This window comes from Nylanderia fulva, unplaced genomic scaffold (assembly GCF_048542155.1).
Source record: "Nylanderia fulva isolate GAGA-0341 unplaced genomic scaffold, ASM4854215v1 Scaffold149, whole genome shotgun sequence".
Lineage (NCBI taxonomy): Eukaryota > Metazoa > Arthropoda > Insecta > Hymenoptera > Formicidae > Nylanderia > Nylanderia fulva.
Window position 1 is genome coordinate 100,746 of NW_028189719.1, and position 70,409 is coordinate 171,154.

At 50.2% G+C, this 70,409-nt stretch overlaps 7 protein-coding genes, 2 long non-coding RNA genes and 1 pseudogene across 9 annotated transcripts; 5 read left to right on the forward strand and 5 right to left on the reverse strand.

Annotated features, from left to right (window-relative positions):
* Window positions 1-6,636: 6,636 nt before the first annotated feature.
* LOC146724107 (uncharacterized) lies at window positions 6,637-7,473 on the forward strand. The gene has a single exon (XM_085480424.1). It carries the CDS (start codon window positions 6,637-6,639, stop codon window positions 7,471-7,473), a length of 837 nt encoding a protein of 278 aa, XP_085336550.1.
* A 33-nt stretch (window positions 7,474-7,506) lies between these two features.
* On the forward strand, window positions 7,507-11,499 carry LOC146724108 (uncharacterized). Its single transcript, XM_085480425.1, has one exon. It carries the CDS (start codon window positions 7,507-7,509, stop codon window positions 11,497-11,499), a length of 3,993 nt encoding a protein of 1,330 aa, XP_085336551.1.
* A 3,146-nt stretch (window positions 11,500-14,645) lies between these two features.
* Window positions 14,646-15,087, reverse strand: LOC146724109 (uncharacterized). The gene is made up of 2 exons (XR_014924204.1): window positions 14,983-15,087; window positions 14,646-14,792 (listed from the first exon to the last, which is right to left on the reverse strand). It is a non-coding gene; the product is annotated as an uncharacterized LOC146724109 (long non-coding RNA).
* Window positions 15,088-15,214: 127 nt separating this feature from the next.
* LOC114933696 (uncharacterized) lies at window positions 15,215-15,950 on the reverse strand. The gene is made up of 3 exons (XR_014924206.1): window positions 15,848-15,950; window positions 15,364-15,479; window positions 15,215-15,275 (listed from the first exon to the last, which is right to left on the reverse strand). It is a non-coding gene; the product is annotated as an uncharacterized LOC114933696 (long non-coding RNA).
* A 3,964-nt stretch (window positions 15,951-19,914) lies between these two features.
* On the reverse strand, window positions 19,915-20,658 carry LOC146724110 (uncharacterized; annotated as a pseudogene).
* Window positions 20,659-31,495: 10,837 nt separating this feature from the next.
* On the forward strand, window positions 31,496-31,987 carry LOC146724111 (uncharacterized). Its single transcript, XM_085480426.1, has 2 exons — window positions 31,496-31,690; window positions 31,778-31,987. Exons 1-2 carry the CDS (start codon window positions 31,496-31,498, stop codon window positions 31,985-31,987), a joined length of 405 nt encoding a protein of 134 aa, XP_085336552.1.
* A 175-nt stretch (window positions 31,988-32,162) lies between these two features.
* On the reverse strand, window positions 32,163-32,738 carry LOC146724112 (uncharacterized). Its single transcript, XM_085480431.1, has one exon. The coding sequence runs from the start codon at window positions 32,736-32,738 to the stop codon at window positions 32,163-32,165; it is 576 nt and encodes a 191-aa protein (XP_085336557.1).
* A 2,421-nt stretch (window positions 32,739-35,159) lies between these two features.
* Window positions 35,160-35,945, reverse strand: LOC146724113 (uncharacterized). Its single transcript, XM_085480427.1, has one exon. The coding sequence runs from the start codon at window positions 35,943-35,945 to the stop codon at window positions 35,160-35,162; it is 786 nt and encodes a 261-aa protein (XP_085336553.1).
* Window positions 35,946-43,765: 7,820 nt separating this feature from the next.
* Window positions 43,766-44,563, forward strand: LOC146724114 (uncharacterized). The gene has a single exon (XM_085480428.1). The coding sequence runs from the start codon at window positions 43,766-43,768 to the stop codon at window positions 44,561-44,563; it is 798 nt and encodes a 265-aa protein (XP_085336554.1).
* A 20,995-nt stretch (window positions 44,564-65,558) lies between these two features.
* Window positions 65,559-66,170, forward strand: LOC146724115 (uncharacterized). The gene has a single exon (XM_085480429.1). It carries the CDS (start codon window positions 65,559-65,561, stop codon window positions 66,168-66,170), a length of 612 nt encoding a protein of 203 aa, XP_085336555.1.
* Window positions 66,171-70,409: the final 4,239 nt, after the last annotated feature.

Consider the following 70,409-nt stretch of genomic DNA (forward strand, 5'->3'; position numbering starts at 1 on the left):
TAGCCGGCTGAGGGCCGAACTTGGGCGCCGGCAGAGTGTCGGATCTGGGCTTCGGTTGAGTGCCGGCCCCGGGTACGGAGGGGGTAGATCCCCGAGACTTAAGTCCCGACGGCCCCCTCCCCCCACCAAAACAACACCCCTCTTAACCCCAACACCCCCCACATCTCCCTCAATACCTTCCTTGTTGCCGCGAGAAGGCACTAAGACCTCCTCTTTCAGGACTCGGGGCTTTGGTCTGACTTCCGCCAAGACCTCTTGGCGGAATGCCCCGAGCTTCTTTTCCAGGAGCTCTTCTATCCTGACAAAGATATCTTTGCCAGGGTCGCTCCTCTCCTCCGTCCTCCTAACACCAGACTCCCGCAGCGGTGTGCGGGGAGCCGGCAAAGAGTGTTCCACCCCCTGTGGGGGGGAAGTCCCTAATCTTAGGACTTTCTGGTCTTCTTGGTCACCAAAATCCATCTTAGTGACCCTCTTCTCAGATACCGATTGTTTCGGTACCTTGAAGGTGACCTCCGAGGAAGAGTCCTCTTCGTCCATGACGTCGACTCGTCGTCTCTTGCCCCCCTTCTTCTTGCACTGGGGGAGCGGCGGTGGGTTGGAACCGTTTGGTCCTGATGGTTGTACCGCAACCTCCGGTAGAGCTGGATGGGCCCTATCCATCACTGTTCCCTTATGGGCCGTTGGATGGCCCAGGGTAGCCAAGACTTGGCCTGGCGTTGTGGAGCGTAAATGCTCCTTGTACGCCTCCACTGAGGCTTTGAGGCATTCGATTTGATTTCGGAGATGCTCATTCTCCAGCCTCAGTTTCGCGTTGTCGGCGCAAAGACCGTCCGCGTCGCCGGTCTCGAGGACACGACAGTGTAACTCGTCCGTTGTCTGTTTGACGTCTACCACGACGTCTTTCAAGCTACGGACAAACGTCCCCTTTAAATTACCCGATTTGCGAGCAACATCCTCCACCACCTCTATTGCTTCTTCAATGGATGAAGCCAGCTGCTCAACAGTAGAGAAGTGGGGGTCACTCCGCGATGATCGGAGCGTCAATCTCTCCTCCCTAGCCGACCTTGGTCGGTCGGATAGGGAGGCGAAAGAGGAGGATTTTGGCTTTCGCCTCAGCAACACACCCATACGGGCGGCTTCGGCTCGGATCTTCCTTTCATCGGCCTCCTCTTGCGCTAGCTTGCGCGCATAACGCATTTTGCGCAGTTCGTCGCGCGCCTTCCTTACGCCCGCGTATTTACCGGCAAGTGCCGGGTTTTTGAGCTTGCGCCCGCGCGGGTCCCTCGCTGTTGATGCCTCGTCCTCCGATGACCTGATGTCGACGGGCACCTCTCCTCCCTGAGTGTCATGGGAGGATGTTGGGGGCTCCATTGCCCCGTTGTCCGTGAGGGTGTTTGGCTCCGACTCTATCGAGCCGAAGATTTCCCCCACGGACAAGTAACCCAGGGTGGATACCAAGGAGCCGGGAGACATGTCTTTTCCCTAGTCCACCATCTTCTTCTCCGCGGCCTTCTTCGATGACTTGGGGCCGGGGCGATAATTCGCCACCGACGTCCCTGCTTCATCACCCGCCGCTGTCCTGTCCCCTATTTTATCTGCAATAGGGGTCACCTGTGCCTCGTTTTTGTGAGTTTTTGATCTGGTCTCCATTTTTACGATCCCACTTTCCCGTCACGGCTCCTGTCCCCCAGGGTATACCCCCACCGGCCAAGGGGTGCCCCGAAACATGACCGGCCACACCCCAAGGCCGGGCCCCGAGTTTCCCCCGAGGAGGGGACGTACGTCATTGGCCGGGGGGATACCGCACTCCGGCCCGACCCCGAGCCCCTTACACACCCGTGTGGGATTTGACGCCCACACGGGCTTTCAGGGGTCCAGCGCCTCCGACAACGCGGGCACCGTGACGGGCGGCGTCCACCCGGGGGGTCCCCACGGACGCTTTGGACAGGGTCGCCGCTCCCCGGCCCTCCCCTACACGCCGTGGCGACCAGCTATCCGTGTTACCCTTCATCGAAGGTTTTCGACGAGGGGGTGCGCCTCCTCGATCGGTCGGTTCGGAAGGGGAAACGGTCCCGACCGACCGGGGATATCCTACTCTCGCCGCCGGGCCCCGCCTCGGAAACGTCCGAGCGGCCCCGGCGGCAGGCGGCCGCGGCCCCCTCCGGGCTATGCCCCTTGGGTAACCCCTCCGGGTTATGCCCCTTGGGTAACCGCGGACTCGCCTTCTCCGCCATCCCTCGGCCCGGATTCGGAAACGTCCAAGCGGCCCGAGGATGGCAAGTCGCAGGGACGCTGGGACGAGAGCACGCTCTCCGACCAGCACCTTGCGACTTCCCTCTCGCCGTCGAGCCCCGCCTCGGAATATGTCCGAGCGGCCTCGACGGCCGACCCGCGTGGTTCCCTCCGGGCAGTGCCCTTTGGGTAAACCCTCCGGGCTGTACCCCTCGGGTGACCACTCGTGGCCGTCTCCGCCGACCCAGCCCTGCCTCGGAAATGTCCAAGCGGCCTGGGTGCGGCCTACCCCAGGGACGCAACCAGCACCCTAAAGCATCTCCCTGTCCTCGGGAACCGCTCCACGAGCGGGCCCCGAGGACCGATCGACATGGTCCCCTCCGGGCAAAGCCCCTTGGGACAACCCTCCCGGCAAAGCCCCTCAGGTGACCATGTCGATCCCTCCGCCGGCGCGACCCCCTCCGGGCAAAGCCCCTCGGGAAACCCTCCGGGCAGAGCCCCTCGGGTAATCGCGCGCGGCACCCTTCAATGCGGCCCCCGCCGCCGACGCCCACTCCCCCACCCCCCAAAGGGAACCCCGAAACGAGCCCCCCCCCAGAACGGAGGAGGGGGAAAACCCCGGACGGCAAAAGCCGCCTAACCGGCAAGCGTACCGGGTCACAGAGCATGGTGGAAAGGGAAGCGCCGAAGCGCCGTGCAGTCCCTTCTCCTAACGGTGCCATGCCACCGGGCGTTTGAATTCCAGGTCGCCATCCCTTACCACATACGAGCCGAAGCTCTAACGGGAAAGTGGGCCCCGTCTCCCTGGGGGGTGGAAATCTTCCACCCCCCGAAGGAGAGCCCCCAGAGACGGAGGGCATGCCCCCCGGACCGGGAGCAGTGTACCTCGAAAGATACGGACCACTCTTAGCACCCCTCGCAAGGCTATTCCCTTGCGAAGGGTGAGCCCCCCCACCACGCCAAGGTGGTGGTCCACGGGGGGGGACCATTCTCACTCCTTCACATCCCCCTCTCCACTCTCCCGTTTCCTTTAACCCCCCCTTTTTTTTGTGACGTTGGGGAACCCCTTTACCCTTTTCCCTACAACCTTAATTTATTCCTCCTTTTCCCCTCCCCTCATTTCCTCCCGATTCCTAGGGATCATGGGGACCCCCTCGGCCCTCACAGTTCTCGTCCTTGCTAGATGCCGCTCCAGCCGCTCCTGGTCGCCATCCCTCACGCCGGGCCTTGGGGAATTTGAACTCCCCTGGGCCGGTAAGGTTCTCTCCTTATGCGACATCATTCATATAGTTTTCGGTTTTTTGTCTTGGTTTTCCTTCCAATAGGGTGGTGAACCGAAATCTTTTTGGCCCCACCCGGCCTATCCATCACACTCATCCGTCCACACACTCATTCACTCAATGCCAGAGTTGACCAGATCTCCCCCGCAGCTTGTTCGACTTGGGAGATCCTACCAGGGACCGAAATCCCCGTCGACATAGCCTGCGGAATCATTGATCCAGTGCTCTTGGCATACACACACATTCCAGCTCAGGCTCTTCGGGTGCGCGAGGCCCACACCTTGTAGAGGGGCACATGCCCTCTATTGCTGGAAGACAGATGTATCTCTTTACAAGAGGTACGAGTTGCTGTTGGCACTCTCGCAAGACTATCCTCTTGCGGAGGGTGAGCCCCTTCGCCACGACAAGTTTGCAACCCCCGAAGGGAAAGGAACCCCTAACCTCGCAGCCGGAGGCAGCAGCCACCCCGACGAGGGATGAACGCCCGTCGACACCGGGTTCCGTATTGAAACGGCGGTGATGTCGGCGACGAGAGCCGACGGACGCGGAAGGAAGAGTTCTTTGTTCCGCAGCGCGGAATACTAATAAAGAGACACTTGCGTGTGAAGTACTATTAAGATACCGAAGATCGGTAGCGTTCGTTATTTTTTCGAATTTTATTCAATAATAATATATTTAATTTTTTAATTTTATTTTTATTATTATTATTATTCTTTTTTAAGTGATAGTTATATTTTCTACAATTTTCGAAGTTATTTCGTTTAGTTGATAAGAGCGTTGCGTGCAAATATTTATATTACATTAATTTATATTGAGTTTAATATGTATATTTTAATCTGCGTACATTTTCTTTTATAAGTGTGTAATAAAATTTCTAGTAATGTGTGTGAGGGGTATGAATATATGAAGTTAATACTAATTTTTCTCTTTTATTATATTTACATTTTAGGCTCAAGAATTATTATTTTGTATTTGAGTGAGCAAAATTAAGGATCAAGATTGATGAGGTGTGAAATGTATTTTTATACGCTCGAGCCTCGGAACGCCTACTCGGTTGCTTGAAGCATGGAACGCCGACTTATATGATCAAGGGTCGAATATTAAATGAACTGATTTTTTGTCATACTAACATTTGTGTTGTATTTTCCACTTTATTCATCCTTTCGTAATAAATAGTTTCCTTCGTTTATTTAAAATGTTTCATTTGTTGAAATAACTAAAAGTTGATATATTATTAAAAGAATACGAGTTATATATTATAATTATACTTTATTGTCATTTGTTTAGATTTTATTGTGGAATAATTAAATAAATAGTTCTGTTCAAAAATCAAACGTTCAAAACCTGCAAAGTAAAATCATTAGAAAATTTATGCATCACTTTCATGCCACATGCATCATGCTACGATAGATAGAAAATTATATTATAATCAAATAGCGCTTGGCCGCAAGGGTATACGGTTACCCCGCGCCTTCGAAAAATAAGGGCTTGCGTTATCTCGTATTAAACTGTAAACACCGCGGTCGCGCGAGAGAAGATAAAAAATAGCTATACTAATAACAAATATGAGATGTTGTTCGGGTAATAAACAATTACAATACACGTTCTTTTGCCCTCAACAGAACGATAGAATATTAAAAACTTTCGCGAATATTCTCGAACATAGGGCCTATATAAACCTTCTCTCAAGCGGCCGCGCCGTTCTTTCCAATTGCTAGTCGTCGCGAACAGAATGTGATTCTAACTTTCAAAAAAAAGATCGCTTGTCTTTTTTTTGCGCTAAGATACCATTGCTTGCAGAAAACAAAATAATTACAAATTTAAAGTGTAAAACAGGCAATAAGAGCCAATCGCGGAAGACAGTGCGTTATCCTAACGAAACTAAATTTTCTCGTTAGAATTAAATATCTGTGCACAAGGCACCAAATTTTACTTGGTCACGGCCAGGATTTTTTAAAAATATGAAATAATTTCATTTTTGAGATTTAATTTCAATAATCCTTTAACCCCTCTACGGAAATAAATAAATAAATGCAAGAGAAAAATATAGATCCGAAAGTCGCTGAATCGGGAATCGAACCCGAGACCTTTCGCTTGCCGGGCGACTGCTTTTCCAACTGAGCTATTCAGATCCTTTCGATTCTATATTTTTCTCTGTTATATATAATAATGTTGATAAACAAACGCTTTTTCAGCCAGCGTGTATAAGTTAAGAATTTAACACGGCTCTGTAATATAAATATAAATGTAAATATAAAAACATATATAAATATAAAAAAATCTTGGCCGTGACCAAATAAAATTTGGTGCCTTGTGCACAGATATTTAATTCTAACGAGAAAATTTAGTGTTGCGGATGAGAGAGAGAGAGAGAGAGAGAGAGAATGTATGTGTGTGAGTGCATGTACGCATGCAGTGTGGAAAAGTGATATTTTTCAATATCAAATTCGGCGCGTCAATTTGCGCTAATCGCAAGGCACAAATCGCGTTGCGCGCGTTTCGCGCGCCAAACGCCTTCGGCTGTCGCCAGCCCGTTTACGCGGGCTGGCCAAACAAAAACAGAAAAGGCAAAACAGTTTTGTCCTCCGACACTCAAGAGGATTCCACATCATTACATTGCAAAATTACAAGTTCGGTAATTTTACATTGGAATCTTCTCAAAGGTCGGCAGGATAAAACTGTTTTCCCGCGCGTCCTATTCTCACTCGCTTTGTCGCAGCTCGCACGCACAGACCGAGAGTTTTCTTCGTTACGCTTTTTACAAAGTTCCGTGATATCGCACTTCTCGCGAATACTTTATTCTTTGTCGATTGCACTTCTTGCAATCCGTGTATTTTTTATCACGCCACCTGTGCGCGACTTTCATTTCTTGTATATAGTGAAAAATACAGTGCCGTTCTCATTAACATTGTCTTCTTTTTTTTTGGTGTCGTTGTGCTGTGCTCCTTAGGTAATATCAATATTCACTCGCACACCGGTTCGCACTCCGCGTTGCCGCAAATTCGCACATTTTTTGGTCCTTCGAGCCGGATCTCTCCGCGTCTTCGTCGCGTCCGGCATCTTCTGTGCTTCGCAGTCTAAGTGTGTGCGCGACCGGGGTGACCTGTGACCTGTAACAAACAAAATGGGCATGGATAAATTGATCGACGCTCAACTTGAACTTCACGTGCGTATATTACGTAGTGTCGACAATTTACGAAAAATCGGGGCGGCCAAGCTGAACGTGGACACCATCCAAGCTGCGATCCGCCTCCTGGACGACAAGTGGACCAGATTTCAGGAGCTGCACGAGGAGCTCCGCGACAAATACTGGAAGGAGATAAAGGAAGATGAGTACACCTCCGACGACCTTCCAAGCAAGGTCGAAACGGCGTATTACACGCAACGCTCCGAACTCGCCGAGATGGAGGAAAGGCTTTCCAAGCCGTCGGAAGCTGACACCTCCGAGAAGGCTCGAGGAAGCGCGCCGTCCCGCAAGACCCTGCCACGCATCAATCTGCCTCAATTCAGTGGCAAGTTCGAGGATTGGCCAAGCTTCCGGGACCTGTTCTGCTCCATCATCCTCGGGGATCCATCCTTGACTAAGATCGAGCAGCTGCACTATCTCAGGACGAGTGTCAAGGGCGACGCGGAGCAGCTCATTCGGAACTTGCCCTCCACGGAAGACAACCTGGAACAGGCATGGGACATCCTGACGACATATTTCGAGAACAAGCGCCTCCTCGTGCGTTCCTACCTGACGGCCTTTACATCGCTGCCAAGGATGAAGGCTCCCTCGCCCGACGGCATCCGTCGAATCTTCCACGGCGTACTCACCACAGTCGGCGCTTTGAAGGGCATTGGGCGTCCGATAAGCGACTGCACCGACCTTTTTGTGCACCTGGTCGTCGAACTGCTGGACGCCGAAACTCGACGCGAGTGGGAGAGTTCGCTCGGCAAGTCTGCCGAGCCGCCGTCGTAAGACACGCTCCGGGAGTTCCTGCAAGAGCAGCTGATGACCTTGGAGGTCCTCCAGTCCACCAGGCCCGGACCATCTGGCAAGCCCTTGGAGAAGTCCAACCGCGCCGCTCGCACAAGCCACGTGGGGAGCAAGGGATCAGACCCGAGCCGCAGCTGTCTGCTCTGCAAGAAGGATCACTTCATCGCGTACTGTGAGCTGTACAAGAGAAAAACAGTGGCTGAAAAAAAGGAGGCAATCAATGCTCACCAACTATGCTGGAACTGCCTGGGTCGGCATCTCCTTGCTGATTGCACGTCCTCCAAGGTGTGCATGAAGTGCTCTGGCAAGCACCATTCGTCTCTTTACGACACCTTTACCGTTGTGGCTCTGCCTGCTGCCGGACTATCTTCCGCGGTGACGACCCACGTGGCCAGGCGACCGCCGGTGGAATGCCGATCAACGCTTCTGGCAACCGCGCGCGTGCTGGTGGCTAATCGCGCGGGTACTCGCCACGACGTCCGCGCCCTGATTGACCCGGGTTCGGAGACATCACTGATCGCGGAATCTCTGGCACAACGCCTTCGCCTGCCGCGGACTCCCTCCTCAGTGGCCATCTTCGGAGTAGGTGGCATCCAGTCAGGCGTCTCTCGAGGGCGAACAGCGGTCACCATCTTCTCGCGCGACGGGCATTTCGCGCTCGCCGCTTCGCCTCTCGTGCTGCCGCGCCTAATCGTGTACGGCGGCATTCCTGAGAGAGAAGCACGCTCATGGCCGCACCTTGAGGACCTCGACCTCGCTGATCCTGAATTTCACCGCCAGGATCCCGTGGAACTACTGCTCGGTGCGGACGTGTACCTGGATCTCGCCATGCCGGAAGGTCTTCGTAGAGGAGGGCCGCAGGAGCCAGGAGCGCTGCTGACGCGCTTCGGATGGGTGCTGTTGGGCGCCATTGGGACCTGCCACATCACGAATCCCGTGTCGTCATTGCAATGTACCACAGTGGAGGACCTTGCCGAGCTGGTGCGTCGTTTTTGGGAAACGGAGGAGCCTCCCCGTGCCGTCCTTCCGCTGACCGCTGACGAGCAGGAGTGCGAGGACCATTTCTTGCGCACCCATCGACGACTATCAGACGGCCGCTATCAGGTGCGGTTCCCGCTGCGATCGAGGTTGCCGGACCTAAGCTCCACCCGTCGCGCCGCATCACGTCTTCTCGACGTCATGAGGCGTCGCTTCGACCGCGACAGCAACTTCGGGGTGCTGTACTGCGACTTCATGCGCGAGTACATCACCCTCGGGCATATGACGCTCGCTGCCTCCACTGTGGCTTCACCAGGTGACCGGATCAATTTCTTGCCGCATCATGGGGTGCTGCGGACTTCGGCTGCCGGTTCCAAGATCCGCGTCGTCTTCAACGGATCAGCTCGCACGGGCGCCGGGGCGTCTCTCAACGGTGTGCTGCACTCTAGACCTAACTTGCTGCCGTCTCTCGCTGATGTCTTGACTCGATGGCGGCGGCACCGGTACGTCTTCATGGCCGACGTTCAAATGATGTACCGGCAAATTCAGCTTCATCCGGACGATCGAGACCTACAACGGATCCTGTGGGCAGAGAACAACGGGGTCAGCGAGTATCGGCTAAATACGGTCACGTATGGCTTGGCGAGCGCACCATACCTCGCCATACGAGTGCTGCGGCAGCTTGCGTCAGACGAAGCCAACCGTTTCCCGCTCGGTGCCGACGTCCTGCAGCACGACGTGTATGTGGACGACATACTCACCGGAGCTGCTGACCTGGACTCTGCTCGTTGCCTTCTGGGACAAGTGACCTCGCTCTGCATGGCGGGCGGCTTTCCGCTGAGGAAGTGGGCCTCTAACGACAACCGCCTCCTGGAGTTCATCCCTGTCGAGCATCAACTAGGCACGACCGGCGCGAGGTTACCTGCAGACGAGCATTCGGTGCTGGGTCTTCGCTGGAATCCGCACGAAGACACCTTCTCGTTGTCTGTCCGGCTGACTCCATCGGTCCCACCTACCAAGCGGACCGTGCTGGCGCAGACCGCTCGCCTGTTCGACCCGCTGGGCTGGCTAGCACCAATCCTCGTGCGTGCAAAGTTGCTGATCCAGTCGGCGTGGCTGCAGCAGCTCAAGTGGGACGCACCGCTATCACGCGAGGACATCGCCGCATGGACAGCCCTCGAGGAGGAATTGCCGGTACTGGAGAAGATCAGACTGCCACGTTGGCTGCACAGCAACGCTCCACGCAGCCCCGTGGAGCTCCACGGCTTCTCGGATGCCTCCGAACGGGCTTACGCTGCTGTGGTCTACAGCAGGGTGGAGGATGGCGGACTGCCGCGCATCAACCTGGTGGTCGCCAAGAGCAGGGTGGCCCCGTTGAAGCGTGTATCGCTGCCGAGACTAGAACTCTGCGGAGCGGCTCTGCTGTCAAAGCTAGCAGAACATGTGCGACTCTCCTTGGGTCTGGAGAGGTCGGCGGTCACCCTCTGGACGGATTCTACGGTGACACTTGGCTGGATACGTGGACACCCTGCAAAGTGGAATACGTATGTAGCCAACCGCGTCGCTAAAATTCACCGCGACAACCAGGATGCAAGATGGCGGCACGTACCTGGCAAGGAGAACCCTGCAGACTGTGCCTCCCGAGGAGTGTCACCGAAGGAGCTCCTGGAACATTATCTGTGGTGGCGAGAGCCGGAATATCTCCGCCATCACGCGGATTTTTGGCCAAAGGACGTCGGACTCTTGGAGACGGCCGACTTACCGGAGCAGCGGCCGTACCGATGCCATGCAGCCGCCGAGGAACGAGAAGCTGAGGAGCTCTGCCGCTTTTCCTGTCTTCGTCGCCTGCTTCGCGTGTCCGCCTGGATCTGGCGCTGGAGGGCACGAGGGCGTCACTCAGCAGACAGCGAAGCTGTGTCGGTTTCCTTGGAACCTGAGGAGCTGGAGGCCGCTTTATCTAAATGGATCCAGGTAGCTCAGGAGTTGAGCTACCATGCCGAGCTGCAGAACGTCCGTGCTGGAAGGACGCTGCCTGCCCGGAGCTCACTCCGCAAGCTGGTTCCCATGTTGGACGACGAGGGCACCCTGCGAGTCAGCGGGCGTCTGAAACACGCAATTTTGGATGCCGATCAACGTCATCTTGCCATCCTACCGCCGCAGTCTCACCTGACGCACCTGGTGGTTGACGCCGCCCACAGGCGAACACTTCACGGCGAAGTCCAGGCCACCTTGGCTCATATCAGGCAGCGTTTTTGGATTCCGCGAGGACGTCAAGTGGTTCGCAGCCACATTCACAGTTGCCCCCCATGCATCCGATGGCGGGCGGCCACTCCACGGCCGAAGATGCCAAGAGCGCGCGTCATTCCGAGCCGCCCATTCCAGCACACCGGCGTGGACCTCGCCGGCCCGGTGTGGCTTCGAACGAGAAGAGGCCGAGGACACAAGGCCTACAAGGGTTTTTTGGTGGTATTCGTTTGTTTTAGCTCCCGCGGCGTACATCTTGAAGCTGTCAGCGACTACACCGCCGAGGCCTTCATAGCGGCCTTTCGTCGGTTCGTGTCCCGACGAGGGTTGTGCACAGTCGTGTACAGCGACTGCGGCACTAACTTTGTGGGCGCGGACCGACAGCTTAAAGCCCTCTTCAAGGCTGCTGGCCGTGAGATCCAGACTATTGTTGGGCACCTGGCAGACCGAGGAGTGCGGTGGAGCTTCAATCCACCGGCAGCTCCACATTTTGGCGGCCTGTGGGAAGCGGCGGTCAAGGCGGTTAAACACCACCTGAGACACACCATCGGCAAGGCCAGACTGACCTTTGAGGAACTGTCGACGTTCCTCACAGAGGTTGAGGCCTGCCTCAATTTTAGGCCGCTCGAAGCCTTGACGGATGACCCTGACGACCTCCGTGCCCTGACGCCTGGGCATTTCCTGGTGGGAAGCCCTCTTCTCGCCATCCCGGAGCCGTCACTCCTGGACGCATCAGCCAACCGGCTGAATCGGTGGCGTCTCCTGCAGCGTTATTATTTTTCTTAATAAAAAACATTTCAGCAATTTCTCTTTTTCTTACGTGTTTTTCACTGTGCAAAATAACAGGCAAAGTCCAGTCAAAATCGTGATCGAATTCAATTTTATATTTGCTGATAACTGATAAATTACTCGAATGCATTTTGATGTTGCTGAGATGTTCCTTTACACGTGTACATAGATGTCTCTTTGTTTGTCCGATGTATGACACGTTGCAATCATTACAATTAATTTCGTAAACCACTTCAGTCTTTTTATCGGTAGGCAGTCTATTCTTGCCGAGTGTAATTAAATGATTCGGTTTTTTAGGAATATTATGAACAACATTAAATCCGATATTTTTAAAAATTCGATCGATATCGCCTAAGCTATTAACATAAGGTAGTGAAATGAAAAGAGACTTATCAACAATATTTCACTCATTACTCGATTCATTCATGTTTCTGTGTTTTAAAAAATTAATCTTTTTATTAACCCAACGATCAATTACATGTTTAGGAAAGCAGTTATTAAATAAAATCTGTTTCACGATATTAATATTCTCGTCGTGAAACTGGTCATTAGATAAGAGAATCGCGTGATCTACAAGATTAAAAATTGTGTTCATTTTATATTTAAAAGGGTGATTGGAAAAAAAATTCATATATCTGTTCGAACACGTTTCCTTCCTGTACCAATTTGTTACAAGCTTTCTATTTGACCGAGAGATCGTTGTATTCAAAAAATTAATACATCCGTCTCATATGTAAAGGTTAAACGATGGTGATAATTATTAAAGGTATTAATTATTTCGTGGATTTTTGTTTTTAGAATAATAGCAAAATTACTTATTATTATTAGTTCTATTATTTTATGCTGCAATTCTAGTCAAGCGTTATATTTTATTTTTTAGAATATATTTTTTGCGTTGTCTCATTGTAAGTATATAAATATATGTTTATTTGCCTTGTTGAGGAATATTAATTTTTATTTATGTGTCAAGGCGTTAGCATACTTATATAAATTAAGTAGTGTAGTGTAGAGGCGAGTATGAGCGCGAGCAATAATAATTTTAACTTCTTTTTTACTTTTATATTTGAAATACAGACTCAAGAGACTAATTTTATACGTGTGAACAAAAATAAAGATTAGATATGCTTGATGTATGAAATGCATTATCGTATGCTCGAGGTCCGGAACGCGGACTCGTATGCTCGAGGTCCGGAATGCCGATTGTATGATCAAGGGCCAGATTGCAGATTATTAAATTAACCTTTTAGTCACACTAACATCTGTGTTGTGTTTTATGCCTCGTGAATCCTTTTCTTGATAAATCTTGCTAATCATTCTTCTGTCATTTGTTTATTATATTTCCTTTTGATTTAAATTAAAGTCAATTTATTATAAGAAGTAAAGTTAACGATATAATTAATTTCTTTAGTAAGAGGTCGAGTTTCTTCTGATATTGTATTGATCGAATGTCTATCATAATATATTATAATAATTAATATTTTTGAGTAATTTACATAATATATAGTTATTTATTTGCGAGTTATCGTTTGAACGTTTTGATATTTCGAATACACGGAGAAAATTTTATATTAATTTGTAATATAATTTTAAATTATATTTTACTATTTTTTGCATTATTGGTGGACCATCATGACTTTATAGAATAAATTGAAGTATAACATAGCAAAACTTAGAACCAACATTCATCTAATATATTTTATCATTTGCCATGGTAAAAATTTGTAGATATAAAAAGTTATCTTTATTTTGTATTATTTAAAGTATTATAATATGTTAAACCTCTTTTTTTACTATATTTAAATGTATTTATACTTATTATATCTATCATCGTTGACGTCGTTTACTGAATTTCGGTTTTTGTTTAGAAGTGCGTGAAAAGTGACATACAAAAAGAACACGTAAGACAAAATCAGTTCTATTATAATATAGATGATATAGATGCATTAAATAAAAATGTCATCTGAATATGGAGATTCTAATTAAACAAAGATAACTAAATTTATATTATTAGAATTATTAAAACTAAAATATTGTTTAATTTCTTTTTGTAAAATGCATTAATAATGTGTAATAATAATTAGTAGAGTCGTATTTTCGGGAAATCGAAGAAATAAAGATATCAATTATTTATATCTCAGAATTGTTATACGGATGTTTTCGTGCTTGTACCGTTTCTCATGTGTACCCGCCTTATTGTCTGCAGAGTGAAAATTGGACGTAAGTACTTTCGCATGAGTCTGAGCGCAGCGGTGCTGTTTTTCTGCAAACAGATAAATGCGGGGGTGCTGTAATGAAGTTTGTGATCGTCATTTTAACGAGTTCAGGATTTGCGCGAAGAATCCCCAAGAGCAAGCGTACGAAGGTTGAAATTGTAAAGGTGCAATTTCACGTGCCGCTAAAACAAGTAATTGAAGCGACAGATTTGTCGCTCATAATCCAGCATCAACAATTTTGTAGTTTGAATCAGTTCAACTACAAAACATTTACTGCTTAAATGCTTAACTTTCAATTTTGTCGCGCTGCCTATCCTTTTAATAAAAAAGTATTCACTTTGTTAGACCTTAAAGACAGCTTTTACCAGATTAGAGTTCATAAGGATTCAACAAAGTATTTTTCTTTCGCCACGCCAGACGGGCAATTTGAATATACGCGTTTACCTTTCGGTTATTCAGAATCACCCGCGGAATTCCAGAAAAGATTGATACGGATCCTTAACCCGTTGATTCGTGCAGACAAGATCCTGGTTTACATCGATGATGTTCTGATTCCTTCTGAATCCGTTGAGGAAAATCTGGAAATTTTAGAGAAAGTATTGTTAATTCTGAAAAGTTACGATTTTCAACTGAATTATGCAAAATGTAAATTTTTAAGATCAGAGATAGAATTCCTAGGATACAGAATTTCAGGGACGGGAATTACTCTTAGCCCGCGGCACACGGAGGCTATAAAAAATTACAATCCTCCGAACGACAAACTACAATTACAAAGATTTTTAGGCCTTACAAATTATTTTAGGAAATTCGTTAGGGATTATTCGATTAAAATTAGACCATTACAAAATTTGATGAGGAAAAATGTGCCGTATATTTTCGATAATTCGTGCATAGAGGCGTTTAAATTACTAAAGAGTGAACTGACCTCACCTCCGGTGTTGAGTCTGTATAATCCCTCCGCAGAGACTCAGCTTCATACAGATGCGTGCAGTCTAGGGTACGGGGCGATTCTGTTGCAGCGGCAGCAGGAGGGGAAATGGTCCCCAGTAGCGTACTTTAGCTCAGGCACGAATGCGGCTGAGAAAAATTATCATAGTTATGAGTTAGAGATGTTAGCTATAGTGCGTGCGATAGAAAGATTCCACGTGTATCTGTACGGTATAGATTTTGCAGTCATTACAGACTGTAATGCAATCGTGTATGCTATCAATAAGGCAAATTTAAATCCTCGAATAGCCAAATGGACTTTGGCTCTGCAAAATTATACCTTTAGTATAAGGCACCGCCCAGGAAGTCGCATGGCTCACGTTGACGCCCTCAGCAGATGCGTGGCCCATGTTGACGAGCTCCCTTTGGAAAGGCGTTTAGAATTTTTACAGCTGACAGATCCTAGAATATTAGAAATCAGTCAGAGCTTAGAGCTAGAGGATAGTGATAAATTTGCCTTAAGTGACGGCTTAGTTTATAAAAAAATAGAGGACAGATTAAAATTTGTGGTACCTGAGTCAATGGTGACGAATATGTTGCGAATCCACCACGACGAATTGGCTCATTGCGGTGCTGAGAAAACATTCCAAAGTATTAATCAAAATTTTTGGTTTCCGACAATGAGGAAACGAGTATATGAATACGTGAATAACTGTCTCACTTGCATTATGTCGAATAGTTCTTCGAATCGTTTGGAGGGGGAAACACAGCTGTACCCTTTACCCACGTTGCCACTTGATGTACTGCATGTTGACCACTTCGGTCCGCTTCAAGAAACTGCGGATAATTTCAAACATATTTTAGTTGTGATAGATGCATTTTCGCAATTTACGTGGTTATTCCCTACAAAATCTACAGGGACTAAAGAAGCGCTACATTGTATCGATAACATTATATCTGTGTTTGGAAATCCACTAGAAATAGTTTTGGATAGAGGCACAGTTTTTACGTCAAAAGAATTCTTAGAAGTCATGAAAGAGAAAAACATCAAGCATAGAAAGGTTGCGGTGGCAGCGCCGTGGGCAAATGGTATGGTTGAGAGGGTGAATCGTTTCATCAAATCGTCCCTCACTAAATTAATAGAGACACCGAGTGGATGGAAAGAGCGTCTAAATGTTATGCAGCACGTGCTCAATAATACATACCATTCCGCAATCAAGGCTACTCCGGCAAAGATCATGTTTGGCTTCGATCAACGTAGCCACGGCGATAGCTCCCTAGCCAGGTTTACGCAAGCCCTTGTAGATATCGATGCGAACCTTGGAAAAGAAAGGGATATTAGCAGGGAAAATGCGTTGCGAGCGACTAAGGTAGTAAAGGAATATAATAAAATGTACCGAGACAAACACTGTAGGAAACCAACGATATATAAAATAGGAGATCGTATTCTAATTAGGGACGACCGAAATAAAATAGGAATTAATTCAAAGTTGAAACCTAATTACAAAGGGCATTACCAGATTGCGAAGGTCCTTGGGAACCATAGATACGTGATCCAGAATATTCCAGGTTTTAACATTAAGCAAAAACCCTTAAATACCATATTGTCTGTCGATCGAATAAAACCGTGGATCAAGGCGCCGGAGAAACCTGAAAATTAATTTGTAGTTGTAAATAGAATATTTGTATTAGATTTAAGTCGTAGTTAGAATAGTAAACGAAAAAAAAAAGAGAAAGAATGTATCACAATAACCTCAACAAACGCGATATATATAATGTGCTAGCGGCGAATTAGTAATAATCATTGTTATCTAACGACTAACCGATTTGTACATAATGTAGTTAACTTCGAGACGAAGTTAAAATCAGGCTGGCCGAGTTGTAAGAAATATACATGCGTCCGGCGGATATCGTCGAATTACGTCGTCCTGATCATCCACAGCAGACATTGCGTGCGCATTCGAGCAGGCGCAGGACAGGAGCGTAGCAGGAGTGGGGCACCTTTTGACGGCTCTGTTCCAAAAAGACCGGCTAAAAACGGGGACTCTCTTTTGAGAAGCACGATAGTACAGTTGAGAAAATTATACGTGCGGGAGTTCTTTTGATAAATCTTGTATCGCAATACTTAGTGAATAAAGTGGTTTCATGTCTTTTATTTAACTTTACTTGAGTTGTGCCGAGTTATACAGTTTACTTAAACAAATCCATCCTTACTTACAGTCTTTAGTCTATAAAATAATCGGTCTTTTTTCAATATATATATATATATATAGTATATATATATATATATATATAGTATATATATATATATATATATAATATATATAATATATATATATATATATATATAAGAATATAAGAGAATATAAGAATATAAGAATATAATAAAGGTATAAAAACGTAAAGTATAAAAAAGATTTTAAAAAATTTGACTACACTGTGACGTGACGCTTTTGAGAGCGCCGTCACAAGGGCGAAAAGCCCGATCGGGTAGGACGCGGGGATCTGGAGCGCCCCTCATTTCGGGGAGGGTGCGATCCGTTTGCGTTGTTTCGTTTTTTTATTACCATATTTTCGCGAGAATCGCAATTGCACGCAGCATCGGCCTGTCGATGCGCGTGCAACACGATTCGTAGGGAGAGCGACAACGACGGCCCGAGAGAGCGACAGGAGAGGTTGTACAGCAAGAGAGAGAGAGACGGAGGATGCCGGAATACCACAGCCGAGAGAGAAGGATGGATCGAGAGTGAGAGAGAGAAAGCACGGGACCGCGCGCAGTTAAGTATCAAGTAGCCGAATTTTATTTATTATCTCTCGCGCAAATGTTGATGCCGTACGGATATTCTAGGATACCGAGAGGACTCCGAGTCGCGCCTACACCTGGACCGCTCTTGGCGAAGGACGACGGAGGGCCCGGCCAGCCTACCGCTTGTTCCCCCAGGAGGAAAGTCGCAGGAACAAACCCGGAGAAAAATCCTTTCGAGCAACAGGAAGATACCGGCGAAAGAATTACCCCGCTAGAGGGGGAGGCGGGGAAGACTTTATGGCCCCGCCATCGACCCTATCATCGAGGAAATGCGCGAGAGATCGGCGCGGCACGTAAGGTACCGAGGCGCGCGAGGCCCGGCTCTCCACTGTTCGGTGTGCCTTAGCACAGAGAGGGTGACTCCAGAACTCCCAAACGTGCGACCCGAGGACCTGACTACACCGTCAGAAACTGTAAGCCGCCTCTCGAGTAGTCGTAGATCCGGGTTGGTTGGTACCGTAGATATTGATCGTGTATCGTAATTACCGTGAGTACCGCACTCTTTCATTTTTCGTATCGTTTTGTGTGTGAGAGAGCGGACTCTCTCTTTTCGTTTTTTGAGTATCGTATCGCGGGGCCAGCCGACTTTGCGTTTCGCGAGCCGAGCCCTCTCCGAAAAGTGCCGCCGACAGTCCATCGTCTCGAAAGTAATTATTATAAATTCGGGTTACCGAGAGATTCAGAGTCACGTTTCTTATATGCTAGATTAATAGATTTTCGGAGTTTGCGTGTAGCCGTTCTTTGTTACATATTTCATTGCTTTCGACTCGGCGAGAGAATTGTGCGAGAGAGTCACGAGATTTCCGTCATCTATTTGCTATCTTTGTTTTGCATACCGCGCCGTGTCTCGGGGTATCTTATTGTGACCTCTGTCTATACCGCGTGCCCGCGAAAATACGTTGGACCATCATAACGTTTACCGATTTTGTCTTTGTTTATTCCGTGTGCATATTATTGTCGCGAAATTCTCTAAGATATTTCACATTGTATAATGAGAATTTTATAGATCAATTCCGAAATACCGATATTCGCAGATCTTGATATTAAATTTTTTGTTTCCCTACCGCTAGTTTATATATTACTGTTTGTTACATAATTATATTATCCAATTGTATTTATCAGATGTCCAATTGTAAATCCTAAGTGTCAAATATATATATCTGTCAAATTATAACACCACGTGTATGTCTCTCTATACCTCTCTCTCAACCATAGACCCAACAATCCTATAGACCCGCGACTCTGCATAACCTCTGGGGAAGTTAACTTAAGTACCGTTCACATTAGTCTCGTGGCGCATTCACATGCGCCTGGCGCCCAATTTTACCGTGAGTTAATGAACGCCCCTAAGTGCGAGTAATTAACTCTTCTGATACCGATTTTTACCTTTTCATTATTTAAACTTGGAGAATCTTTAAATTGAACGCTCCCCTGTCCGAACTTGGCGTTTCGGCACAGGAAAAGACGTTGCAACACATACATGTATATAATAAATAAATAAGAATACATAAAAATATAAAATTGATACAACCATACAAATATGAATAGATAATATATATATATATATATATATATATATATATATTATCTATTCATATTTGTATGGTTGTATCGATTTTATATTTTTATGTATTCTTATTTATTTATTATATACATGTATGTGTAGCCAAATTTTTTTAAATCTTTTTTATACTTTACGTTTTTATACCTTTATTATATTCTTATATTCTTATATTCTTATATTCATTAAATTTTCAAATTTAAACACACACACACACACACACACTTTTTGTAAATACACACACACACTTTTGTAAATACATGCACACACGTTTTATAAATAAAAAACATTTTTAACATTAAAAAATTGTTATTTTTTTAAAAAAACCTCTCTTCCTTTCCAGTAAGAAAATATTATAAAAAATATTTAAAAAATATTAGTAAAAAATTTTATAAAATACATTAAAATATTATCTCGCCGCATTATCTCTCTCTCTCTCTCTCTCCTTTGCATACGCCTCAGGTTATCTCTTTCTCTCTCTCTCATGTACCTAGCCGCACCATCTCTCTCTCTCTCCTTTGCATGCGCCTCAAGCTATCTCTTTCTCTCTCATGTACATAGCCGCACCATCTCCTTTCTTGGCATGCATCTCGAGCTATCTCTTTCTTACGTGTCTACACCATGACATATCTCCTTCTAAACGTTAGCTCTCGCAATCCCAGCTTCACGATCCCCTTGCTCGCGTGACGTTATCCCCCCGCCAGGACTACACAACTATTGGGAGCTATGTATAAGAGTTGAGACCGTTTAAGAGTGGGAAAAAGATGGAGAATGGAAATGCGTGTAAAGAAATTACACCATAATATAGGCTTACAAAACTTTATTCTTCTTATATATATATATATATATATACATATATATATATATATATTTATTATACATATTTTTTTCTTGTGTATTATGGATTAAAAAACTAAAGCTACCAGCTAGCAATCAATGAGTTGATGCTTGTTGAAGGCATCGCTAGCGCGTATTACATTTGCTAATTCTTTAGGATTCGTTACGGTAGACGCGATATTGGAGAATTGTGTATACTTGATATCGATTGTTCCAGTAAGTCTAGCCAATCGATCAAATGTTATATCGATGCATGAATCGAGATCGAACATACGTTGTAACATCGATTCGATCATCATTATGCGTACATCTGCAGATTCGAGACTTACGAGTTTGGTGTCGTTAATCGTGTGAAATCGCACTGTTAGCGGTCCAATATTTATAAAATTATATACATCTTTAATGGAGTCGTTCCGAAGAATATTGTGACGCTGCTCGTAAAGTCCCTTCCAAGTCTCGATGGATAGTATCAGTTGTTTTCCCCGATGATCTCCTATGACAATTTCCACGTAACTCGGTAGACCCACGTTGATACCAATTTTGAGGAATTTGAATTCCGTGACTGTCAATGCGTATCGTCTTCCTAGTATACGAGCCGCAAAACGCTCCTGCGAAATGCTGTAGAAAAATGAAATTAATATTTAAAAATAAAAGCAATTTGTAATGATATAAAAAAATAGAAGTGTATAATACATAATAGAAAAAAGTTAAACTTACTCGTCACATTTGTTCTCAAACAATAAAGTTTTAGCACGACTCGGCACGTAATAATTCATGCGACTGCCATTACAGCTTCTTTTGTTGGAGTACATTTTTCTATGTTTCGAAAATGTGAACTAATGGTTCGAATGGTTAACGTGAAACTGATCGTACAAAAATTTAGAATATATACTTATTTTCTCAAAGATAGTGGGGATAAATGTGGTGGGAGACTTTTTGGGAGTGTCACGTCCGGCCGTATAAATTTTTTCGTTTACTCCAAGTTCCTTAAACGCTATTTGAAAAGCGCGCCAAAGCCGGCCATGACGCTTAACTCCGCCTAGAAACTAAGCATGGCGCTTCGTAGCGCCTAAGGATCTCCCACCACGGTAAGAGCCCCTACTCCGGAGAGTTCCTCCTCTCCAGGCCGCCGCAGGCCCGAGCCGCCGAAACGAAGGACCTCAGAGCAGTCCCGAATTTCGGCAGTTCTCTGCGCGACACCGAACAGTATAGTCGCACTCCTAAATTCTAACTCTAAGTCCAAATTCTAAATCCTAACTCTAATTCTAAAATTCTAACTCTAAGTATAATATTCTAACTCTAAATTCTAAGTCTAAATCTAAATTCTAATTCTAAGTTTTAGTCTCGAATTTTGTACTACTATACGAATAAATCAGTGTATTCATGTGTGAAAACTAGTGTTCAGTATTCTTCAAAACTTCCACTCCAGTGATAAAATACGATAGCGTTTAAATTTGTCATACGGCGTTTAAATTCAGAATAATTCAAACTGTGTTTGGAGCGGACCACCGCTCATCACAGTCAGAATTAACATTCTCAGCATTTGCCAAAATAAGGAATTGATAGTGAGGTCCGCCGCATATCAACCCTCCTTATTTGAGTAACCATTCAGAGGATGCATCAAATTCAATATGCCTAAGACGCGACGCGCAGGAAGGAAGAATCAATTACGAAAACTAAACCGACTTTATCGCGAATCAGCGACCGAGGAATATTCTCAATTCCTCGGAGTGGAATATCAGGCCGATCCTGAATACGAGAACATTTTCAACATTAAAAATAATAACAACGACGAACTCCTACAGTGGAAGTGCATACTAATAACGTTCCAACCACGACGCCTGCCGCCGCCAAACATCCCAGTGAACGACCCTCGCCGCACGCACTACCTCCAAGTACGAGCCGACACGATCAAGAAAGTGCTACTAAAGGTAAGTGAAATTCACGTTAACCTAAGGAATCGCGCGTGTTAGCAAATTCAGAGACGCTTCTACCACGTGGAAGAGAACATTTTAGAAAAATCTCCGACGCATTTTTCCTCTTTTCCATCGTCACTGCGGAAGCTATAAAAAAAAGGTCGGGCTATAAAACTAGGGTCGACCACCACATGCGGTGCCACCCTCGGAATTCTAACACGGAAAAACGCAAATAGTTCAANCTCTTAAAAATCTTGTGTCTCAAGAAATAACTTTGTAAATCCGTACAACAAAGTAGTCATTTAAACAATAATCAATTGAGAACACTTTCGATTTACCAACATTACCGACGATATACCGACATACGTTCTTTTACCGACGTTATCGACAATATACCGACATACGTTCTTTTACCGACATTACGGACTATATACCAACATACGTTCTTATACCGACATTACCAACCATATACCGACGAACGTTCTTTTACCAACGGGTTATCGACACCTTACTGGCACCTTACCAGTGTTTTACTGAACAATTACCGACGGTTTTGCCGACGACTACTAACTTCTCGATAACTGCCGGGTTCACCGAAGATCTACGAGCGAATGACGCATTATCAATTCGATTACGCAACAAACACAAATGTGCCCACTCACCCTTAGAGGTATAACTCCTCCTCCAGAAGTTAATCTCTTTGTACCGTTTGAACCCTTATTCTATTGCCAAGTTGGTGTCGGGTACATCCATTTTGAGACTAAGGCAGCTCTCTGCATTTCATGCTACTCCAGCTTACCTAGAGTCTCGAAATTACTTTGGACAAGGATTCGGAAGCATACTCTAATCATAGGCGGAACACCTATCGGAATAAATTGCGGAGTCTGCAACTTCCGACTTACCCTCACGCGAATCGGTGATTTGTGCGAGCTTTGTCAGTTTACGTACGAAGATTACTTACGCAACCCCAACGACGTTTCGCATAGAGCAATCGACGAAGCTATCTTTATTACAGTAGAGTCACAGGTAGGTCCCACGCAATAATCCGATCACCTCAGTTCCAGCGCGAATAACCTCAGATCGCGGGTATCCCCGGGGAGAATCGCATAGATTCGCGTACCCGTAATAGCGATCGTGTCTCGTGGAAAAAGCCGAGCTCTGCATTCAAATTTTCGCAGCCGCGACCCCACGAGACGTAACAGGAGTATTTCTAGCGCTTTGAAATTTAGGAGAAGAGAGAGAGAGAGAGATCACTCGGACAACATTAAAGATGCAATAAAAAATTTAGAATATTAATTTTTTAAAGATAGTAGAGGTAAATGTGGTAGGGAGATTGCGTCTAGCGCTCTGAAATTTAAGAGAAGGGAGAGACATCGCTCGGTTGAAAAGAATTCTTAGAAACAGGAAAGAATGGGAAGGGTAAATAAGAACTAAAAAATTTTTAATGTTTACATATTTTATTTTTTCAAATATTCTTTCTGGCGTTGTGACCACCAGTTAAATATTTTAAATACATTTTGTAATGCGCAATTTTTAACATGTTTTTCACATCGCATAGTGTTTTTAACATCTAGATTGTTTAGAGACTCAATGTCGTCGTAATCTGCATCTAAGGTCTCAATTATAAAACCGTTTCTCTCATCATCCATTATATCGGCTAGCCATTTTCGCTTTTCAAGTCCTTTTACGTATACGATAGAGGATTCTTCTTCTTCTTCATCTTCTTGTAATTTCTCATTTATTCCAACGATAGCTGCAGTAATCAAGCGCTGAGCCATGCTGTATGGAACGTTTCCATCTTTCCATTGTAAGCCATGATAATGTTGAGTCAACCATGAGGCTTGACGCCTCTCCGATTTTATGAGTAAACTTTATGGTACAGGACATGCGAAGAAATATTGTGATAAAATAAATCCTCTTCTCAGGATTGCCGCTTCCTTTACAATAAACTGTTTATTGAAGATAAATCCTTGCAGATCGACGAATTTTGGTAGAGACATGACGAGGTCTCTCTCTTCGATGCGACTCAGTCGAGAGAAATGACGAAACTCTACAGCCATCTCACATTACTTTGATTATGTATCCTCTTCCCCTCTCTAAACAGCTGTTTGTGTAAACATCTTTTTAGGTGATTTTGCGCACAACGTTGGTCAACGGATTGTACTGGATCACACGATCGTGTATAATGAGGCAGTACGCAGTAGTATTATTAGGTACGTTGTCCTTACACTCAAATTCCAATCTCACATCCACTGTTCCGCTCTTGACCGATTCGTTTTGTCGAGAACAGTCAATGACCACGAACGGACCGTTTTGTAAAAACCGTGTGACGGTGAGATTGGGCTCGAGGTATTCATATCCGTAATAGTTCTTGTAGAAACGTGTGTAGGTGTCGTACAGAATTGACCATCTGTTTTTATCAAAATCCAGATTCATGTCGTCGTACGGATAACTTTCCGAGTTCAGAAAGAGTTTCACGTTGGTTAATTTACAGTCGTCGAATTGACTGATATCCTCGGACATGACATTTTTCCGGTCTGTCTGCAAAGCAAAAATAACGTATCGTGGCTTCTCCAGTTAAGTTGCAGTCTTAATGGCCCACGAATGCTTGGTTGTAAGCTGCAACAGCGGAAACTCATACAGATCCCATGAGCGAAAACCCATGCTGAGGTAACGTCCGCTTTCCAGAGCGCGCAGCATCGACAGCTTGTTGATCTCGCTCAACAACACATGTGGCATTCACCATTGTATTTTAAATAAGTTGATTACAGGCTCCAACGCCGAATTTCCACGCAGACAATTGTTGTCGTTGCATGATCGTATTAAGATCAATTCGTGACGCGCATTAATCACTACCCGTTTGTAGTCATCACAAAATCCCAATAACATGTAGAGCGGTACGCAGAAATTGAAGTGTCAATTCGCAGAAATCGGATCACTCTAGCCGGCGTTACTCATAACTATGCTTTTGTCGAATGACATTGTTACATAATTTTTGAGCAAACTTGTTATTCCTACATTTCTGTTGCGATCAATCTCCACACCATCGAGTTCATATCGAATCTCATCAAACATGAATGCGATGCAATTATTGCCCAGTGTCACATTGGATCCCTCAATTGGATGGTTTATCTTCAGTTCTCCCTCGATATATAAGAAATTCTCGTGTGGCAATGTATACAAATCTTGTTGTTGTATGGGTATTCTTATCTCATTACTATGTCCAAACGTTGTGTTGGCAAACGGGTTGTATGTGTGAGTCTCGATCTTGACGAGGCAATCATCAAAGTTTGGCTCGTCCTCGATGTTGAGGATGTCTATCATCGTTCAAATGTTTCGTACCACGAATCACAAAGATTGTAAAAACGCAATGTTTGATGCGTTCAGTTTCTTCTTCTTCTTAATGCAACCAGTTGATTGAATATTAGAGAATGTCGACGTTGTCGTCACTGGCTTCGTAAAGATTGTGTTATTCCTCGCGTCTTTGTTCAACACAAGCATCTCATATGCCGCACATACGTTATTGCTGTTGCCGTCGTACATGCAATCTAATGGTGATTTTTTCTCTTCGAAAATCGAGTAATCGCCCGTTCTGATCGACAATGCGTAGCGTTAAATCCGTAATGCTCCGCACGATGACCGGAAGGTAAATGATGTGCGCCGGTGTTTCCGATATCTTATATCCTGGTGGTACCCTCGGTGAAAATTCATGTATCGTGTGAACGAGTTTGCCGTTACTGTACGCACCCGCGGTCACGCTACATTCTACGCGAATAATGTTCACGTTGATAATGTTAATCGATATGTCCGACTCATACCATTTTCGCGGCTGCGGTTCGAGAATCCTAGCAGCGATCCAATATTGTTAGGCTTGCTAAAATTTATTCTGTAAATGCATTTGATCTCGCTCCTCATCGTATTGTAATTAGCGCGTAGCACTATCGGCCATTTTCCATCTTCAAAGTCATCGTTGTTAGTGTGTTTTTTATCGTCGTCACGAACTGCGTGTAGCGGACGTTTCCGTGAAATTGTATGTTTCAAAAACTCGTGTATCGCTTGCAACTCATACGATCCCTCAGGAATCGTAATTTCCGCGTCGTCTTTGCCAAAGTAAAATTTATTATTCAAGGAATTTATATTTAATATTGTGCAATATTCGGTGCTACGCGGAGTGATTATAGTTAGTGCGCGGACGCGAGTGTCAAGTTTAGGACGGCACAAAAAAAAAGAAAATAAAGAAAGTTCACGGCACACAATATATATATTTACAAATAATTATACAGCACAAAAGAAATGCTCTAATGCAAGCGAACTGCAATTAGAAGCGTTCAATGATTGCCGGAAGTGCAATCCAATGATAAAATCGATCTCCCGCGAGAAGTGCGACGAAAATCGAGAAGAGCGAATAAGGAAAGCTGTCTGTGCGCGCGAACGACTGTACGACGATAGATCCGTTCGACCAGAGAAAGCGAGAACCAGCGTGATTGTTTTCTACCGACCTTCGAGAGAGTTCCGAGGTAAGGAACACCGTGTTTGTGTTCTTTCCACATAAAGATAGAATCCTCTCGAATGTCGGAGGACAAAATCACTTGTTGTCGTCGGTTATATTTATGACGAGACGGTTACCTGTCACCGTTCAAAACGACAGGTATTGCGAGCGTTAAAGACGCGCGCGGTCTTGCGATATGGCGGGGCGCGTTCGCTCGCGATTGGCGCACGGAGATTTAGCGCGAATCGTCGCGCCAAATTCGAGTGGCTATTTCAGCGCAGTTAGCTGCGCTTGTCGCAAGGCGAAGAATGCACTCCGAGATGCATTCACACACCCCCACACACACACACTTTCTCTCTCTCTTTCTCTCTCTCTCTCTCTCTCTCTCTCTCTAATCCGCAACAAATATCGTGTGATAACTCTCAAAATCCGCTAGGCCGAGCTCATATTCACCATCGCTCAAATCTACGGTAGGAAGGAAGTTTACCGCGAGAATATTACTCCTCCCAGTCAGCGTGAATGTCATAGACATGTTGACAAAACTATTCAACGAATACTGAGTTAAATAGTGCAATGTCCGTCTTTAAATTCACATGAGTCAACCTTTCGGAGAAACTGCAAGCACAATTGTCCACAGTTGCTTTGATTGTAAGTTTGATAAGAAGTGCGATTGTACTTTATCTTTGTCACATTTAAATGTCGCACCAATTCCTTGGGTGGTCGGAGATTACCAAAACTGTCGAAATATATAGCGCGATCTCCCTTCTTTGCATACGCTACCCAATGAGTACCCAATCCTTCAGCGTTATCTAAATTTACGATGTCGCTCTCGTTTCGATATATACCTCCGATCGGTAATGAGTCACGCATAAAAACACCTCTAAAATACGGAATGCGCATACGTTTTGCCAGTTACAGTAATTGCACATTGGTGGTTACGCCTTGCGGCATTTTTAGCGTCTTTTTGACGTTTTTTTCCTTTCTTTCCCGTTGAGGCTCCTCGTCCGTATTTGTATGGCGCAAGATACAATCCGTGACCTTCCATGGCGCGATTGTGACGTAGCATCTCTTGCAACTGACGTTGTGCAACTTTTTTATCATTCACCATCTTTGCTACGCCAGCTGCTCCACCGATCAGGGATCCGAGCGCGCCCAACACTGGTAAAATCGGCAATATACCGCCGCGTTTCGCTACCAGAAGTATCCGTTTCTTCGCCGTCTTTTTCTTTGTCCTCGTCCTCGTTTTCAGACCCATACCAAACTTCGTTTTGGCCTTCATCGCTGCCCAGACAGCTGTGACGGCGGCTCTCTCACCGAAAGTTGAATCTCTCGCAACGATGCGAGTTTGCGCTTTCTGGGCGAGTATCTTATCTGCTGCGTGTCTCTCGGTGAGATTGTTGCTCCGAGAGTACGCTATATCGTGTTCACGGCACGCCGCGTCCAATTGGTTGATACCTCGATCGCCTCTGGCTAATCGTTTTTATAGTCGCGCGCCCGGGCCGCAAAACTGATAGCCTAGAATATGGAATTCGATCGGAAGTGCGTTTATCGCGTGATTTAATAAACCTCCACCTATTTTCGTTGACATTCGCAGCAATCCTTAATCATAGGCGTTGGACCGTCAATGTGCGTTTCCTGCCACGGTTGATTGTAATGTTCAAGACGGCGTCGATAGGTCTGAACCTTCGAATCCGCTTTTATATGTTCTGGAAGTTTGTCCCACAAATGTTCTACGTAATAACCAAAATTTTGCAGTAAAACAATCTTAGGAATAAACTTCAACTGCTCAACAGTAAGCTCGAGAATATCGTAAGCACTTGATAGCACAACAAACATTTTTTCGTTACTGACCACTTTGTGGTTCCGCGCAGCTATAAATAGGCAGGAGTTCGATCCGAATCAGAAGTTGAAGAATGAAATTCGTGCAGCAACCTTTGGCGATACGCGTGACGAATTACGACGTCAGATTACGCTCAATGGGAAACAACGTGGAGATGCGTAGACACAGTACGATGCTACCAAATACTATACGCGCGATCGTTTGCGGCCCCTCGAATTGCGGTAAAACTAATGTGTTGATTAGTTTGATAGAAAGCCCACACGGTGTCCGCTTTGAAAACGTATACGTGTACTCAAAATCACTGCAACAGCCAAAATATCGATATTTGGAAAATTTGTTAACGTCGATTGACGAAATCGGCTACTTTACATTCTCCAATAATAGCGACGTCATTCCACTGAGCGAAGCATGTTCAAATTCGATTTTTGTTTTCGATGATGTTACGTGCGATAAGCAAAATACTATAAGAGAATACTTTTCAATGGGACGCCACTCGAACGTCGACTGCTTCTATCTCTGCCAAACATACGAAAGAATACCAAAACATCTTATACGCGACAACGCAAACCTGCTAATCTTGTTTAAACAGGATGGTACCAACTTAAAACACGTATACAACGATCACGTGAATACTGACATGTCATACGAGGATTTCAGTAAATTATGTCATACTTGTTGGCAACAAAAGTATGGATTTCTAGTGATAGACAAGGATAGTTCGCTTACGAATGGGCGATATAGAAAAGAATTTAACGTGTTTGCGATACCACAAAGCAGTTAGTCGTTGCCCGTATTCTGTTGAGAAGGGTTAAAACGCTCACTCTAGGGAAGTGCTTACTCTGCTGATATGGCTAATAATATTCGCAAACGTGAAAAAATAGCAAAGGAAATTGCGAAAACGAGCGAATCGATCCGCAAAAAACATCGTGCTTTAAAAACCGATCAGATCGGTGACGATATCGCAGTCAAGACTCACTTTAAACCTATTATCGAATCGCTACAAAAGATTGCCGACAACGCGACAATTTTGGTGAAAAACGAGCCTAACACTGACGACGGCGGTGTAAAGATCAAGACGCAGTATGAGGGGGAAACATCGAAAAAGAGAAAACATAAAACTATCAAGCAATATAAAGAGGAAGAGGAGGAGGAGGAGGAGACGGAAGAGGAGGAGATACCGAAAAAGAGAAAAAGATTAAATGCACATTGAAATATTCTGCAAGATATTTCGAAGCCATTAGACGCTTCACTGCCGATAACCTTTACACCGAAAAGCTCACAACCTGTGATACCCAAAACACTCGTAGACGAAAATGTTTTTGAAACCACGCGTAACCCGTCCGAAATACCCTTTCGAAACTGGTTAAAATCATCGAAAGGTCAACAAATGATGTAAAAGAATTTGGGGCCATTAGGACAAGAGTACATGGACGCTCTCCTCGGTGCTGATGAGAAAAAAGAAATTGATAATGTATACGGAGTCTATTTCGGCGAGAATAAAATGCGCATCGGAAACAAGTGATTCGAGATTGACAAAGATGACAATATAATCATAGGCGACACGCGGTACATTGGAATGCCTGGATTGTACAAGTTGATCTTCAAAAAAAGACCTGATTACCAGGAGGATGATTTGCAAAAATACAAGCACATATTATTGGCGACAAACGCGCATAAACGCAATTTTGATGCGCAAGATCGTGTGAAGATTAGCAAGGGGGAAAAGTACAAATATATAATCGCACCGTTGACACGGATTAAATTGGACTACCCAAAATCTGGCAGAGGAATGCCTCGCGCTATGACGCTAACCGACAATAAGGTTGATTACGTGCACTGGAATGACCCCAACGAGTTAGTAAATCGCCTACGATTGCTCGACGCTTCGCGCCAAGCCGGCAACAACGCGCATGACAACGAGAGCCTGTCAATCATCAAGGAACTTCGGGAAGCGGGCATTATTATAAATTAAACAGAGTCTCGACAAACTAATCAGTTCATCTGCGTCACTCGCATCAAAATGCCTATCAATAAATTTGGATTATTCAAACCAAAAAATGATGGAACCGGCACAAGCGGTCCTTGGAATAGATTGGTGAAAAGTTACGTGCATGAAAACGCTCTATGTCGCGTTGTTACGGACTATGACGCAAAATCGCGCAAGATTCGCCGTGTAGCGCAACTTGAGGCTGACACCGATGCCGCCAACAAACTGTATGTGGAATCCTGTATTAAAAGATTGATGACCCAACATCAAGAGTCAGATGAGAAGCTGACTGCGTTAGAGAAGGATGTACGAGCGTTGGAGACTGTGATAAAAGAGCTTTTGCGTGCGCCAAACACTACCTCAGAAACAAACATCTAATAAACGGTTGGCTCAGAAACGTCTATCACACAAACGGCTAGAAGAAATAGTTGTAAACAGTTGTTGAACAGCTACAAAGGATGATCAGCGTACTACTAATCTACAATGAGCAGCGACGGTAGTTATACAACCGCTGATAACGGCAGTCAAAAATCTAGCAGTAAAAAGTCTAGCAGTGAACGGCGTATCGGCTGCTGCAAACGAGGCTACACACAACTCACTAAGGGTTGCGAACAAGGCTACGAACAAGTACTTAAAGGCTGCGAACGGGTCAGAAACGACGTGGGACGAGGCTGCGATCGAGTCAGGAACGATTTTCGAAACTGTCAAGAACGTGAGTGAACGGCTAGCTAACCAGAAAGAACGAGAATCTAACCTAAAAAAACGAGGCAAGAACGCAAAAGAACAAGAACCTAACCCGAAAGAACGAGAATCTAACCTGAAAAAACGAGGCAAGAACGTGAAAGAACGAGAACCTAACCCGAAAGAATGAGAATCTAATCTGAAAAAACGAGGTAAGAACGCGAAAGAACGAGAATCTAATCCGAAAGAACGTGGCAAGAACGCGAAAAAACCAAAATAAATAGTGAAAAGAACAACAAGCAACATAGTTTGGAAAGACGGCAGTTGGTAAACGAGTTGCATGCTCCAGCAAGAAAAAATTTCTCTCGAAGACATGTCATAGTGCGGGGATACGATGATCTGTGGCAAGCCGACATTGTCGAGATGCGTCCGTACTCCCGTTTCAACAGAGGTTACCACTACATATTCACCGTCATCGATGTGTTGAGCAAGTTTGCGTGGGCTGTACCACTCAAGAATAAAGGAGGAAGCGAGACAGCTGACGCAATCGCCAAGATAATTCGAGATAGCAAGAGATGCCCGAAAGACATGCAAACCGATAACGGAAAGGAATTTTACAACGCCGATGCAACGGCTTATAAGAAAACATGACATTAATCACTATTCTACATATTCGGTATTGAAAGCGTCGGTCGTCGAGCGATTTAATCGCACGCTAAAGAACGATATGTGGAAGATGTTTACGCTGAATGGCACTTACAAGTGGATCGACATGCTGCCACGCCTCGTATCGGATTACAACGCACGCAAGCATCGAACGATTGGTATGCGACCTGCCGATGTTACCCCCGCGATTGCTGAAAGACTTTTGGCTACCGTGTACAATCATGTAAAAATCGCGGGTCCGGCAAAGTTCAAGGTAGGTGACCAGGTACGCGTCAGCAAGTACAAACAACTTCTCGAGAAGGGATACACGCCAAATTGGACAACCGAGGTGTTTAAAATTGTAAAAGTGCAGCGTACTTATCCCGTGAGCTATCTACTCGAGGATTATCGCAAGAAATCTATCGCTGGAGCGTTTTACGAGCACGAGCTGCATCGTGCAAATTATCCGAACGTGTATCTCGTGGAAAAAGTACTGCGCAGGAGAGGTGACGAGGTTTACGTGAAATGGTTGGGATTTGACAATTCACACAATTCTTGGATACATAAGGACAATATGATTTAATTCATACAGATTGTATTTATTAATTAATCAAAATAAAAAAGAAAAATATACAATGTGTACAACATATATAAAAATAAATATATGAAGAATTTGAAATATACTAAATTTTTATTTTTAATACATCTTTTCCTTACAATATTTATAAAATATGTGAAATACATATATATTAAATATATTACAACGATATTCGGTAATGTCTCCATGGTAAAGTGTCGGTCGAATCAGGTACGACATACCGCTTGTCATCGTAGGGACTTAGAGCAATTTTCGTCTCGCGGATGGTATACACTTTATGCAATTTCGATCTTATGCAAGATTGTTGTCGTATCATTTCAATCTCGTCATTAAGGCAGCGTGTATAATCGTCAAATGTTATACTACGCGCTACGACGTTACTTTTGACACCTTTTGCTTTTTTAGTGTCTTTTTTACCATCGACCCGCAAAGCATACATTTTTGCTCTAAGGCCGACGAATTCGGTCATTATCGCGCCGTTGTTTTCATCTTTCATCAGACCTGGCACTTTTTTATTCTCAAGCGGTATACCGTACGCATTGTCCACAGCGTAATCGCTTGTATCGAATCGAGCGATATCACGCTTCAAATTTTCATAGACGTTTTCACATTCAATGTGGTATATTAAACTGTCTGTGTCGGTGTACATTACCCGGCATTTGTCACGATAGAGCGGTGACATGTATTCATGATGAAATTCATAAAGACATACTTTCGATATGTCAAGTATGCACATGCCGACATAGATTGGTTTATATAATTTTACTTCGAGTTTTCGTAATTCTATGGCAACCAACTTTTCGGAAAATATGCTTGCACTATGAAAATTTGGTTTCGCGATCATTGCCTCTGCGCCGTATCGTCCGTCCCATTTTGTTAATAATTTTACATTCACATGATTACGCACATTTTCCATCGTTTTGCCAAATACCGCATTATTCATTAATTTATATAAATTTTTTTCAAAATTATTTTTCGCTTGTGTTCTAAACTCTGTATTAAATTCGATATAATTTTTAAGCCATGCTAATTGAGTAAATTGTAGTATACGGTATATTTTTGTAACGCGAAGCCCGTGACACGTGCACTGCTGCAAATTGCGGTAGTGTATCACGTAACGCTTCTTATCGTAAAGCGTTGCGAGGAGCTTTTACTCCCGTTTGCCGGGCGGCTTGTCGCGTGTCGGACAAAACGGTAGATCAATGTGTGCATCATGAAGATGTTGCGGATACTCTAAATCTACTTCGAGGATATAACCTGTAGGTGAATTGAGTACGATAGATGAGATGTCGAAATTCGATACATCGTCGACCCATCGAAAATCGGCATACGGCAATGGTTGACACATTGCCCATCCGTACAAATTATTTACATCTAAGTACATGAGGTAGGATGACGGTTTCGATGGGTCGTACGATTGCATGTACTTGTTATTAGCATGTGCGTATCGACCTAAACATTGACTAAGACCGCCGTGTATACCCCGTTTGATAAACATAACCATATCAATGTCTATTAATAATTCGAATTTTATATTTGTATATTTTAACATGGCGTCCCATGTATATCCCGGAAGAGTATAGTAATACGTAGGGTCAAGCCCATAACTCTTTATGCAACTGTCGCGAAAATTTTCAAATATGTCTGCCAATAACAAGACATCAATTTTTAAATATAAATCACTATATTCGCCTAGCGTTCGAAGGGAGAATCGGTTCCATACGTTCTCGGCGTGCGCATAATCACTCTCGGATATTTTTTCACCGGTTAAAGAACTGTAAAATGATTCGCGCGGTGGTAAACATGCATCTTGCAATTTGTCGATACAGTCTATATATTCATATGGAAAGACGCCTTTCCGTGTCAAAAGATCGAATTTTTTACTAGGTAAATTTTGAAACTGTGATTGTAAAATTTTGAATTTGTCTTTATTCAGAAAAGATGCCAATTTGTCAAGACTAGCACTGAGAAATTTATATGAGTCTATAAAACGTAATTTAATATGATTTTTTTAATTGTTGTCTTGCGTCAATTTAACAGTTTTCGAGAATAAAATGTATTTTTCTTTCGTTATCGGAAGTAATTCGATTCCCCCTTCGAACGCTGTGGCTATGTCCTCGATAATGAAATGCGCGTCGTAACCGGACAGATTATGAAAAACTATCGGAATACAAAAAAATTCTTTATAATTTAAATTGCAATTTGAGTGTGCGGGACCTCTGTACCATCCGGTGAGATAGCAATAATCGCGAACGCGTGCATCGTCTTGTTCAAACGGTTTTTCGCATATATGACAATGCGTTGCGCTGCGAAGTTTTGCCCACTCGTCAGATGTTAAATTTACTATGGGGACGTTTGTACTTAAAATATTTTTTACACGTATTGCTAAATTTTTTAGTTCTTCGGCAAATCATGCCACGCAATCGACACTACGGCGGAAATTATATATAAATAATGAATTGTCGTACAAGCAATGTACATAGTAAGCTAAATACTTGATGGTGTTGATATGTTTTTTCTTCTTCCATTTTTTTCAAAACGCATTCCAAATCGGCGTACACCACGAACGGAAGCCGCTCCTTTCTGTTGTAGTTGTTGAAGCTGAGCCACTTGTCCTTATCGCTCGATAATCGGATAGCGCAGTCATTTAATTTTCCACAGTCTACAGTATGCGTCTGCAACTTGTCTTCCGAATTGAAATAGTGTAAACATCTGTAAAATAAAAAATTATAATTTTAATTAAAATTATTTTTTTAATTTCAGTTTAATAAATATATACGTACCGATCACAGATATATCTTCTACATTTCTTTCTACTTAGTTGCGCACTGACAAGTCGAGATAAATTCTTTATCCAAGCGAAATGTCCAACGCTGTTTTCGTCTTGCACGTACAGCAAATTGACGTGTCTGTTTTTTTTTTCTCTGAAAAACGTAGCGGGACAATGTTGTTCTCGATGCTGTACACATTCACAGAGATGTCGTTTGCAAATTCAAGCTTTTTAATTTGATTTATAGTCACTGGAAACTCAATGTTCTGGAGATTCAGCACTGTTGTGTAATGCGGATAGGAGAATTCTCGACCCGTGTTTCTTTCAGCAGGGTAAAGAGTGGCCACCACTGACCATGCGAAACACGCATTGTCCGCTGATTGCACATTAACCACCGCTCTCGATGCTGTACACATTCACAGAGATGTCGTTTGCAAGTTCAAACTTTTTAATTTGATTTATAGTCACTGGAAACTCAATGTTCTGGAGATTCAGCACTGTTGTGTAATGCGGATAGAAGAATTCTCGACCCGTATTTCTTTCAGCAGGGTAAAGAGTGGCCACCACTGACCATGCGAAACACGCATTGTCCGCTGATTGCACATTAACCACCGCTCTCTTTGTCACAATTTCTCGCGGTAATTTGATACGACATCCTGCACGCATTGGATTGTACTTATTTATATTTACAGTTAAATCTATTATTCGCGACAATGCCCAACCGCTATCGCGTTCCTGAAACTCTTCTAGCAATGCTAACGTGGGCTCGATAACGCGGCGCTCGTACCACTCGCGTAAATCAGACATGCAAAAAAGTTCAAAGTTTCTCGTATTGACGCTTTTATTGGCACGGTTATCACCAGATACGAACTCACCATTGAATATAGTGTTCACCTTCACACTGATGTGTCTCTGTAACATATTTTGCACGTTCTCAATTACAATGTCTTTAACATTTTCTAAAAATTGTCGCGGTTCGATGTAGTCTGTATTAATTACCGCACCGGTCAGTATACGACTCTCGAACGCCGTATCAATTTCGCGCCAAACGAGTCTTTGCACGTTATTGTTGCCGTCGATATTGCCACCGTCACTGTATTCACCACCAATGCACATATATTGTCTCTGCAAGCGTACATTTACACCCTCGAATCGCACTATTGTAGCCACCATAGATTGTCTATATCGGATTGAGAGTCGCGGACGCTTGACACGATTGCATTCTTCAAGCTGTGCGATAAATTCGACGCACTGTTGCAACCATTCTAAAAATTCGCCCAAGGTGGCGACTTGGCGGGACCGCTCCAATAAATTGCGCTAAATATGCTTCGTGTTTTCCATGTTCTTTTCTTTTTAATCACTATTATGCCACTGACGCAAGAAAGTAATCACTAAACTTTTGCACCACTGCATTTAAGCATTCTCAAAATCGTACTATGGCTTGACGCGCTCTCATCCTCCTTATATATATTTCACCTAATTCTGTATCCTTTTTTAGCATTTGGTGTATCCCGAAAAATAGTTTCCCATGCTGTTTTATGTGTGGAGGAGTAAGGCAACCAAACGTTGGCGCCGATGTGTTGTAAAAAAAAAAGGAAGATGTTTCTCTTTCGTTTATGGAAGATTTTCCGCGAGGATACAAAGCTGCCGAACGTCAGCGCTTTTACACTCGTACCGCCTATAAATAACATTTTGACAGTTCGTCGCAACGTTGGCCCTAAAATCTCAATTCCCTTCCATATGTCGAAACAATAAAATGCCCCCCCAAAAAAAGGGTTTTATGAATTTTGGAGTGCCTCTTTTTTAAATTCGGGCAGTCATAAACCCCTGCCCAGCGTGACGTCATCCCCCGCGCCCTCAAGATATTCCCTCGCCCCGCACCCCGCGAACGTTGGCACCAATGTGTTGCAATTAAAAAAATAAGGAAGTTGTTTCTCTCCCGTTTATGGGAGATTTTCCGCGAGGATACAAAGCTGCCGAACGTCAGCGCTTTTACATTTGCACCATTTACAAATAACATTTTGACAGCTCGTTGCAACGTTGGCGCTAAAATTTCAATTCTCTTCCGTATGTCAGAACAATAAAATGCCCCAAAAAAGGGTTTTATGAATTTTGGAGTGCCCCTTTTTTAAATTCGGGCAGTCATAAACCCCTGCTCAGCGTGACGTTATAAACCCCTGTCCAGCGTGACGTCATCCCCCCCACCCTCAAGATATCCCCTCGCCTCGCACCCCGCTCAGAGGTCCTGAGTTAGAACCCGCCTTATATCACTACTACTAAGAGTAAGGAATCGTGGATATAAAAGGCATGTAGATGCGCGATTCCTGGTCAGTTGATTTGATCGGAAGATGACAGTCGAGTCACTGGGCTGCGCAAAATCGCCGCGAAGATTTCATCGTGCGCATGCGGAAGCCGTGTCACGATAATTGACGACTCGGGCGACGCGAGAATTTCGATAACGCGAACAACGAGTCATCGCGCCCGCGATAGTGCGCGTATTGCGAAAATAGACAATCGACATCCGGTTCTGAGACTTACATCTTGTCTATTTCGTCGTGAGTGAGCGACCGTACGTGGAGGTGGTAAAAAGGTGATCCTTTTGCTCGATGACGGAATTTCGCGCGAAGTTTTTTCAATCTCGCCAGGCACCCGTAATAACTTTGAATGTTGTTCATAGATAATGCTCGCAAATGCATCGCCTCCGCGGAATAGTGTTCGAAACGCGGAAACCGCTCAGTAGTGTCCGAACGGCGAAAAACACGGAGTAGTGTTCGAAACGTGTGTACCACTCAGTAGTGTTCGAAGCGTGGTAAATAACATTCCAGAGCGAGCAGTTCACGTGATATGGCTGCCGCATTTCCATTGTCAGCCGTACCAAGCGACGTGACAATCATGTGCACGTGGCGTGTACGCCAGCCTATTGACGCGGGTAAAGAAAATTGTCACCCTGCGAATTTTGTTAAATATTTATAAAGAGAAAATATATCAGTGGTTCTGAATAAACTATTATTACACAAAAAGCGAGAAGTGTCTTGTCCCAGCGATTCTTATTCACATTCAGTCCCGTTCCGTCCTTGAAGCGCACGATCGGGGAGAGGTCGAAACAGAGAGCGGGAGCGGTGGAGGATCGAAGTGGAGGCGTATACCGTACTACGAGGAGATGTCATCACGGGTAGTATCGGCAAGAGGCGCCTGTCATCGCGGTGAGACGGACGCTTCCGGCGCACCGTTTACCTTAATCCGTTAATCTATTATTATGATAATCCATAATAATGGATTATTAAAATTAAATCTCAAAGATGAGATTATTTCATATTTTAACATCTTGGCCGTGACCAAGTATTTGGTGCCTTGTGCACAGATATTTAATTCTAATGAAAAAATTTAGTTTCGTTGGGATAACGCACTGTCTTCCGCGATTGGCTCTTATTGCCTGTCTTACACTTTAAATTTATATTTATATTACAGAGCCGTGTTAAACTCTTAACTTATATACGCTGGCATAAAGACGTTTGTTTATCAACATTATTATACATATAGCAGAGAAAAGTATAGAATCAAAAGGATCTGAATAGCTCAGTTGGAAGAGTAGTCGCCCGGCAAGCGAAAGGTCTGTTGTGCCTCGGGTGAGACACAGAAGGGATGTTGCCGGATTAGGAAGTGGAATTCTGAATCGTCGGGGTTTCTCCGTAGATTTTAGTCTTGTTTAATGTAGAATTCCCTTTCTTTATTCAATATATATATATATATATTGTTACGTCCGCGACCACCCTTCGGGTTATCCCACAGAAATGTCGCGCGCACTCAAACTCTCACACGCCGGAAATGAATACACTCGCGTAGCAAAGCAATGAACTTTAATATAACAAGCTAATATACCGTAGCGATACAATATAATATAACGTGCATTAATCCTAATATAATATGTCCGCCGAACAGCTGTCGGAGGATACGTCCTGACCGCACGACAGACAGTTCAGAAAAACACGCGACGATTAACATAAACAGCTTCTCAGCGACGAGAGAAGATCCTGATAGAAGATCCTGACGATCGTAAAATACAGGGACGTATCGTTAAACAGACGTAACACGGACATAACAATATATATATATATATATTGGTATACAAAACTTAACAAGGACTTCCGTTTCCGGTGCAAACGCGTTAGACACGTAAAGTGTGAGTGTGGATAATTGAAAGGGGTTAGGGAGTATAGAGTGCAAGCGAGAGAGGAGAAGATAGGGCGAGGAGGAAGAGGGAAAAAAGTGAGAGAGGGTGAGAATAGGTTGAGGAGAAAATAGATAGAAGGAGGAAATAGGAAAAAGAGAATTAGGAGGCTGGATGACAGCTCCGGGGCCCACTTCCCCGTTAGAGCTTCGGCTCGTATGTGGTAAGAGATGGCGACCCGGAATTCAAACGCCCGGTGGCATGGCACCGTTAGGAGAAGGGACTGCACGGCGCCTCGGCGCTTCCCTTCCCACCATGCTCTGTGGCCTGACAAGCCTGTCAGGTAGACGGCTTCTGCCGTCCGGGGTTTTCTCCCCCCTCCGTCCTGGGGGGGGCTCGTTTCGGGGTTACCTCTGGGGGGTTGGGGGGTGGGCGTCGGCGGCGGGGGCCGCAGTGGAGGGTGCCGCGCGCGACTACCCGAGGGGTTCTGCCCGGAGGGTTTCCCGAGGAGCTTTGCCCGGAGGGGATCGCGCCGGTGGAGGGGTCAACATGGTCACCCGAGGGGCTTTGCCCGGAGGGTTGTCCCAAGGGGCTTCGCCCGGAGGGGGCCATGTTGATCGGTCCTCGGGACCCGTTCGTGGAACGGCTCCCGAGGACAGGGAGGTGCCTCGGGGTGCTGGTTGGGGGTCTCTAGGCTGGGTAGCCTGGGTCCCCGTCCCAGCGTCTCTGGGGTAGGCCGCACCCAGGCCGCTCGGACGTTTCCGAGGCAGGGCTGGGTCGGCGGAGACGGCCACGCGTAGTCACCCGAGGGGCGTAGCCCGGAGGGTTTTCCCAAGGGGCACTGCCCGGAGGGGACCACGCGAGTCGGCCGCCGAGGCCGCTCGGACATATTCCGAGGCGGGGCTCGACGGCGAGAGAGAGGTCGCAGGGTGCTGGTCGGAGAGCTTGCTCTCGTCCCAGCGTCCCTGCGGCCTGCCATCCTCGGGCCGCTCGGACGTTTCCGAATCCGGGCCGAGGATGGCGGCGAAGGCGCGCCGCGGTTACCCAAAGGGCATAGCCCAGAGGGATTACCCAAGGGGCATAGCCCGGAGGGTGCCGCGGCCGCCCTGCCCCAGGGCCGCTCGGACGTTTCCGAGGCGGGGCCTGGGGCGAGAGTAGATATCCCCGGTCAGTCGGGACCGTTACCCTTTCCGAACCGACCGATCGGGGAGGCGCTTGCCCCTCCTCGAAAGTCTTCGACGAGGGGCGCCCACATATGCTGGTCGCCACGGCGTGTAGGGCAGGGCCGGGGAGCGGCGACCCTGTCCAAAGCGTCCGTGGGGCCTCCCGGGTGGCGCCGCCCGCTGCGGTACCCGCGTTGTCGGAGGCGCGGGACCCCTGAAAGCCCGTGTGGGCGTCAAATCCCACACGGTGTGTGTAAGGGGCTCGGAGTCTGGCCGGGGTGCGGTATCCTCCCGGCCTAAGACATATGTCCCCTCCCCGGGGGAACTTGGGGCCCGGCCTTGGGGTGTGGCCGGTCATGTTTCGGGGCACCCCTTGGCCGGTGGGGGTATACCCTGGGGGACGGAGCCGCAGCGGGAAAGTGGGATTCAATAAGATGAATCAACAAAGCGAACACAATAACCAAAATCAAATGCACGTGGGAAACAGGGACCCACTCATTTCCTGCAAAAATAACGAGCTGGAAATCTCTCCTGCCAAGGAAGATATGAGCCAAATGAAGCTCAAGGAGGTAGTCATTCCCCTACAACGGGTAGACTCAGACACAAGCTTGTTAAGTGGCACGTGGATAGTGTCCGCTGACAACAGGAAGAGGAAGGCAATTAAAAAGCCTACAACTAGAAGGAGGGCGAAGAGATCAAAATCCCGAAACAATTCAACATCGGGAGATAATGACCAAACAAACACCCTCGTAGACAACCTCACAGACAATCTCAGCAATTATAGCTACGACAGTCTGGAGGAAGAAAGGAAGGACATCCCAGCATTTAGGAAGCTGACAAAGGAGCTGGATGCAGAGATATCACTTAAAATAGAAGAAGCACAACCTTCAACCAGTGGTATCCCTGGAATCCCAGACATCCCCGAAAAGAGAGGACAAGGACGCCCGGAAACCACAGGAGGTTATAGAATCCTGAAGGAAAGAAAGGCAAGAGAAGAAGAGGAAAGGGCAAGACAACGCGAGGAGGACAATTATGAACTCTCGCGTTATACCAGATACCCACCCTAAATCCTATAAGGACTATTTAGAAAGGGTTAAGACTAAGACGGAGGAATACAAACACACCCACATAGTAGATCTTGAAGCAATGATCTCAGAAAAGACCATGGGGATATACAAAGTGGCAGTGGGTTCAGGGAATTTAAAAGGCACGCTGATCAAGCACGCGAAAGAATCAGCAGCGGATCTGTGTGCGGCAGCGACTGTACTTGCGCTTAAGGCGCAAAACCCTGAAGCGCAAACGATAGAGGGACAGCTGCACGAACTAAGGCAGCAAATACGAGTTCTAAGAGTGGAAAACGAACAACTCAGAAGAACCGTAAAACAATTAAAAACGCCGAAGAGGCAAACCACATCCTTGCAGAATAATGTAAGCGAGGATGAAGAAACGGACGGAAAGGAAAAACCGCTCAGGGGAAACCAACAGACAGCCAGGTTACCCCAAAAAAGAAGAACGAGGAAATGGACCGCAGAAAACCCACTTCCACTCGAGTGTGGGGAAGTCTCGGGGGCCATGCATGAGATGGCCCCGGAAACTCCACTTCCACAAAGGAGTGGGGGATTCTCACCGATCCAAGGAAGAAGAGAGGAAGATATGGACGTAGTGGAGGAAACACACACATTCATACTTAAGAAGGAGGACTTCCCACCTCTTGGTCTTAATAAAAGTAAAAATAGGAAAAAGTGGGAAACACCAGGGGAACTGGACCTGCCAAAGAGGAGCAAAATACCTGTTGCTCTTGGCTTTAGCCCCAAACCAGTGGAGGACGAAGAAAGCGATGAAAAAAGAAGGCAGGACAGATTCATCGCTATGATAGAGGGAATCGTAGTCAGAGAAATGGACAAACGCCTGGGTTGTCCAATTCCTACATATGGCGAAACACGAAGAGCCAACAAAGAGGAAACGCTTGCGCAAGCAAAACAACAACAACAGCCAAAAGGGCCAGTTAAAGCTAGGCAAGCAGAACCAGTAGAGGAGAAAAAGAAGCCAATGGTAAAAAAGGTGGAGGTCATAAGGAAAGCAGTTAAGATACTGCCAGCAACGACGCTGAACCCGCCCGCTCGACCAACAACAGTGAGAGCCCCAGGACAGACCCTAATAAGAATGGGAAACACCCCCCCAGCTACGAGGGAAAAGAAGGCCAAACCAAAAGCAGCAAACAAGGCGGAGTCACGGGAAGGAACACTGCAAACCAAAACGGCAGACACAGAAAAAGGAGAAACGTGGGCTGTGGTAGCCTCGAAAAAAACAAAGAGGAAGGAAAAGGCAGAAGCCAAAGAGACGCCCAAAAAAGCCGCAACAAATGCAGGCAGGAAAGAGCCTAAGACGGCAGCGGTAACACTGACGTGCCCCACGGGTAAATATGAAGAAATAACCCGAGAGGCGCGTCAGAAAATCGATATACGAAGTATGGGAATCGAGGGCTTCAAAATAAAAAGAGCCATAACGGGGGCCATAAAATACGAAATCTCCGGCAAAGATGGCAAAAAGCTGGCAGACGCTTTTGCCCTCGAACTCAGAAAATCGGTAGGAGGAAAAGAGGGAGTCAAAGTCGAACGACCCACAAAGAGTGCGGAAATACGGATTAGGGGATTAGACGACGCCACGACCCCCCAAGAAATAAGGAAAGTCATCTCAGAAATAGGTGAATGCGAGGAAGAAGGAGTCGAGGTCGGGGACATCAAGAAAACCCCAAGCGGAATTGGCATGGTATGGGCCCGATGTCCGCTAACGGCGGCCAATAAAATAGTGACCGCAACCCAAGTCAGAATCGGATGGGCAATTGTAAGGGTCGAAATGTTAGCAAATAGACCCTTACAATGCTATAAATGCTTAGAAGGGGGACACGTACGGCAGCGATGCCCAAATAAAGAGGACCGCATTGATAGATGTTATCGATGTGGTGAAAGCGGGCACGAAGCCAAAAAGTGCGAGGCGGTTTATAAATGTCCGGTATGCAGCGATAAAGGCCTCCCGTCGAACAACAGAACGGGTGGGAGATCCTGCTTACCGATACAAAAAGGAAGAAAAGGGATACAGCTCAGTAAAATAATAGGAACTCAGGACAGAAAGGAAAAAAGGGACAAGGAAGCCTCACTTCCACTTAAAAGTGGGGAGGCCTCCACGTCCCAAAGAGGAAAGAAAGGAAACGAAAGTAAAGGAACTTTGCTTCCACTCAAGAGTGGGGAAGTCCCAATACTTCCATACAAGGAAAGAGAAGAAGTGGACATGCAAAAAGGGGGAAAAGGAGAAGAAGAACCCCCTAAGGAGCAGAGGGTATTAAGGACAAGAAAGCAGGAGGAAAAATTACCAGAAGGAGTGGGTAAGAGAAGACGAATTAGGAAGGAAATGCCGGAAAGAGAGGATTCAACATCCGGCATGGAAACAGAAAAGGAGAACGCGGAGGGTGACGTTGCCAACTCAAAATGGTTAACGTAATTCAAACTAATCTGAATCACGCAAAGAATGCGCAGGCCTTACTCCAACAAACGTTAGCGGAGAGAGACTGCGGTCTTGGAATTGTGGCTGAGCCATACAATGTACCAAGCAATCCAAACTGGGTCAAGAGCTTGGATGGCACAGCTGCAATAATAAGAAGGCACATGGCGACGTCACCACCGCTACAGTTGGAGAAAGCGGGAAGAGGCTTCGTCGTGGCTTCCTGGGGGTCCACCATAATAATCAGCGTATACCTTTCACCCAACCTTGGATATAAGGAATATGTGAAGAAGTTGCACATACTGGAACGGCAAACACAGAGACATCATCCTCGTCCGGTCATTGTGGCGGGGGATTTCAACGCCAAACACAAGGCTTGGGGTTCCCCGCGCACGGACCGGCGGGGGGACAGGGTCATGAGGTGGGCGGCGGACAGCGGCCTCATACTGATAAATGAGGGAAGAAAACAGACGTGTGTCAGGATGCGGGGCGGATCCATAATAGATCTTACATGGACAACCCGCCCCGCAACGAGAATGACAAGAGGATGGAAAGTGATGACAGAAGTGGAAACCCTAAGCGACCACAAATACATCACTTTCAATGTCACCGCTATCCCAAGAGAGGTCGTTGAACGCCGCAAACTTCAGGAGAGCCGTACCAAAAGGTGGACCCTCAGGAAGATAAACGAGGAGAACTTCATGACGACCATCAACAACGAATTGATGGCCAGGGAAAACAAAGACAGGAGCTTGGCAGAGCAGGTGGAATGGCTACAGGAGACAATGACAAAGGCGTCAGACGCATCAATGCCAAGAGTCAAGCACCGGTCTTCTAGGAAGGCATACTGGTGGTCGGAGGCCATCGCGGAGTTACGGAAAGCCTCCGACCACGCCAGGAGACAAGCACTTCGTATGAGGAAGCCTGCGCTAATCAGAACGCCCGAGTACGAAGAAAAGTGAAGTGTCTATAGAGAAGCGAGAGACACTCTACAAATTGCTATAAGGAGGGCCAAGTCCGAGACGTGGCAAGAGTTACTTGCCACGCTAAACGACGACCCATGAAGGCGCCCCTACAGGATGGTATTAAACAAGCTTAAAGGGGGGGCGTCCCCACTAACGGAAACGTTGGACCCTCGCCTGGTCGGCGAGATAATAGACACCCTGTTCCCGGTACGGGAATTAGACGAGGAGCCCATCCCACGAGTTGAGCGGGAGTGGGACGAAGATGAGACGAGGGTCACAGCGGGCGAGCTGAGAAATGCCATCCGGAAAATAAAAAAGGGCAAAGCCCCAGGACCGGATGGTCATTCACGGCAGGACATGGACAATGGCACATACGGACTTGGCTGACCTAATGGCACAGATGTACTCGGGCTGTCTGATGGAAGGAATATTCCCCCAGGAATGGAAGGAAGCACACGTTGTGCTCCTTCCCAAAGAGGGCAGACCACCAACGTCACCATCAGCGTACAGGCCGATCTGTCTACTAGACAAGGCGGGGAAAATCCTTGAGAGGATAATTGCAGACCGCCTCGTTCATCATTTGTCCCGGGAGGGTCCCGATCTACACCAAGATCAATACGGCTTCCGCGCCGGGCGTTCAACGGTGGATGCTATACTCCGGGTGCGCTCGGTCGCGGAGGCCGCCAGGGGGGAGGGCGGGGTGTTACTGGCTGTGTCATTGGACATATCCAATGCCTTTAACACCCTGCCCTGGCGCCAGGTGGGGGAGGCCTTACGGTACCATAGGGTACCTACCTACCTGGTGGCCATAATGAGGGATTACTTCCGGGACAGAAGACTGACTTATGTGGACAGAGAGGCTAATAAGAAGGAAAGGAGGGTATCATGCGGGGTTCCGCAGGGGTCGGTGTTGGGGCCCCTGATGTGGAACCTCGCATACGATAGTATCCTCCGGTCTGCCCTCCCCCCCGACTGTAGCACGATCTGCTATGCAGACGATACGCTCGTGATGGTCGGGGGGAGTAACTGGGAGGAATGCATAGCGCGGGCCAACATAGCGGTGGCAAAAGTCACCAGGGCCATAAAGGCCCTGGGACTCAGGGTGGCGCCCCACAAAACAGAAGCAGTATTCTTCCATAACAGAAGACACGGGGCGCCACCCAGAAGTAGGATATGGGTGGAGAACGCCTCCATTAAGGTGGGGACCCACATAAAATACTTGGGTCTCTACCTGGACAGCCGGTGGACCTTCGGCGAACACTTTCGTCGGTTGGTCCCGAGAGTAGAGAGGGCGGCCATGTCTCTGTGCCGCCTTCTCCCAAACCTGAGTGGACCGGACGAGGGTGTTCGTCGTTTATACGCGGGTACGGTGCACTCCATGCTTATGTACGGTGCCCCTGTATGGGTGGAGAAGTTGTGCACCACTCGCAAAATAAGAGACTCGGTAAACCGAGTCCAGAGGCGAGTGGCGGGCAGAGTTTGCAGGGGTTACCGTACGGTAAGCGGAGTCGCCGTGGGGGTCCTCTCTGGAGTGCCCCCAGCTGATCTGTTGGCTCGCATGTACGCCGAAGTGTACCGGCGTATATGCGGGCTAAGGGCGGCGGGAGAGGTCGTCACGGACCGTACCCGCGAGATATTGCGGGTCCACTATAAACGAGTCCTCATCGAAAGATGGAAGGGCAGACTCCAAGATACGAGTCTGCCTGGAAGGAGGACCGTTGAGGCTGTCCTGCCCTGCCTGGACGAATGGTTAGGCAGGGCACATGGAGGCGTTACGTACAGAATGACCCAGGTGCTCACCGGACACGGCTGTTTCGGTGAGTACCTGGGCCGAATAAGGAAGGAGAAAAAAGGCAAATGCCACCACTGCAGTCACCCAAAGAATGACGCTCAGCACACGCTTGCGGACTGTCCCGCATGGGTGGGCGAAAGGGCCGACCTGGTGGCTGCAGTGGGGCGGGACCTAAACCTGAGAATGGTAGTGTCGACGATAGTGGGGTCCAAGGACAGGTGGAAGGCGTTCTCCTCCTTTTGTGAAACGGTGCTTTCACAGAAGGAGGAGGCGGAGAGGGAAAGGGAGAGGGCCGGGAGAAACAACTCCCGGTCCTCGGAGGATAAAGTGGAGGAGTCGGAAGATGGAGGCGGGCCTTCTCCTTCCCCGGCATCGGCGGGCCTGCTCGTTTGTGGTGCCGGGGATCGGGGGGGGGGGCGCCCCCGGCGGAGGAGAGGAGGAGGGAGATACGGAGGGGGGAGGTGTGCCCCCTCCCCCGCTGCCGACGGGCGTGCCCGTCGGCGGTGGTGGGGGTCGGGGAGGGGGTACAACCTCCGAAGAAAAAAAGTGGAAGCGGAGGGCGGGGCTGGGCTTTCCCTTTCCGCGCCGTCGACGAGCTTGCTCGTTTGTGGCGGTGCGGATCGGGGGGGTTCACCCCCAACAACATACCTGCGTTGAACTTCGACGCAGGATGAGATTCCCGGGGGGGGGCCGGGGACAATTAGGTCCCTAATGCCCCCCCCTGGAGCCTCACGAGAGCCGGGCGTGCGGGCGTGACCCCCACTCTGGGGGGGGCTCCTGCGCGTCCGGCAGGGTAAACCTCCTCGGCTGCGGCCGATTCCCAACTCCCAAGGGAGCGGAGGGAGTCGCAGCCGGGGGGGCCGAGGGGGGGCCACGTGTCCCCGCCGGGCAGGCTCCGCCTGTCCGGTCGGGGCGCCTGGGTCTCCCTCTGTGAGGACGTGACGTGTGGGGTCCTCTCACCGGGAGCCACGAGGCACCGGTGGGAGGGCAACGCCGTCCACGGAGGGGGTTTCTCTCCTTCAGAGAGGGACCCCCGGGCGAGGGCTTCCAGGGTGAATGCCGAATCCCCACTCCCTTCGGGAGGGGGAGGGAGCACCACTCTGGAGGCGGGGGGTGGCGGCTCAAACGGGACACTCGAGCCGTAACCCCGCCCCCAAACTCTTTGGGAGAGCGCGACGTGGGGTTGATACCGCCCTGCGTCGCAACCGCGAGGACTCCGCACGATGTAATTCGCGGGGGGTGTCGCGGAAGGCGACACTCTCCCAAGGAGGGATAAGGCGGGGGGGCGGCAAGACGGCATGGGATCCCAGCATCCTCGCCGTCCCCCACAAACGCCCGAGAAGGTATCCGCAGTGGGTTTAGTGAGGTATGTCTTGAGCCCCCTGACCGATCTATTCGTGGATCGGCCAAGGGGAGCAAGAAGTCCCACATAACCATCCGCTCTCTTCCCGGAGAGCGGTGGTATTCATGAGGATTTCCACTGCGTAAAAAAAAAAAAAAAAAAAAAGGCTGGATGACAGCTGATTGTAGACAGGAAATACAGAAAGTATAGAGAGAAAACAGGGTAAGGAGAGAAAAGAGAGCAGGCGCTAGAAAATAGCTAGAGAATACAAAAAGTAAGAGACAAGGAATAAGGAAAACATAGAAGGGTAAATAGGTAAATAAAAAGGAAAGCAAGGGAAAAAGAGAATATAGAGAGGAAAGTAGGTAGAAAAAGAACATAAGGGCTTAGAAAGCAGGATGAACGGAAAGAAGGAAGGAATTAAGGGAAAGGAAAGAAGTGGCAGCTTGGGAAACATAGAGGAATTATTGAAAAGGGAAAAAAGGGAGTTAGAGAAAAAGAATGGAGAGGAGGGAGCAGAAATCTTTAAGAGAAGCAGTAAAATAACAAGATCACCAGAGAGAGAAGGCAAGGAGAGAGAGAAAGGAGAAATTAAAAAAATATTACAAGAGTTGTGGCAGGAGATAAGGGAGAGGCTCTCAAAGGACGTCGGTCCATGCGCCATCCCCACCTCCACGCGGTGAGAGCTGGAAACGTCGAGGTACCCCCTCGGCGGCTAACGGGGCAATGGTTTCGGGCAGAGTGTGTGTACCGACACACATCTCTGGGCATCGGCGGGGTTTTTCGGCTCCTCTCACGAGTGTCACGGTCACGCTCGAACGCCGGGTGAACGCCCAGGCTTGTAGGGCGGGGACAATTGTCCTTAAGCCGTGGCCAGAGGAGCTGGGGACTCTAAAGGTGCTTCGCGGCGCACTAGGCGCGAATCCGAGGGAGCTTTTCCCTTCGGATTAGCCGTCCATAGGAGAAGAGACCCATAGCTTGGCTCAAGTCCCAAATCGTATGGAGACACGGCACGGGTGCCTCACTTGTGGGGCACTCACGGGGGGGCGGTGGCTTGGGGGGAGACGGCTTAGCTCCGGCGAGCCTCCTGGGAACGACCGTCTCCCCGGTAGTAGATTACATCCCCAAGATGGGGGATGCTCGGGTAGGTGCAGTTCCCACTGTGGGACTTGGGCGGCGGTGATGTACCGGTGGGCTTAGCCGTGCCGGGGTGATCCGCCGCTCTTGTCAAATGAATCGCCTGGGGTTTGCCCGCGTGACCATCTTCTCACTCACCCAAGGGGTGTGGGAGGAGATGGTCGTAAGGATTGTACTTGATCCTCCGGAACTTCGCAAGTACATTTACCTCGAGCCATTTACTTCGAGACACGGATGCCCACCGGGGCGCGGTGATGTCAAGTGACGGGACATGATCCCAGAGGCTGACATCGCCAGCAACAGGGGTCCGCCTTCCCCCTCGTATAAAAACGCGGAGGCGGGGACACGGGCAGGGATGATGATGGTTACTCGAAATTACTCGAGTGATCAGACATCATACAAACAGGGGTCTACCTTCCCCCTCGTATAAAAACGCGGAGGTAGCCGGGACGGAAGTGTTTCTGTTTCGTAAACACTTCCGGGGCTGCGATCAGCCGACAGCGCAAGGGTCCGCCTCCCCCTGAAAAATCGGAGAGCGGCTAGGGAACAGATCGCGTGCCTCTGCCGTGAGGATCGGGTAGGAGTCCCTGGTGCTTCACAACAGGGAAAAGGGTTGTGTTTCACCCTTCGGAAATTCGGAAACACTTTAGCATTTCGAGTCACGGATGCCCAGCGGGGCGCGGTGATATCAGGCGAAGGGACAATGTCCTGGAGCCTGACATTGCCAGCAACAGGGGTCCACCTTCCCCCTCGTATAAAAACTCGGAGGTGGGGACACGGGCAGGGATGATGATGGTTGCTCGACTAACATCGAGTGATCAGACATCATACGCACAGGGGTATGCCTTCCCCCTCGTATAAAAACGCGGAGGTACACGGGCCGGGGGTGTTATCGGCATGGAAACATCCTCGGGGCTACTCGTAGTCGACAGCACGGGGGTCCGCCTCCCCCTGAAAAACCGGAGAGCGGCTAGGGAACGTAGATCGCGCGCCTCCACCGGGAAGTTCGGGTAGATTCCCCTGGTGCTTAGGCAACAGGGGTAAGAGGGGTTATGCTTCACCCTTCGGAAAAAACGGAAGCACCCGGGGTACATCGAGTCACGGATGCCCAACGGGGCGCGGGGATGTCAAGCGAAGGGACAAAGTCCTGGAGCCTGACATCGCCAGCAACAGGGGTCCGCCTTCCCCCTCGTATAAAAATTCGGAGGCGGGGACACGGGCAGGGATGATGGTGGCTTCTCGAGCATGCTCGAGAGGTCAGACATCATACAAACAGGGGTCCGCCTTTACCCCTCGTATAAAAACGCGTAAGGCGGCCGGTGCCGGGATGTATTCTGCATGGAAACATCCTGGTGAGACATGACATGGTCTGAACGGGGAAAGGCACGTACTCCTGAGGATTCGAGCCTGCGTACGCTGGGTGGTGTGAGGCAAGTCGCATCAACCCTTAAGGCAAGCGCGGGGTCTGAGCCCTCTATTCTGCTGGGGAGCTTCACTCTTAAGGGAAAAGTAAAAAGGGCTATGCCCACAAGGAGGAGGAGCCCCGCAGGAGGGGCTCCATATTTTCCTGGGGGATCCGCGGGAATGGCGGCCTTGACTCAACACAGACGTCTGCCTAGTGGAAGATCGTTTACTCCACTATAAATAACCGGTAAACGACACGCGAGGGAAAGAGGGAAATCTGGGAAAGAAACTCAGATATCCCTCTGACGGGATGGGAACCCTAGCAGAGGGAGAACCAAAGGGGGGCCTTCAAGTCTATCTTGTCGTATCCCCCCCGTGGACCGCCACCTTGTCGTGGTGGGGGGGCTCACCCTTTGCAAGGGAATAGCCTTGCGAGGGGTGCCAAGAGCGGTCTGTACCTTTCGAGGTACACTGCCCCCGGTCTCGGGGGCACGCCCTCCGTCTCTGGGAGCTCTCTTCGGGCGGTGGAAGAATTCCACCCCCCGGAGAGACGGGGCCCACTTCCCCGTTAGAGCTTCGGCTCGTATGTGGTAAGGGATGGCGACCCGGAATTCAAACGCCCGGTGGCATGGCACCGTTAGGAGAAGGTACTGCACGGCGCTTCGGCGCTTCCCTTCCCACCATGCTCTGTGGCCTGACACGCCTGTCAGGTAGGCGGCTTCCGCCGCCCGGGGTTTTACCCTCCCCTCCGTCATGGGGGGGGCCTGCTTTGGGGTTATACCTAGGGGGGTGGGATCGGCGGGGGCCGCATCGGAGGTGCCGCGCGCGACTACCCGAGGGGCTCTGCCCGGAGGGTTTCCCGAGGGGCTTTGCCCGGAGGGGGTCGCGCCGGCGGAGGGGTCAACATGGTCACCCGAAGGGCTTTGCCCGGAGGGTTGTCCCAAGGGGCTTTGCCCGGAGGGGGCCATGTTGATTGATCCTCGGGGCCCGTTTGTGGAACGGTCCCGAGGACAGGGAGGTGCCTCAGGGTGCTGGTTGGGAGTCTCCAGGCTGGGTAGCCTGGGTCCCCGTCCCAGCGTCCCTGGGGTAGGCCGCACCCAGGCCGCTCGGACGTATTCCGAGGCAGGGCTGGGTCGGCGCAGACGGCCACGCGTGGTCACCCGAGGGGCATAGCCAGGAGGGTTTACCCAAGGGGCACTGCCCGGAGGGGACCACGCGGGTCGGCCGTCGAGGCCGCTCGGACATATTCCGGAGCGGGGCACGACAGCGAGAGGAAGATCGCGGGATGCTGGTCGGAGAGCTTGCTCTCGTCCCAGTGTCCCTGCGACCTGCCATCCTCGGGCCGCTCGGACGTTTCCGGATCCGGGCCGAGGATGGCGGCGAAGGCGCGCCGCGGTTACCCAAGGGGCATAGCCCGGAGGGGTTACCCAAGGGGCATAGCCCGGAGGGTGCCGCGGCCGCCCTGCCCCATGGCGAGAGTAGATATCCCCGGTCGGTCGGGACCGTTACCCTTTCCGAACCGGCCGATCGGGGTGGCGCTTGCCCCTCGTCGAAAGCCTTCGACGAGGGGCGCCCACATATGCTGGTCGCCACGGCGTGTAGGGCAGGGCCGGGGAGCGGCGACCCTGTCCAAAGCGTCCGTGGGGTCCCCCCGGGTGGCGCCGCCCGTCACGGTGCCCACGTTGTCGGAGGCGCGGGACCACTGAAAGCCCGTGTGGGCGTCAAATCCCACACGGGTGTGTAAGGGGCTCGGGGTCAGGCCGGGGTGCGGTATCCCCCCGGCCAATGACGTACGTCCCCTTCCCGGGGGAACTCGGGGCCCGGCCTTGGAGTGTGGCCGGTCATGTTTCGGGGCACCCCTTGGTCGGTGGGGGTATACCCTGGGGGACAGGAGCCGTGACGGGAGAGTGAGATCAAACAAGAATGGAGACTAAAAATAAACAAACACATATAAAGGAGGGCAACAAGATAGAATCCTCATTTGAGGGACGATCTACGCGGGCCAGAGTCAGCACGGCCAAGATCATGGCGGCCTTGAGGGAAACCTCAGACAAGCAGGATTCTCCTGAAATGGCGAGGGAACTTACCATAAGGCTGGCGAGATGCGACTCACAAACGAGCATCACGACATCTGATGGCTCGTGTGGAGACACAGGAATGAGAAGAGGAATGGCTGACTCACATGCCACCGGATCTGCGTTCAGATCGAGAAGCCCCTCAAGGACGAGGAGGGCCGCCAGAACACGGGTAGGAGAGGGGACACCGTCCGAGTACAGCCTTGATGCTGACCTGGATGGAGGCAGCGTGAATACGGAGCGGGCGGAATTACCATGCGCCAAATCAACAGGTATGTAGACCAATACATAGACCTGGAGATAGAGAGACAGGGAGGGATATTGCAACCACAAATACTGGAGGGACTGCAGCAGCTACAAGAGCAGGGAGAACATCAAGAGGAGGAGGATGCGATCCCAACTATTGAGGAGAAGAAAAGACCGGACCGACCTGTAACCACAGAAGGGTTTGAGATCTTAAAAGCAAAGAAGGCCAAAGAGGCAGAGGAAAAGGAACTCCAAAAAGAAAAGGAGATCCTAGACCCAATTATCAAGCCGGCGCTGGGGAAGTCCTACAAGGTCTTTCTTAATAGCATTAAAGACAAGGAGGTACTATATAGAGAGGCCCCGATCGCGGACCTCGAGGCAATGATATCGGAGAAATGCACGGACATATACAAGGTCTCCGTGCAAACCGGAAACTTGAAGGGAACCTTCACCAAAGCAGCGAAGGAGGCCGCGGCCGACATGTGTGCCGCGGCCACAGTGCTCGCCCTAAAAGCACAAAATCCACGGGAAACAAGTGTGGAAGACCAGATGTCAGAGATGAGGCATCAAATGCACCTTCTCAGATCGGAAAATGCAGAACTCCGCAAAATGGTGGAGAAACTTAGGAGGCAAAATAAGAACAAGAACCAAAAACCGCTCGAGGAGAGACGAGACGCCTCTCTCGCCCGGGAAAAAGGGAAGAGGACGGAGGAATGGGTGAGGGAAAGCTCGCCTCTACCAGAGGATGGGGGAACCTCGGACATCGATACGATCCTGATGTCCGAGATTCCACTTCCACCCAAAGATAGGGAGCCCTCCAAAAACAGGGAAAAAGGAACTACTGGAAAGACACATCCACCCAAGGGTGGGGTCTCCCCAGATGTCCCCAAGGAGGAGTATATGGAGTGGAAATCGGAGATATTTGGGAAGGAAGAGTTCCCTCTTCTGGGAAAAAAGAAGAAGGGACATAGATCAGATCCACTCCCTCCCCCCCCCCCAACGAAGAGGGAAGATAGTGGACATTACGGAGCAAAATGATGAGGAAGGAAAAGAGGAGCGATACAAAAAAGAAGCCCTTATATCAATGGTGGAGGGAGTATGTGAACGTATAATGGACAGAAGACTGGGAAATCCTGTTCCCAGCTTCGCCCAGAAGAAAGAGGCCGAGAAGAAGGCAAGGACGGAAATCGGAAGCAACAAGATAAACACGCCAACCCCAAGGAAAGAACAAACAGGGGCAAAATCAAGAAAAAGAAATACTCCGACATCAACGACCCTAAATTCACCGGCGAGACCTGGGATGCCTAGGATAAAAGCCATCGAGAAGATATCGCTGAAACTCCCCATACAAAGGGAAACAACAGGGGAAAGGAGGGAAAAGGGAAGCGCAGTCCCCCACAAAAAGACCGCTCCGCAGCAGACACAACAAACCGAAGCGTGGACAACAGTTGTGTCCCGAAAAGCTGCGAAGAAGGAAAGTGATAAGGAAGGAAGAGGGGGGCCGCAACAGCAGCAGCAGCAGTAAAGACCCCCCCTCCTACTGCACCCCAAAAGAAAAGGAAGATGGAACCCTCCAAGAAGAAGAGGAAAGAGCCAAGGACGGCAGCGATAACTATAACATGCCCCCCTGGAGAGTACGAAGCGACCATGGCGGAGGCACGTCAAAAGATGGAGAGCCTCGAAAGCCTTGGTATCAAGGGGGGCATAAAGATTAGAAGAGCCGTCACCGGGGCGCTAATCTATGAGATCCCCGGAGAAACCGGCAACGAGCTGGCAGACAAAATGACCCTCAGGCTAAAGCAGGCCCTAGCTGGGAAAGAGGGCGTAAGGATACAGCGCCCCTCCAAAACAGCGGAGCTCAGACTGAGGGGCCTAGATGAGGCAGTTACCCCCTTGGAGATCAGAGAGGTAATCTCCAAGGACGGAAACTGCCAAGAGGAGGAAGTCTCTGTAGGAGAGATAGAGAGGACACCTAGCGGCATAAAAATGGTCTGGGTCCGGTGCCCTCTAAGAACGGCAAATATCATCGCCAAAAAAGCCCAGATCAAAATAGGCTGGGCGATGGTGAGAGCCGAAATACTGGACAACCGCCCCCTCCAGTGCTATAAATGCCTGGAGAGAGGCCACGTAAGGGCAAGGTGCCCGAACAAAGAGGACCGCAGCGGTAAATGTTACCGTTGCGGAGAAAACGGACATAGGGCCAGCACATGTGAGGCCCCGGTCCACTGCGCGGTGTGCGCGGACAAGAACCTCCCCGCCAATCACAGAATCGGGGGGAAGTCCTGCACACCAGTGCAAAAGGGGAAAAGGGGCATCCCGCTAACAAAAGTGGTGGGAACCCCTGAAAGATCCGGAGTAACAAGGATGGAGGTAGAGCCCCTGAAAAGTGTCTCTCCCCTCCAAACTACCCGGGAGAGACTCAAGGAGCAAAGGCTCCCCAAACTGGGGGCCCATCATTGTAATAGGAGTATATCTCCCGCCGAGTCTACAAAATAGGAAATTCGGCGGGAGATTAAGGATCCTGGAGAGGAAAATCGCCAAGCATCACCCCAAGCCGATAATGGTCGCGGGGCACTTCAACGCCAAGTCAACAGCATGGGGTTCCCCGCGCACCGACTGGCGGGGTAATGAGGTGGAGGAGTGGGCGGCGCAATGCGGCCTCACGCTCCTCAATGAGGGGAGCGTAAATACGTGCGTGCGGAGGCAGGGCGGGTCAATTGTGGACCTCACATGGATGACCCGCCCTGCGGCAAAGATGGCACGGAGCTGAAGAGTGGCGGCGGAGGTCGAAACGTTGTCCGACCATAGATACATAGAGATCTCCGTCGCCATGATCCCAAAGGAGGTCGCAGAGCGTCGCCGAATAAGAGAGGCAAACTCCAGGAGATGGGCCCTCAGGAAGTTGGATGAGGACATGCTCATGGCGGCGATCAACGCCGCCATGATAGGGAAGGAAGAGGGGACCGGGGATTTGGAAGAACACAGGGCATGGCTAACAAACGTCGTACTCCAAACGTGCGACGTGGCCATGCCCAAGGTTAAAACCCGGTCCCCAAAACAAGCATATTGGTGGTCGGAGGACATTGCCGAGTTGAGGCGGTCCTCCGACCACGCAAGGAGGAATGTAAAAAGGAGGACAAGGTACGCGCTGTCGGACCCTGAAGGATTGGAGGACGCGTGGGACGCATACAAAAGTAGAAGAGACGACCTGCGCGCCTCCATCCGACAGGCGAAGGCGAGGGCCTGGGAGGAGCTGATCTCCTCCCTGGACGAGGACCCGTGAGGCCGTCCCTACAGAATAGTTTTGAATAAACTAAGAGGAGGGACGGCACCATTAACGGAGTCACTGGACCCCCATCTCGTTGAAAACATAATAAGGGTCCTGTTCCCCCGAGCAGTAGGTACGCAAAATCCAATACAGGCGGGGGAGCAGGACTGGAACAAGACGGAGATGGGGGTCACGGGAGGAGAGATCCGGGATGCCGTCAAAAGAATTAAGAAGGGGAAAGCTCCCGGACCAGACGGCATCCACGGAAGAATCTGGGCCCTCGTCTTCAAAGAGCTGGTCGAGCCTATGAGGCACCTGTACAACGGGTGCCTCAAGGAGGGTTCCTTCCCCCAGGAGTGGAAAAGGGCATCAATAGTCCTAATCCCAAAGGAAGGTAAACCTAGGGATTCGCCCTCGGCGTACAGACCGATATGTCTGTTGGACGAGGCGGGAAAGATTCTGGAAAGAATCATCGCTGCCCGCCTCGTCCATCATCTGTCCCGGGATGGTCCGAACTTGGATGATAAACAATACGGCTTCCGGGCCGGGCGGTCAACCGTTGACGCAATACTGCGTGTCCGCTCGGCTTCGGAGGCCGTTGTGAGGGAAGGCGGGGTGTTGTTGGCGGTCTCATTAGACATCTCGAACGCCTTCAACACCCTGCCATGGCACCGGGTGGGGGACGCCCTGAGATATTACAGGGTTCCCCCCTACCTGGTGTCCATAATTTTGGACTATTTCCGGGACAGAAGTCTGGTCTATATAGACCAAAACGCCGAGGAGCGCAGGGTCGAGGTCTCGTGCGGGATTCCACAGGAGTCAGTCTTGGGCCCCCTTATGTGGAACCTCGCCTACGATACGACCCTGAGGACAGCCCTCCCTCCGGCTGCGATGTTATCTGCTATGCAGATGACACATTGGTGATGGCCGGGGGGGACTCCTGGGAGGAAGCGGCAGCGCGTGCAAACATCGCGGTGGCTCGTGTTGTGCGCACAATTGAGGGAATTGGGCTGAAGGTGGCGCCCCAAAAGACGGAGGCCGTCTTCTTTCATGGCGGTTTTCGTAGGGCGCCACCAAAAGCCCAAATAATGGTAGGAAACACCCCCATAAAGGTGGGGACCCGGATCAAATACCTGGGTCTCCACCTGGATGGCAAGTGGGCCTTTGGCGAGCACTTCCGCCAACTGACCCCGAGGGTAAACAAGGCAGCAATGGCATTATGCCGCCTGCTGCCGAACCTCGGGGGACCGGACGGAAGGGTTCGCCGATTGTACGCCGGAACAATACACTCCATGATTATGTACGGAGCCCCCGTATGGGCAAAAAAAGTGGAGGCCACCCGCAAACTTAAAGATACTTTGCATCAACTGCAAAGGCGGGTGGCCAACCGCATATGCCGGAGGTTCCGTACCGTGAGTTGGACGGCCGTGGGGGTGCTCTCAGGAGTACCCCCTGTAGAGTTATTAGCCCGCATGTACGCCGAGATATACAAGCGTACACGCGGGCTACAGAGGCAAGGGACGGCCGTCACTGAGAGTGTCCGGCGTGCATTGAGGATCCACACCCGACGGCAACTTATAGAGAGCTGGTCCGGCAAGCTGCAAGACCCGCGGCTGCCGGGACAGCGGACCGTCAGGACCATCCGGCTCTGCCTGAAGCAATGGCTAGGCAGGGCCAAGGGGGGTTTAACATATCGGATGACACAGGTGCTCACCGGGCATGGATGCTTCGGTGAGTACCTGTGTCGAATTAGGAAGGAGCGCACGACACGATGCCACCACTGTGATGAGAGAAGGGACACGGCCGACCACACACTCCAGGAGTGTGTGGCCTGGTCGGAAGAAAGGGGTGAGCTAGAGGCGGCAATCGGGGGAGGGGATCTCTCGCTACCATCTCTAGTAAAAGAGATGGTAGTGAGAGAAGAAGTTTGGAAGGCGTTCTCCTCCTTCTGCGAGAGAGTGATGTTGTAGAAGGAGGAGGCAGAGAGAGAGAGGGAGAAGGGCTGGGAGAGGCAACTCCCAGTCCTCGGAGGGTGAGGAGGAAGGAGGAGACGAGGAGGACGGGGACGGGCCCCTTCTTTTCCCGTCATCGGCGAGCTCGCTCGTCTGTGGTGGCGGGAATCGGGGGGGGGGGGGCGCGCCCCCGGTGGAAGTGGAGGTAGCAGGAACGGGGATGGGCCCCCCCTTTTCCCGCCTTCGGCGAGTTCACTCTTCTGTGGTGGCGGGAATCGGGGGGGGCTCGCCCCCAGCGGTGCAAGAGATAGCCCGCGGAGGAGGGGGCAAGCCCTCTCTTTCCCCGCCATTGGTGAGAGTACTCACCCGTGGTGGCGGGGGGCGGGGAAGGTCCGCCATTTTCACACCCGCGTCGTCGTACGGGTGGGGTCGGGGACAACTAAGTCCCTGGACTCCCCCCCCAAAGACCTCTCGAGAATCGGGGGCGTGGGTACGCCGCCTTGCCTAGGCGAGGCGGGCGCGGCCGCGCCCCCAAACGGGAAATCCCCCTGATTGCGGCCGAATCCTAATTCCCAGAGCGGGGGGACCGAGGGGGGGCCACGCGTCTTTTGCGGGTGGGCAATGCCTGTCCGCCTGGGGCGCCTGGGCCCCCCTCTATGACGGAGACGTGACGCGCGGGGCCCTCTCACCGGGAGCCACAAGGCACCGGTGGGAGGGCAACGCCGTCCACGGAGGGGGTTTCTCTCCTTCTGAGAGGAACCCCCTGGCGAGAGCTCCCCTGGTGGAACGCCGAACCGGATCACCCTCTTGGGGATCCGGAGGATGCGTCCAGCAGGGGGGCGGGGGGCGATGGCTCGAGCGGGAGTTCTCGAGCCATGGCCTTGCCTCCCAAACTCTTTGGGAGAACGCGGCGTGGGGCCCGTGTTCGCCCTGCGCCGCAACCGCGAGGTAACTGCACAGTCATTGACTGTGCGATAGGGGAGGGATCTCGGTCGCAAGTCCGAGGAAGCTCCCCAGAGACGGCTTGGCGGGGGGGCGGCGAGTCGGCATGGGATACCAGCATCCTCGCCGCCTCCTATCCAACACCCGGGAAGAACACCCGCTGGGGTTTTAGTGAGGTAGGTCTTGGGCCCCCTGGTCGAACTATTTGTGGCTCGACCAAGGGGAACAAGGAGTCCCACATAACCCGCACCTCTACCCGGGAGTGTGCGGTACCATGACGGTTTTCCCAGCGTCAAAAAAAAAAAGGTTAGGTTAGGTTAAGTTCCCTCTCCCTCAGGGGCACTACGGACTCATCCCCGTAGTGTACGGGTGTCGCAATCCCGAGGTACCCGAGCTGGAGTGTGTGGTGATGGATGAACGGGGTGTGATGGGGGTGCAGACCCTAAAAAGGACTTGTCTACTGCACTAGGTGAAGGAAAACACTGACTTAACACCCGAGGGGGAGGCCCCGTTAGCTGAGTAAGGCAACCTCCTAAGGGGAAGGAAAACCCCTGACAGAAAAAAACCAATTTCTTTTTCAGAAAAGATGGAGAGCTCCGAAAAAGAAGAGATCGTCCCAGGATCGGATACTGGGAACCGGCGTGGGGGGGGGGGGGGGTGTAGGCCTGGCTCCCTCCATGTCGTCATCGTACGACAGGTCGTCTGCAGCTTTGCCGGCTGGGGCTGCAGACTGGACTGCTACAGTGCCGAGGAATGAGTGGACTGCTGTGCGCGATCGGTTGCGTAATCTAGCGTTGCGCTGGAGGAATCGCGACCGGAGTATAGACCAGAAGGAACTTGCTGCGCAGATTCGCCGAGTCCTTCTGAATAATGTGGTGCGGAGCTATCAGGCTCATCATGAATATAAAGACCTCGCGAAATGTATGGATGTCTTTTTCCGGGAGTGCTCGCGAAGTGAAACGAGGTTCTGCGCCAAACACGTTTGTGTGCATTCTTCGAACCAGTGATTCCGGTTAGTACCGCAGAATCATTGACTGGAGAAACAGTTGAGGGGGAGAGTGACTCTCAGCCTCTCCCTTCACCGGAGAAGGTGAGGGGTGACAGTGGTGATGAGGAACAGGATGTGGGGGAGCCGTCCTTTATCTCCTTGTCATCACCAAGTTCCTCGGAGGATAAAGGGAGTAAGCGGGAGTCCTGGGCTCCCGAGGATAAGAGGCTGTTGAAGGGCAGGAAGCAATATCCCAGGAAGCTTCCGGGTAATCGTTGCACGGGAAAGCGAGGTCGCCCCATGACAACGGGTGACTACGCGGGCCTTGCAGCAGCCAAAGAGCGTTTGGTAGCTGCCGAGCGTGAAGAGCTCCGATTGGCGTACGCGCGGAGAATGCTGGACCCTTCCTTCGGGCCAGCTCTTGGCGGAGACGTCGCTCCGTCGGATGCGGGGTATCGTGCGGAGTTGCAGGGGGTCACCACTGCGGAACTCCGTAAGATTGCAGGTAGATTTGTCACCCAAGTGGAGAGGGTGGCTGGTCTCCCTGGCCTTGAGGATTTCATGGCCGAGGAGCTCCTGGCCTCCTCAAGGAACCTGAGTGGCATCCTCGACGAAGTTGTGGCGAGGACCTCTTCGAAGGCTGATCCTCGCATGGATGTTCTCAGGAGTGAGAATCAGGGCCTGAGGATTCGTATCTCGGCCCAGGAACGCGAAGTGGAGCGCCTAACGGAGGAGCTTGCGTTTGTTCGCTCTGCGATTTCGGACATTGAGGCATTTTACTTCACAGGTAAAGGCGCCATGGACAGGGGCGCAAGGAAGAAGCGACCTCGTCTGCTTTCTGTGGAGAGGTCTCCGCTTGGTTTGGCGGAGGAATCTGAGGCCGTGGTTGCGGAGGATCGCCCTTTTACGGCGGTTGATGTGTCGTCCTTTCTGGATCGTCGCTTCGGGGACTTGAGGGACGACATATCGCTTTCGGTGGTGGCCGCCATTAGGTCAGAGCTTGAGGGGCGGGATGGGCCCACTCCGGTTTATGGAGTGGACCCCATACGCGCGCCCGTCTCGAGTGTTGGTCGTGGTGTGGTTGGCTCTGTGCCTGGGGGCTCTGCCGTTTCCGCTCTTGCGGAGACTCCGGCGCATGCCCCTGGTCCTGGAGTCTCCAATGGGAAGAGGAGGCGACGTCGTGGGAGAGGGCTCAGACGATTCCCCCAGACGAAGGAGTGTGCGGAGAAGGGTGCCTCTAAGGAGAGACCTACTCGGGAAAGGAAGGTAGGTGGGGTTTCTCTTCGCCCCCCCTCTGAGTCGGTGATCTCGCTGACGATTCAGGGGGGGAAGGGGGAGAAATCATATGCCTCTACTCTTACAGAGGCTAAATCTAAAATTGACGTCAAAAGCTTAAATATCGGCTCGATCCGGATGAAAAGAGGGGTGACCGGCAGTATTTTGCTGTCGGTCCCCGGAGTAGATTCGGCGTCGAAAGCGGATGCTCTGGCGTCTAAACTCAAAGATGTTTTCCGAGAGAGCGTTAAGATTGGTCGCTCTATTCGGATGGAAGATGTCCGACTGAGGGGCCCAATGTTCTCTGTAAAGAAGCAGAGAATATTGGAGGAAGTTGCTCGTTTTGGAGGCTGTCGAGTGGAGAATATCAGGGCCGGGGAAATCCAATTGTTTCCCAATTCGTGCAACGGCACGATTTGGATACGCTGCCCCGTCAAAGTGGCGCGAAAGCTTCTGACCGCAAAGAGGATATCGATCGAGGGGGGGGGGGGGAGACATTGGAGGTTATCCATCTGGCTCGCCGCCTCCTTCAATGTTATCGGTGCCATGGGTTTGGCCATTCGGCCAATTTTTGTGGTGCCGAGGTGGATCGCAGTGGTCACTGCTACAGATGTGGTGACTCGGGGCACAAGGCGGCCAACTGTGTGGCGCCGCCCCGATGCTTTTCCTGCGCGTCGGCGGGTAAGCCGGCGGGACACCGCTGCGGATCGGCTACTTGCACTCGCGTGCGCGTCCCTCCCAAGAGGTGTCGGGAGGGTACGCCTTCTGCTGAGCGCGCGCAGGCTCCGGGGCGCCCCGATGGAGGGGCTCCTGGGAGCCCGGGATGGGTGGAGGTAGACTGTAGTCGGGGGCGGGGGAAGTCGCGGAGAGGTGGCTCCCCCGTGCCGGGCTGCAGTTCTGCCCCCGATGTTTAGAGTTGGTTTTGTCCTTTGTTTGTCGTAGCGTGTAGCGGTGGGTGCGAGGAGTTCCGGGGAGGTTGCCGAAAGGTGACTCCGTGGTCTCCCTGCCCCGCCAAGTTTATGTTGTAGGTTGCGGCGATGGGTGATTGAGTGCCGGGGAGGCTACCGAGAGGTGACTCCGCGGCCTCTTCACTCGCGCCAAGTTTATGTTTGTCTTGGTTTCTTGTTGTCTTTTGTTACAGGTGGGAATTACATCTTTTCCCACCTTCATTGTGGATGGCCATGTGCCTTAATTGTGGGCCTCTAGAGGGCTGGGCCTGTGGCCCTTATTACGTTTTACTGTGGTTATGTACATGTGTCGTGCACTGTTGGTCTTTTGTAACGTCCTGTGACGTTTTGTGTGTGTGGGTGGGTGACTGCGGTCACCTCACTTACCGGGTCGGCAGGGAGAGGGGTGGGAGCCCTGATCTCATTGCACGTCGACCCTGGGAAGTCCGGGGGGAGCTAGTAGCCCGGCTCCCCTCGATGCCCTTTCGGGGCAAGGGATGTCCTCTCCGGGAGGATACCTGTAGTATCCTCTCGGGAGATGTGTCCTTCCTAAAGGACGCCGGTCGGGTGTCCACCGTGAAGTAATGCTCACGCGGTTCCGCGGAGGATAATACCCATATGACCAGAGGCTTCAGTCAGGTTTTAGGTCGGTACCCCGTCCGATAGTCCCTCGAGATACTACGGGCGGGAATCCACCACAAAGCCTCCTGGCCTTCCCTCAGGGGTCAGGACGGCGAAGTTTGGTTTAGGCAAATTTCCTGACTTAAAAAAAAAAAAAAGGTTAGGTGAATATAAGGGTCCGTCAGGGGCACTACGGACTCATCCCCGTAGTGTACGGGTGTCGCAATTCCGAGGTACCCGAGCTGGAGTGTGTGGTGATGGATAAACGGGGTGTGATGGGTGTGCAGACCCTAAAAAGGACTTGTCCACTGCACTAGGTGAAAAAAAACACCGAAGATAACACCCGGGGGGGAGGCCCCGTTAGCTGAGTAAGGCAACCTCCTAAGGGGAAAGAAAACCCCCGACAGAAAAAACCAATTTCTTTTTCAGTCACAATGGATCGGTCCGAGAAAGAAGAGAACGTCCCGGGTTCGGGTATCGGGAACCGGCGTGGGGGGAGGTGTAGGCCTGACTCCCTCCATGTCGTCATCTAGTGACAGGTCGTCCACGGATTTGCCGGCTGGGTCCGTGGATTGGACTACGACAGTGCCGAGGAACAAGCTAGGAGGACGAGGTTGATGACCAGCTAATTAAGCTGGCCATAGCCTGGGAGGACTTGGGCGTGGGTGTTGATCCGAGAGATCTCGCGATCGACATCCATCGAGTCCTTCTAGACGGGAAGGTGCGCGCTCTCCGGCACTACTTTGGTATGTACGCGACTTTGTGCGGGTATATTCGGCCCTTCTTGAGGAAGTGCTCGCGTGGGGCCACGGAGTTCTGCTGCCAACACGAGTGTGTGGGGCAGTATGACTCCGTTGAGCTTAGTGATACGGACTCTGTGGAGTGTGGTTCGGATAAGTCGTTGAGTGACTCTTTGCAGCTCCTCCCCTCTCCTAAAAAGTTGAGGGGAGATAGTGGTGATGAGGAGATGGAGATCGGTGAACCGTCCTTTGTTACGGTCTCGTCACCGAGCTCCCCCGAAGCCAAGGTGGGCAGACGGGATAGAGACGATTCGTGGGTTCCGGACGATATGAGGCTGATCACTGGCAGGAAGCAGTATCCACGGAAGGCAGCGCAAGGTAAGTCTGCCACGCGCAAGAGAGGGCGACCAATAAAAACGGGTGATTACTCGAATCTCGCCCAGGAGAGGGAGCGCCTAAATTCCGCCGAAAGGGAGGCATTGAGGCTCGAGTACGCGCGAAGGGTGTTGGACCCTTCTTTTGGTCCAACCCTTTCTGCTATGGGTTCGGAGAATGCTCCCACAGATGCGGCGTTTTCTGAGGAGCTCCGGAGTATTACTACTCTGGAGCTTTGAAGACTGGGTGAAACTCTCGTCACTCAAGTGGAGAGGGTGGCTGGGCAGCCGGGTCTGGTGGATCCCATGGCTGAGACGCTCCGAGCCTCCTCGAGGAAACTGAGTGGCGTTATAAACAAGGTGATAAGTCGTTCATCCACCAATGCCGACCCGAGGATGGACGCGCTTCGTGGCGAGAATCAGGGCCTTAGAGGACGGATTTCAGCCCTGGAGAGGGAGGTCGACCGCCTCTCCGGGGAGAATGGTTTCCTGCGTTCGGTGTTCCCTGAATTTGAGAACTTCTTGGTTGAGAAGAAGAACGCGAAGAAGAGACCACTGCCATCTTCCTCGGAGGGATCTCCACTTAGTGCGATGGCGATTTTGACGGCTCCTTCTGTGGAGGATCGCCCAATTATGGCATCCGACTTGTCGTCCTTTCTTGACCGTCGCTTTAGTGACTTGAGGAATGACATGTCGGTTGCAGTCATGGCCGCTGTTAGGTCGGAGCTCGCGAGGCGGGCTGGGGCTGCTGCTCCTCTGGAGGGAGTGGTTCCCATGCGTGCGCCTATGGCGAGCAATAGTGGTAGCGCGATTGCGCTAAGGATTGGCCCTCTGCATGGGGGCTCTGCCGCCTCCGCCGTGGCGGAGGCTTCGGTGGATGTCTCTGGTGCTGGGTCTTCGAAGAAGAGGAAGAGGCGTTGTAGGCGTGAGAAGGTGGTCCCCAAGGAAAAGTTGGCGCCTATCATCAAGGGGAAGAAGAAACGTCTCCCCGCTCGTCCCTCTGCTGCGTCGGTGGTTTCGCTGACGCTGCGGGGGGGCAGGGGTGGGGACGAAACGTACGCTGCGGTTTTGGCCAAAGCGAGCAGGGAGGTTGATCTGCCTGGATTGGGCATTTATGAGACCCGTCTACGTCGTGGACTCATGGGCGGTTTTCTGGTGTCCGTTCCGGGGAAGGACTCTGGAGCTAAGGCAGATGCTCTTGCCTCTAGCTTTCGCGTGGTTTTTGATGCGGATAGTGGTGTGTCTGTGGGTCGCCCCTCTCGGATGGAGGAGATCCGTGTTCGAGGGATTATGGGCTTCATCACCAGGGATGAGATCCTGACAAGGGTAGCCTCTTTAGGTGGTTGCCTTGCTGGTGAGTTGAAGGCTGGGGAGATCAGGTTCACCGGGAGATCTAAACTCGGCACTCTATGGCTCCGCTGCCCGGTGGTAGTTGCCAGGAGGGTTGTTGCTGAGGGAGGTATCAGGGTGGGGTGGGCGTGATTGGCGGTTAATCTGCTACCTCGCCGCTCCATCCAGTGCTACCGGTGTCATGCCTTTGGGCATACGTCCAATAGGTGTCCATCGGAGCTGGATAGAACTTCCCATTGCTACCGTTGTGGAAAGGAGGGGCATGTGGCTGCTGCATGCACTTCGCCGTCTCATTGTTTGGTGTGTGCAGAGGCAGGTAGGCCGGCTAATCATCGTGCAGGATCGGCTGTTTGCCCTAAGAGGTTTGTTCCTCCTCGAAGGTTGGCTGGTGGTCGGGAGTCTACTCCCAGCGAGCGACGACAGGTTCCCGGGCGCCCAGATGGGGTCTCTCAGGAGAAAAGCCCGGTTCTGGGGACGATTGGTGGGGTGGAGGAGAGGAGTGGATGCAACAGACGCTTACTAAAGCGTCAAACGCATCCATGCCGAGGGTCAGGCGCCAAGTAAGAAGGAAGGCATATTGGTGGACGGAGGCAATCGCGGAGTTGCAAAAGGCCTCCGACCACACAAGGCGCAAAGCCTATAAATTAAGGAGGCACGCGCAGACAGAGGCAGCCAGGTACGAGGACGCTTGGGGCGTGTATAGAGAGGCGAGGAACGCTCTGCGCGTCGAGATTAGGAAGGCCAGGTCCGCGGCGTGGATGGAATTGCTCTCCACGCTGGACGAGGACCCGTGGGGGCGCTCATATAGGATGGTGTTGAACAAATTAAAAGGAGAGGCGCCCCCACTGACGGAAACCTTGGACCCCCACTTCATCGAGAAGATCGTCGACACCCTCTTCCCGAGGCAGGAAGCGGAGGAGGAACTAATCCAATGCGGGGAGTGGGTGTGGAACGAGGGAGAAATGGGGGTCACAGATGGAGAGCTAAAAAGAGCCATCCGAAAAATAAAAAAAAGGAAGGCCCCAGGTCCGGATGGCCTTCATGGAAAAACATGGGTCATGGCCCACGCGGACCTGGCCGAAGAAATGAGGAAAATGTATACTGCCTCAAGGAAGGAACTTTCCCTAGGATGTGGAAGGAGGCACAATTAGTCCTCCTCCCAAAGGAGGGCAAGCCCCAGACGAGCCCATCGTCCTTCAGGCCGATCTGTCTACTGGACGAGGCGGGGAAGATCTTTGAAAGGATCATCGCGGACCGCCTCGTCCACTACCTGTCCCAGGAGGGTCCGGATTTGCACCAAAACCAATATGGTTTTCGTGCCGGGCGCTCCACCGTGAACGCGATACAACGAGTGCGTTCAATAGCGGTGGAAGGCCATGGAGGAGGGCAGGGTGCTGTTGGCGGTGTCATTGGACATCTCCGATGCCTTCAACACCCTGCCCTGGCATCGGGTGGGAGAGGCCCTTAGGTACCACGGGGTACCTCCCTACCTGATAACCGTTATGAAGGACTACTTCCGGGATAGGAGCTTAGTGTACGTGAACGGATCGGCCTACGAGAGAAAAAGGGGGGTATCGGGGGGGGGGGAAAGTGCGGGGTTCCACAGGGGTCGGTGTTAGGCCCCCTGATGTGGAACCTCGCCTACGACGGCATCATCCGAACTGCCCTCCCCCCGGGCAGCACCACAATCTGCTATGCAGATGACACATTGGTGCTGACCCGGGGAGACAACTGGGGAGAGTGCCTAGCGCGCGCAAATCTCGCGGTGGCAAGGGTCACCAGGGCAATCAGAACCCTGGGACTCATTGTCAGAGTGGCGCCTCATAAAACCAAAGCGGTTTTCTTCCATAATGGAAGACATGGGGCGCCACCCAAGGGAGGGAAAATTAAGGTGGAGGACGCCTCCATTGAGATGGGGGCCCACATCAAATATCTGGGTCTCTACCTGGACAGTCGGTGGACGTTCGGCGAGCACTTTCGGCGTATAATACTGAAGGTGGAGAGGGCGGCGATAGCATTAAGCCGTCTTTTCCCTAATCTCGGAGGGCCAGAGGAAAGTGTTCGTCGACTATATGCGAGCACGGTACACTCCATGCTACTGTACGGAGCCCCGGTATGGGCAAAGAAACTGTGCGCCACCAGGAAGCTAAAGGATTCGGTACACCGAGTCCAGAGAAGGGTGGCGTGCAGGATATGCCGGGGCTACCGGACAATAAGCGGAGTAGCGGCGGGGGTGCTCGCGGGAATACCCCCCGCGGAGCTGCTGGCTCGCATGTACGCGGACATATACAGGCGTACATGCGAGCTAAAGGAGGAAGGAGAAATAATAACCGACCGTGTCCGCAATGTAGTAAAAGTCCACCACCGGCGGATCCTGATTGAGAGATGGGCTGGCGACCTCCGAAACCCGAAGTCGCCAGGTAGAAGGACCGTCGAGGCTGTCCTGCCCTGCTTCAAGGAATGGCTCGACAGGGCACATGGAGGCGTCACTTATCGTATGACCCAGGTGCTCATCGGACAAGGCTGCTTCGGTGAGTACCTGGGTCGAATTAAGAGGGAAAGGACGACCAAATGTCACCACTGTGGCCACCAAAGGGATGACGCCGAGCACACCCTTGAGGGATGTCCCTCATGGGGGTGCGAAAGGGCTGATCTGGTGGCCGAAGTGGGGAAGGACCTCACAATGCCGACGATCTTGTCGGCAATTGTGGGGTCCAAAAATAGATGGGCGGCCTTCTCCTCCTTTTGCGAGAGGGTAATCTCGGAAAAGGAGGAGGCCGAGAGAAAGAGAGAGAAAGAGCTGGGCGAAATGCGTGCGCCCAGTCCTCGGAAGAAGAGGAATCGGAGGGTGGGGGCGTGCCTCCCCTCTTCCCGCCGTCGACAGTTGTGCCCGTGAGCGTGGCTGTTTGCGGTGGCGGGGGTCGGGGGAGGGGCGCCCATCTTATTCCTGCGTCGACAATAGACGCAGGATGAGGGTGTCGGGGGGGGGGAGTGGGGGCGTCTAAGCCCGTACCTCCTTCCCCCCGGCAGCCTCTCGGGAGGGAGGGCGGGCGTGCCCCCCCTTGCGCTTAGGCGCGGGGGGGGGCGCCTGCCCTCCCAAAGGGATACCCCCCTGGCCGCGGCCGAATCTTAACTCCCACGGGAGGAGAAGAAGCCGCGGCCGGGGGGGCCGAGGGGAGGCCACGCGTACCCGGCGGGTGGGCATCGCCCGCCCGCTCGGGGCGCCTGGGCCCCTCTCAATGACGAAGACGTGACGTACGGCGCCCCCTCACCGGGAGCCATAAGGCACCGGTGGGGGGGCAACGCCGTCCACGGAAGGGAGTTTCTCTCCTTCTGAGAGGGACCCTCTAGTGAGGGCTCCCCTAGTGGAACGCCGAACTGGATCACCCCCTTGGGTATCCAGGGGATGCGTCCACTAGGAGGGCGGGGGGCAATGGCTCGAGCGGGAGCTCTCGAGCCATAGCCCCGCCCCCCCAAACCTTTTGGAAGGGCGCGGCGTGGGGCCAGTGTTCGCCCTGCGCCGCAACCGCGAAGGAACCGCACAGTCATTGACTGTGCGGTCGGAGAGGGGTCTCGGCCGCAAGGTCGGGGCAGCTCCCCGGAGACGGCTTGGCGGGGGGAGCGGCGAGACGGCATGGGATACCAGCATCCTCGCCGTCCCTTATCCAACGCCCGGGAAGGACACCCGCTGGGGTTTTAGTGAGGTAGGTCTTGGGCCCCCTGGTCGAGCCATTCGTGGCTCAATCAAGGGGAACAAGGAGTCCCACATAACCCGCACCCCTACCCGGGGGTGCGTGGTACCATGAGGTTTCCCCAGAGTAACAAAAAAAAAAAGGCTAAGTGGATATTGTAAGCGTTATTTTTGTTTATGTAGTTTAAATTGTAACGGGGAACAATAAAGTTTCTATCTATCTACAAAACTTAACAAGACTCGGCGTATGGTTATTTATAAACCTCTGGTAACTTCGTTTCTCCCTTTCTCTCTCTCCCTCTCTCCTTTCCTCTCTCTTCCTCTCTTTCCCTCTCTCTCTCCCTTTCTCTCCCTCTTTTTCCCTCTCTTTTTTCCTCTCTCTCCTTCTCCTTCTCTTTCTTTCTTCTTCTCTCTTCGTCTCTCTCCTTCTCTCTTCCTCTTTCTCAGCCACCTCTTTTCTCGTCAGCACGTCCTCGCACGAAGAGGTGACCGCCCTCCATTTCTCTTCCGTCTCCAGCATTTCCCTCACTATCTTGGGCAGGGAAAGGTCTTGCCCAATTGTCCCTCTCAGGGCCTGACGTTGTTTGTCCCATGCCGGACACATGTCAACTGTGTGCTAAGCCGTGTCCACTCTATCTCCACAATGGTGGTATCTTGTGGTAACCTCCCTTCCCGTTTTGTGGTGCAGGTACTTACCAAAACAACCGTGTCCCGTGAGCACCTGCACCACTTTGTATGTGAGGCTTCCATGACTCCGATCCAGCCATTCTTCCAAGATAAGCTGGATCGCTTCTATTACTCTTACTCCTGCTCTCGGGCATGTCAGCCTCTCTTTACACACTTCCACCGCCCTTTGTCCCGCTCGTTTCCTTTGCGCTTTTACCGCACGGGGTGTCTTGCTGCAATAGTCTCTTTTCATTTTGTATGAGGATTTATACGCTCCCGCTAGTAGTGTCCATGGGATAGATCCTGACAGTACACATGCCGCTTTATCGGAAATGGTTCAATATCCCCAGATAATCCTGACTGCCAGTCTTCTCTGTTACTCCCGCAGAAGTTTCTCACTGCCGACAGTCAAGGCCCCGCTCCAAACTGGCGCACCATATAGCACCATCGACCCCACCACTTCCATGTAGAGGTGTCGAATCTTCTCCCTAGGTCCCCCGATGTTAGGCAACAGTCTGCCTATACTATTGACCGCCGCCCTTATTTGGGGGGGGGGCAGGCGGCCAAAGTGCTCCTTCCAGTTCCAACGACTATCCAAAGAGACCCAAATATTTAATTTCAGATTCCACTTTTATCCGAACTTCTACTTTTATATAGAGCTACGGTGACCGTCCCATGCGAGCCCCTGTAAAATGTATGACCTCTGTCTTGTACAAAGCCACCTTCGGCCCCAATGTTTTGATCCTGTTAACCACCATGGCCACTCCTATTCTTGCTCGTCCGGCAACCTCTGCCCAATCATCCCCACGGGCGAGCACCAGTGTGTCATCTGCATAACACACCAGCTGCACGCCCGTGAGGAGCGTCCCACGTAGTACCCAGGACCGATCCCTGTAGAACCTCACAGTTTATCCCCACTTTGTATTTTTTACGGTACATTTCTCTATACGTAATTCTCCTGTGCTTTAGGTAATCACGTATCACCTCTTGCAGATATTGAAGCAACTAGTGGTATCTTAGCGCCTCTCTTATG

Coding starts and splice junctions, on each gene's coding strand:
- LOC146724113 (XM_085480427.1), bottom strand. CDS start 35,945: ATGGTGGCTACAATAGTGCGATTCGAGGGTGTAAATGTACGCTTGCAG.
- LOC146724107 (XM_085480424.1), top strand. CDS start 6,637: ATGGGCATGGATAAATTGATCGACGCTCAACTTGAACTTCACGTGCGT.
- LOC146724111 (XM_085480426.1), top strand. CDS start 31,496: ATGTTTACGCTGAATGGCACTTACAAGTGGATCGACATGCTGCCACGC. Junction 31,691..31,777: donor AGTTCAAGGTAGGTGACCAG/GTACGCGTCAGC, acceptor GTAAAAGTGCAG/CGTACTTATCCCGTGAGCTA.
- LOC146724108 (XM_085480425.1), top strand. CDS start 7,507: ATGACCTTGGAGGTCCTCCAGTCCACCAGGCCCGGACCATCTGGCAAG.
- LOC146724114 (XM_085480428.1), top strand. CDS start 43,766: ATGGCGACGTCACCACCGCTACAGTTGGAGAAAGCGGGAAGAGGCTTC.
- LOC146724112 (XM_085480431.1), bottom strand. CDS start 32,738: ATGTGCATACTTGACATATCGAAAGTATGTCTTTATGAATTTCATCAT.
- LOC146724115 (XM_085480429.1), top strand. CDS start 65,559: ATGCCGAGGGTCAGGCGCCAAGTAAGAAGGAAGGCATATTGGTGGACG.